The sequence below is a fragment of the Spinacia oleracea genome, chromosome 6 (genome assembly GCF_020520425.1).
Source record: "Spinacia oleracea cultivar Varoflay chromosome 6, BTI_SOV_V1, whole genome shotgun sequence".
In the NCBI taxonomy this organism is placed as follows: domain Eukaryota; kingdom Viridiplantae; phylum Streptophyta; class Magnoliopsida; order Caryophyllales; family Amaranthaceae; genus Spinacia; species Spinacia oleracea.
This window is the reverse complement of record NC_079492.1, coordinates 116,088,903-116,149,159: the sequence shown is the minus strand read 5'-3', so window position 1 is coordinate 116,149,159 and position 60,257 is coordinate 116,088,903. Positions and strand designations below refer to the sequence as shown.

Sequence of the window (60,257 nt, the reverse complement as noted above, 5' to 3'; positions counted from 1 at the left end):
CTAGGTCACCGACCTTTAGAGGTCTGGCATTGACTCTTCGGTTGTAGTGCTTGCTGACTCTTTGTTGATAGGCTGCGTTGAGAGTTCTGGCTTCGTCCCGAGCCTCATCTAGTAGATCCAAGGATCCGGACAGAAGTTGATTGTTGCTTTGCCCATGGATTCCATCATACTTATTGTATGCTTGGACCCTTAGGCTTTATGTTCCGATCTCTACAGGGATGACAGCTTCGGAACCGTAGACCAAGTGGAAGGGTGTTTGTCCTGTGCCTTCTTTCTCGGTGGTCCGAAGGGACCAAAGTGTTCCAGGGAGCTCCTCTAGCCCTTTGCTCTTTTCGTCTTTGACTCTCTTCTTGAGTGCATTGAGGATGAGCTTGTTTGCGGCTTGGGCTTGGCCGTTGCTCTGAGGATGGCACACTGCTGAGTAGGCGAGGCGGATGCCGAACTGTTCACACCATCTTTGCAGTGGTGTGTTGTCGAATTGCTTCCCATGGTCAAAGACCATTAGCCTCGGTATTCCGAACCTTGTGATGATATTTTGCCAAATGAACTTGCGGACCTGCTATTCCGTAATGGATGAGACTGCTTCGACCTCAATCCACTTACTGAAGTAGTCGACCCCTACAATCAGCCACTTTTTCTGATTCACAGCCGAAGGGAATGGACCGATGATGTCCAAACCCCATTGTGCAAATGGTAAGGGGTAGAGTGTTGCTTGCAGGGTTTGGGCTGGCTGGTGGATTGCAGGTGCGAACTTTTGGCATTCCTCACATTTCCTTGTCAGCGCCTTTGCTTCGGAGACCATGGTGGGCCACCATAATCCGACCCTTAATGCCTTGTGTGCCAGTGCCCTGCCTCCGATGTGATTTCCACATATGCCGAGTTGGATTTCCCTTAGGATATAATCGGCATCAGTTGGGCCTACACACTTCAGCAGTGGGGCTGAGAATGACTTCCTCATGAGCTCTCCGTTGGCGTCAATGATGAACCACTAGTTGAACCTTTTCAGCTTCCTTGCTTGCAGCTTGTCTTCGGGAAGTTCTCCCCTCTCTTTGTACGCAATGACTGCGTCCATCCAGCTCGGTTCTAGACGCACATTGCACACTGTGGGGGGTGGCATGTCAATGCTTCTTTATTGGTGTACTTACACATGGACTGGCCTGTTTAGGTTGGTGAGCGTTGAGCTTGCGAGTTTGGATAGCGCATCTGCTTGTGCGTTCTGACCTCGGGGGATGAGTATGACTTCGAAGGATCTTAACTTTGACGTTAAGGATTTGATTTTTGCTAGGTAAGCTGTCATGCTTGGCCATTTGGTCTCATACTCCCCTCGGATCTGGTTGGCTACGAGCTGAGAATCAGTCTTGAGACAAACATGTTCGGCTTCCAGAGATAAGCACAGCTCTATTCCTGCGATTGCGGCCTCATATTCGGCCTCATTGTTGGTTGCTTTGAAACCGAACTTTAGGGCGTACTCTATGCTCTTTCCCACTGGGGGTATCAGTACTACTCTGGCTCCCGAGCCGTTCACAGTGGAAGATCCGTCAGTGTAGACCTCCCATGTCTTTTTGGTGTCATCTAGCATTTCCTTATATGAGCATTCGGCCAAGAAGTCTGCGAGCGCTTGCGCTTTGATGGTCGTCCTTGGTTATACTTGATCCCGAACTCAGATAGCTCGAAAGCCCATGCAGCCAATCTTCCCGATCTCTCTATTTTGTCTAGCACTTTTTCCAGTGGTTGGTCAGTTAGCACCACTATTTGATGGGAATCGAAATAGGGTCTCAGTTTCCGAGCTGCTACCACCACCGCGTATGCTACTTTCTCAATGAGCGGGTACCGAGTTTCGGCGTCTGTCAAGGTTCGGCTGGTAAAATAGATTGGCTGTTGTTTCTTTTCCTCCTCTCGGAGGAGCACTGCGCTTACGGTTCCGGGGCTGACTGCGACGTACAAGTACAGAGTTTCCCCTTCTTTTGGCCTGGCTAACGTCGGCAGTTGAACTAAGTGAGCCCTGAGTTGCTGGAATGCGTCTTTTTGCTCTTGTTCCCATGTCAACTCGGGGTCCACTTTCCTCGGGACGCCTTTCTTTTTGATGGGTTCTGCTTCTCCTCCTGGGAGGGTCTTAGGTTTGAGAGCTTTGAAGAAGGGTGCCCCTTTATCCGAAGCTTTCGATATGAATCTCGACAGTGCGGCTAACCTGCCTGTTAGTCTTTGCACGTCTCTCTTTGTCTTCGGCTCGGGCAAATCTAGCGCGGCCTGGACCTTGTCCGGGTTCGCGTCTATTCCCCTTTCGCTCACTATGAATCCGAGGAACTTCCCTGACTTTACCCCGAAGACACATTTCTTCGGGTTCAATTTCATGTTGTATTTCCTCAGGTTGGCGAAGGTCTCAGCCAAGTCTTTGATGTGATCTTCTTCTTTCACGCTTTTTACTATGGAATCGTCCACATAAACCTCGACGTTCCTTCCCTTTTGATCGGCGAAGACGTGATCAACTAGTCTTTGGTAGGTGGCTCCGGCATTTTTCAGCCCGAAGGGCATCATTCTGTAGTTGAACACTCCCGCGCTTGTGATGAAGGCGGTCTTCGCTCTGTCGTCAGGGTTCATGAACACTTGGTGGTAACCTGAAAAGGCGTCCATGAAGCTCAACAATGCATGGCCACTGGTTGAGTCCACTAGCTGATCTATCCTCGGGAGGGGATAGCAATCTTTTGGGCAGGCTCGGTTCAGATCAGTGAAATCGACGCACATGCACCATGAGCCATTCGCTTTCTTGACCATGACCACATTAGCCAACCACTTGGGGTACATGCATGGCTCGATGAAGCCTGCCTCTTGCAGTTTCTTTACTTCTTCGGCGATAGCTTTGTTTTTCTCCGAGGAGTAGTTTCTTTCTTCTGTTTGATTGGCCGAGCTTCGGGACTGACATCCAGCTTGTGACAGATCATCTTCGGATCTATCCCTGGCATGTCAGCCGCCGACCACGCGAAGATGTCTTTGTGATCCCTCAGCAATTGGATCAACTCTATTCGAAGTCCCGAACCTAGGCCTCTGCCTATTCGGACACTTCTGTCTGAATCATCCTCTAGGGGGATGTCTTCCATTTCTTGGTCTGGTTCGGGGGAAAGGGTCTCTGGTCGAGCATCAACCTCTGCGGGCTTTACCAGACTGCTCGGCTCTGTCTTTCTCCTCTTAGCCTCTTTTTCTCCACTTGGGGGAGGGCCCTTCTCATCTTTGCCTTCAGGACTGTCTCCTAGCTTCGGCTTTCGGATGGCCGTGTGACAGGTTGATCTTGCCACCTCTTGGTCGCCTTTTATCCGCTCGGCGAAGCCTGCATCCGAGACGTACCTCATCATCTGATGGTATGTGGATGGGACTGCTTGTATTTTGTGGATCATGGTTTGTCCCATGATGACGTTATACACTGAGTCGCAGTCCATCACCAGGAATTCTTCTCGGACGTTTCTCGCCGCCAGGCCTTGGCCGATCATGACGGGTAGGGTGATCTTTCCTCGGGGAATGGTTGCGGATCCGTTGAATCCGATCAATGGGTAGTTGACCTTGGTCAGTGACTCCTCTCCCTCTTCGAGGATGAGCTGCTCGAAACAGTTCCTGAAGATGATATTGACGGCGCTTCCTCCATCGACCAGTACTCTGTGGACATTGTGGTTGTTGAGATCCATTTCGATCACCAGCGGGTCGTCATGTTTGTACTGGGTCCCGAGGCAGTCATCAGCAGTGAAGGTCATGTTCGGGGGGGTAGGTTGGTTCTCCCCAACACTGCTGAAGTTGACTCGGTGGGAGAGAGCTCTTAAGTGTTTCTTGCTGGCGTGGACGGACCTTTGTCCTCCGAACACCACGAGAATTGGTTTCTTCTTTTGCCCCTCGGTCTCATGGACTCTTCTCTGGGCTTGCTCTTGTAGCTTTCCAGACGTTGCTTTCTCTTTTTCTTCCCTCTCCGTTCTACGGTCGAGCAAGTATTGCTTTAGGTAGCCTCGGCGGATGAGGTCCTCGATGTTGTCCTTCAGCGAGTTGCATTCCTCAGTGGTATGGCCGAAGTCATCGTGGAACTCACACCACTTGTTCTTGTTCCTAAGGAGGGGGTTGGATCTGAGCTTGTCTGGTAGCTTCCACTTTTCATCATCTTTGTGGAGATTGAAAATTTCTCTTTGGGGTATGGCGAGTGGAGTGTAGTTGGTGTATTTGGGTTGAAATTCACCCTTTTTCCCATCCTTCTTTGGGCTTGCCTCTCTCGCACCCACCTTCTCTTTCCCCTTTCTCGAGTTGCCCTCGGGCTTACTCTGATTTGCTTTGTTATCTTTCGGATCCGAGGATCCTCTTAGCCTTGTTGCGGCCTTGTTGAACTCTTTTGTTCTGATGAATGCGTCTGCCATTTGGAGCACGTCCGCTATCTTGGAGGGGTTTTTCATTGTCAGTTTGTCTCGGAATTTTCCCTCCCGTAGCGCGTGCTTCAAGGCGAAGATTGCCACGTCTGGCTGCAGGTTCAGAATGTTGCTGGATTCTTTCATGAATCTGGCCATGAAGTCTCGCAGGCTCTCGTCCCTTTCTTGCTGTATAGAAGTTAGCTCGGCAGTGGTTCGTTCTGGGCGATTGTTGCTCACGAACTGCACACAGAATCTCTTCTTCAGCTTCTTCCAACTTTTGATCGATCCCTTCGGCAGAGATCTGAACCATTCTCCCGCAACTCCTGTCAGCGTGGTTGGGAAGTATTTGCACCAACAGGCTTCGGTGTAGGGACTTAGAAACATCTGTTTTTCATAGGAGATGACGTGATCCCTCGGATCTGTAACCCCGCTGTATGTCAAGTGTGCTGGTAGCCTCACTTTGGGGATTGTCTCCATGACAATGTCATCCGAGAATGGGGACGATGCTGGAGTCATGATCCTCTTTCCTAGCCTCGCCCTGATACCTTCGCTCTTCGAGTTCCCCCTAAGGGATTGCTCGGGGGTGTGTAGGGGGCTAGGAATTCGGTCACTTCTCCTTCCCCTTCTCGATTGGCCACTGCCTTCGGGTTGTCTACTGGACCCACAGGGGCTACCCAGCCTATCATGAACTGAAGGTCGCAGTCTGCTATGGACCGAGCTTCGGATCCGAGTGTGATCACTTGCCCCGCTTTGGAGAGCTTGCGGTGTTGGAGACGGTGTTGCGAACCACTCTGGCTGCTGTGCAGCTCTCTGCTGCGTGTCCCACGTGATCTCTCTCCACCTTGTCATCAGGTGCGTTCCTGACATTGTGGAGAGATCCTGCTCGGGCCTCACATTGTCCTCGTCAGTCGAGGGCATATTCAGCAAGATCTGTCGCCTAGCTCTCCTCGCTTCTCGCCGTGCTGCTGCCTGGGCTTGTTCTTTCTCGTTGAAGAGGAAGTTCTGCATGATGGTCATGGCCGCAGCGAGCTCTTCTCGAGAAGGGAGTGGTCTGCTGGTTGTGGCGGTGGCCCTTGTTGGCTGTGATCTCGCCACTGAGTGCAGTTGTTCCCCTCCATCGGATTCCGAATCCGTTTGGACGAGGACATCTCCCACCTGGTTGTCATTGTTGGGAATTTCCATTTTTTATGTGAAAAGTGAATTGTTTTTCAGAGCTTTCAAGTGTTCTTCCCCACAGACGGCGCCAAATTGTTCCGGTGTTGAAGTGGATGAAACAATGGGCTTCGAATGAAGGCCCTTTTTGTGTGTGTTGAAGATCTTGCTAGCTCGAATGTGTCGTGTCCAAGTCAACCTGCACAATAAACAAGTTACTAGCCTCGGGGGTGTTTCCGAGGAAAGCCCCTCCGATGCCTAAGTAAGAACAATGCTCGGATTCTAGAGAGAGAAGTTCTCTAGAAGAGTAGTCTTAAGGCGTGAAATGGACGTACCTTGGTATGTGAGCCCTGGCGGCTTATTTATATATAGTGTTTGTACAACAAATCCCCTTAAGTTATTTAGTGCAAGTGGGCATTGGGCCTTGATTGGCGGCTGAGTAGCCCCTTTTGGAATGTAGTGGATTTGATGTTGCTGTTGTGAGCCCTTGGACTTTGGACTTAAAGGCCCAATTGGTATTCAATTGGGAGCCCAAACAGCTTATAACATGTTTTCTACACTCTACTTATGTACAAGTGTGGTCAAAACCAATTTTCAGAAAGTTTACTTATTTATTGCCCTTATGGGTCTCTTCACTGGCTCTTCACTGGTCTCTTACTCATTGTTTAGGGACTAGTCATGTAACTATTGTGAACATGTCTTTGCATTTCATTAAAGAGTTGCTTCGTTCATCATAGAAACATCTACTTACAACACAAGGAACTAATTTCCGTCCGATTTTTTTATTATTCAATCTGTTCTGATATGATTTATTTTGGTCTAGTCTGAATGTTTTCTGTGAGTGTATTTTTTTGTTTTTCTAATCTGGTCTGAATTGTTTTTATCTGATTTGATTTTTTTTTAAGTAATAAGTCATAAGAATAAAGCGAATAGAACATGACAAAAAAAGTCACTACCTATCTTTATTTTGTGTGAAGTAAACAGATTACTCCATATAATGCTAATACCCTCCCCGTAACTAAAATATTGTCTCATTTGACTTTTCACAATCTACAAGACACGACTTAAAACGTAAATAGTTCTAATTAAACACGCGCAAAATTTATAAAAAATTGATATTTCAAAAATATATATTGAAACGAATCTAACAAAACTGCACATGACTATATTATTTCTTACTCTCTCCGTATTTTATTAAATGATACATTTTGATCGGTACGTAGTTTTAGAAGAGTGAGTTGAATTTATTAAAATAAGATGAAAGTGGGCAATGGTGAATTATTTATTGTAGTAAAAAGATGATGTAAGTAAGTGTAGAGACCAATGAAGGAGAGAAATATTAATATAACTAGGTTAGGTCCCATGCAACACATGGATGACACTAAATATTTTTTTTTCCGTTCTGAATAATTTATTTAAACGAAGTTTTTAATAAAATAAAATCAATTTTTATCAACGGTTGTTGGGAAAATCAGAGAAAAAATTATTTATTTGGATTGTAAAGTGTTTTGTGCGATTTTAGGAGTTTAGCGTTTCGACAAAAATACTTAAGTTGGGAAAATATAAGAAAAAAACTTATCAGACAATTATTAGATATCATTTTATTTTGGAATTGAATAATATCCGTAACCGTAATCATACCCGTACCCTCGATCGATCCAAATTTTGGGATATGGTATTGATTTGATAACTATATCAGTTATAATACCCTATTTTCTAGATTGGGTATATAATAGGCTTTCAGGTTTATAAGTAATTTTGTTGGATTCACTTTTTAACACTTGTTTTACATAAAATAAAAAATAAAAGATTGTTTTTTTGTTTGGGTATAGTCGTATAATAACACATTTCAGTGTAATTTGTTTGTTTATTTATTTATTAACTATTGTAGGTTAAGGGTATAATGAATTTTTTTGAAAATTTTATATGCATGCAAATCAAAAAAATATTTTGCTTGTGTGCTTTTACGGAGTTTCCGTAATAGCTTACTACGTATATTATAGAAACAGTAATATCAAAAAAACTGTGATTTTTTCCATTCCTAACATATATGTTCTTCAAATCAATAATATATATATATATATATATATATATATATATATATATATATATATATATATATATATATATATTTTATTCTTGTCGCAATACATGAAATCATAATTTATTTTTTCATATATATACTTCTATTATATTTAAGAGAAGGAAAGAATAAGAAAAGAATCAGGAAATCAGATATTTCAAAAGATACTTAAAATAAATTATTATTTTTTTAAAAAGAAAAAAAATACTAAGGACTCATCAGGATGTGACACGTGTCATTTCTGATGTGTCTTTTAGTATATAGTAATAATAATAATAATAAATAGAAAGATAGATTGAAAGTGAGGATCATGACATGCTAAAAAAGGAAAGCATATATACTCCGTATCTTTTTAAAATACAGCCATTTAAAGAATATCTATTTTTAAAATACGGAGGGAATACGCAGTATATACCCCAAATTAAACGCAACACTTGATCAAGAAACAAAGGAGGGCCTATAAGGAAAGAGGGAGGGAATTTGACAAAAGGATTGTCAGCTTTAATTAAATAAGAACTGATCAAAAACAGTTTAGTGTTATGCTTGGATTGACAGGTTTTGTAAGGTAGTGGAATGAAGAACAGAGGACTGAGAGGAGTCATACTTTTGTAAAATTGTGAATGTAAGTCCGTGTAACTGTGTAAAGTATCAACAATCCATGGTCCATTTTTAAGACTAAATGGGTGGGCCACTTTTGTAAATTTTATGGGTCAAAAGGTCTTGCACGCACAAGGTATACAATAAATTTATTGTGCACCAACATAACTTTTACCCAGTTTTCTATAACTTTATTCAGTTTTTTCTAACTTTTATATTATTTAAGAAAAAGTTAATATATAAACATTTTAAATTGTTAAATGATTAATTTTATACATTATTAGTGATTATGAAAAAATATTTTTTATTAAGATGAAAAAATTTATTACTAAAAAATAGGTAACTTTTACATATATAAATGTAACTTTTAAACATTTTAAGTTAACTTTAACTTTGGTGTACAATATTTATCGTACACCCCATGTAAATAAGAATTTGTGTTTACGGGTAGGCCTAACCATCAATTCTCATCTAAAATTTCTCCTAATAGGTGCATCAATTTAGGATCTACCTATAGCCCTAGACCACGACTAGACAACCCCGTCTTTTTTTCCATTCCACAAAATTGTTTAGGTTTTACCGCCGATAACGGATGTATTATGTGCTTTCTATATTTTTTTTGAGGGGAATTATGTGCTTACTATTTACATCTTAATTATGGAATTTTGATTAATTAAGCATTAAGGAATTTTGATTAATTAAGTAGAAAAATGATTGTCTTATATTCAGGTTCGATCTTAATATTTTATGGGCTCTAGGCGAAATAAGAAGAAAAGACCCCTTATATAAAAAAAAATTACTATTAAGAATTTGCAAGAATTCATTGTCACCAAAAGAATTTCGTTAAATTTTATTTTCCAATAAAAATATTTCATACTATATATGTTTAACTACGTTAATCAACCAAAACAGGAAGTACGATACCCCTCGAAAGACATTAGTAGGAAGTACGAGCTACTAATTACAAACAAAATAAGCTAAAAAATTATATTTATTTTTACATCAATAACTCTTATATTATTTAAGTCTCTTCTATTAACTGAACTAGCTTTTGAGCCCGTTCAATGAACGGGCAATTATATAGTGGTTGTTAAGCCGTCTTTTAAAGTGCTAATTTTATCGAAGGCTTGCAATTTTAGTGGGAATAGATGATTCATATAGAGGTGGAAGTTAAAAGTTGAAAAAATAATATAAATTAGATGGTGAATTAATTTGAGTGTTACAAAGAGAAATGGAGTAGCCGAGTGGAAGCGATTGAATGAATATATGAATGAAATTGTTAATTGATTTTGAATGAGGAAGATGAAGTGAAATAGGTGTTGAACTTGTAAAATATTTCGTATTACAAACAACAAAAGGAAAAATTGAAAAAAAAAATTAACAAATTTATGGATGAAATATATATGAGGGTGACACGTGCCAGCTAATCATATATGATAGGGTGACATGTGTAAACTAATCATATATGGTTATCCTTTTCAAATACTAGGTATTGATTCTATCAAGGTCAAACTGTCAAAGAGTATAAACAACTAACGTAGTCGTAATATTTTATTCAAGAAAAATATTTACTACTAATATATATTTTGATTTTTTTGTTATTTTTATAATATTGAAATCAACCCATCTCCTAGGTAAGAAACCCAAAGAAACAACCATTAAAAAAAAGTAACAAATAAAAAAAATTAAAAATCTTCAACTGGCCAGGCTCGAACTTGGGTCACAGCCTCGCAGGTGAATGTAAATACAAAACCAACAACCATGCCACATTACTCTAGCATTACCAACCGCACGGCTTATAATATATTCTTTAAAAATATTAGTAAATCAGTCAGCAATTTTGGGCCCCTCCCGGTCTTGGGCCTAGGCAGTTGCACTCCTCGCCTATGCCTAGGATCGGGCCTGCTTGCATATATTGTCCTACGAGTAAGTGAGTGACAAGTAATCAATAACATAATAAGATGGAAAACGTAAAGAACTTTTAGGAACAGAAGTAGTGCGTATTCCGAATTACGAAGTATGCAATAATCAATAACATACACCGTAACAACAAATGGACTTGATAAAGAGTGAAATGAAGTTGAATAATCATGTTATTTATAATACACCCATTGCGGAATATTTTTGTTTGTTGTACAACTAGAGTTGTGGTTGTTGAAATCGCGATTCAAATCGTAGAATCTTACGATTGATTCTACGATTCAAAAGTTCTCTTACCATTCGAATTACGATTCTAAACTTTTTTCTTAACTAGCAAAAACCTCATAAATGTGAATCATGCTGAGAAAGTATTGATAGATAAATATTATTAATTATTTCTTATTTAGCTAGTAAACAACTACAACTATATATTTAAATTATGAAGTTTTTCATCTATAATATAAGCACTTCCAATGAAATTTGAGAATAAATTCTTGATTATACTTGTTCGTAGAATAGAACAATTCAATTACAAATGATTCAATTTTACGATTCAATTCTATAAGTCTCTTCCCATTTCAACGTAGAATCCCAATGTTAACCACGGAGTTAGTTCCCCCCCCCCCCCCCAACCCCGAAAAGACCTTTTTTTGTTATTTAAGATGAACATTAATATACTGATACGAAAAAAATATTTACTACTTTGAAAATGAACATTTATCTACTCGTTCCAAAATGTTCTAATCCTTTGGCTTGGAATGACCATTTATCTACTGATTTAGAAATGAACATTTATCTATTGATTGAGAAATGAGCATTAAATTAATTTTAAAATGAAAATAGTTATCGTATTATTATGTTATTACTTTTTTTAACGGGGTATTATATATGTTATTATTTTGCACAAATATTTACATATAATGTGCAATTAAATCATGTCAAATAACATGTTTTAACAAAAACAATTGAATATTTTAGGCATTGCTTATGCAAAGTTGTACTTGAAATACAAGATTTTGATACAATTTTTTCATCCTCCTATTTATCTATATCTTCGATCTTGAATCTTGTTTTGATACAGTTAGTGATTAGGAATTAGTCGAATTAGACAAAATCCTATGTAAATGCACAAACTTAATGAATTTATTGTCTCTGTTAGACTATTTGAGAGGATGACCCCACTAACGTAACACAATATCTTAATTTAATAAAGTAGATTCCACATTATAGACATGTTTTTTTAATTAATTTAATACTAATCCTACCCAATTATCTATATTATGAAAAGGGTTTAAACTATAATCTTATTTGAATTCAAAAAAGAGTACATACCAATGTGTGGTGGATTTTTCTTGTTAAAGTATTGTGGCACGCTATCAAACCTTTTGAATCTGAAATTGTATCTCGGTATATCTTCAACATCATTAAATACCTTCAAGATCTCAACTTTCTCACCAAATTTCAATCTATAATTATCCGAAACATATTTATAACTCGTATCCAATGACGTATCAAATGGTAATAGAATACACTTTTCCTTCTTCATGATGTCCATATTTATCAATGACATTGTCAAACAAAGTCAATTGAACCTCATCACCCAGCAAAAGCTGAAAGTTAATATTTAGTTCCAAAACTAAAAAGGGCCTAAAAAAATATGAATATAGATTAGGATTTCAGTCATACATATTTATCCATGAACACCAAATGCCATCTACTTTGGACTTTTCCACCCTTATCTTTGGAATGCTCATTGACTAACCACAACAAATTAACAAACTCTCAAGTTGACATTTTGTATAGCGAATGTAACATAGTGACATGGTGTATACTTTATATTTATCTCCTACACATGAGCATAAACAAAACAATAATAAAACAAAAAATAATATTATCTTCTGATAATTATCATACATGTACTCTGATAAAAATTTGATCATAGATAATACATTAACCATAAAAGTCCGGCTAATGTGTAGGCTATGTCATTAACCGTAAAAGAGATGTGTAGGTTGCTTTGGATCAGTTATAAAAGAGTACTACGTACATGATAAAAGAGTTTACTTCATCAAATTAATAACAACAATGTTTCCATTTTTTACTTAATATTTCTAAGGAAATTTGAAAGTGTATTTTTAAATTGTTTCCTTAGTATATCCTGCCTAGTATCTTAATTATTCTTATTTCCAATTTAGTCTCCCAATTAATTGTGTGTGAAGAATTTTGCTGATTCTTTTTTGGTTTTTTACTTGCCTAAATTTCTTTAAATAACTTTGCATGAGAGGCGATGATTGGGGTTTTGGATCCCTTACATTGCTCAACACTCCGCTTTAATGATACTAGTATTATATGCACGCGACGCGTGAGAGATTGTATCAAAGCTAAAGATTGCATATTGACAAAGTCATCAAAATATACTAAAGTCACTATCTAGTTATATATTACATTGATCAAATTTCAGTCAAGCAACATTTATGTTATGTTACTCATCTGCTTCTCATTGTGCGATTTCATGAAATGCGACGGATCTCGAGAATGCCGCGGGATTTGCTTGTAGAACCATAGATGATGCATCAATCAAATTAGGCCATCGTTGTTGTATCAACTGCTGTGCAAATGCAAATATTTGTGTCCTAGAGGCAGGATCGTCATCAACTACAATATAAATCTTCCTGTACAAAACACACATTAAAAGAATATGAACATTTGAATTTCTGGGAACGAAAAAGGAACTGCAAAACTGAAACAAAGTACACACCGACTTACACTCCCTACAATATCTAGCAAGAATCTATCAGTTTTAAGTTGTATACAAATACAGAATCCACGCACAGCAGCTAAGATGCAACGATCTTCCAAATCTTAAACTAGATGAAAGAAGAGGCTTATGTCTTTGCACTAAAGGGCCACAGTAATCCAAAGGGTTATTGACTTCTACGGTCCCTGAAGAGGAAGTCTATGTTCAAGAACACTACAAAGAGCACATCAAATATTCCTTTGAAGCTAAGGCCTCAATCATGGTGCTCTTTTGTGAGAACCTTCCCTATACATTACAAATTTCATTTTGGTTTAATGAATCAGACACTAAGATTAATTCAGATATCAAACCTATCTACAATTGGAGGAAAACCCAGAACTCCAGAAACTCAATCAGATCCAGGAAAAAAAAAACGCTAAAATACAGTTCGCATCATACAAAATCAATCAATATAAACTAATAGGAACCAAAGAAGCTACAAAACTAAAATATGGCAGGCCTAAAATGAGCCATGTAGTCAGTCAATGACCAATTCATCAAGTTGTTGAAACATTGTTCACCAGTATAGCATTCAAATAAGTCAACTTCTTGTTCTCATTCATAGCTTCCATGGTATCTCATAATCTCATATCTCAACTAAATACATATTCTAATAGCATTGACTATCATGCTATTTCTTTCATTTTAACATTATGATATTTGAACAAAAAATAAAAGAAGTTAGGAACGATGCACAATATTACCATACCAACATAGTTGGCTAATGTCAGGCCGATTGTGCCAGTCCCACGTCATATATAAAAAAGTAAAGTATCTGGATTTAGATCAGCTCTATCTCCTGCAAAAGAATATAGCTTCTGCTCAAGTGTTAACCTGTAAATCAGTTCATGATTAGTGTCAAACGAATCACCCATATTGTAAGACTTAACAACGATAAGAGATCTAAACTTGAAAGAATGCATTAGGTGATATAGAGAACTGAAGATTGCCAATATAATCATGAATCCCGGGTTCTTTGATATTCAAGACCACTTAGATCTCAGAATGAGATGTAAGTATAGGTAAGAACACAATCAAATATCAGCAGGAGCTGCATTTGATATGCCTTTATGATCCTATAAATAATGGAGTGAATCAAATTCAAAGGATTCAGTAAAGAGAAAATACTACAAAGTGGCTTCCACCAAGGACAGGTTAGGAAAGTCATATTTTCCATAGACATACTCTCATCAGTACAAAAAATAGGCTAGTTTGATTAGACACTTCATCCAAACTACTCAAAAATCAAAATTTACTTAGACAAAATATTACAGTAATTTAAGAGCAAGAAAGTTACCCTATGTGTGTTGTGCATTATGATATTGCTTTCTCTCGAGAATGTCACTGATTTATGTTATTACCAGGCGTGAAAATAGAAGGCCAACAATTAGGGCTCCAATTACCAGCATCAATAAGACCTCATCGTGTCCATTTCATGAAAGGAATCTAGTGAGAAGAGGACTTAATGTTGCACCCGCTGATCATGTACCATAAATAATAGCAGTAACAATAAGCTACGAGTGCCCAAATCTGTATAAATATCAGTAATTATGAGTGCATATAGTCCATTGACAAACAACCCAACAATCATCATGAGGACAATTTTCATAGTCATAGATTAACCGCCAAACGATACAGGAGCACTGAAGGAATTGCAAGATACATAAAAGTTGATTAAAACCGCCATAGATAAAAAGTTGATTAAAACCGAACCATTAGGTGTATTGAAATAATTAAAACCTAAATATCTGTAGGGGAATACAGTTAAACATACATAACATGTGCGGAACATCCCCAAAGCCAGGAAACATGTATAAAGCGCAGTTTAAGCATACTTACATTTGAAGCGTGTTTTCCCGAGTATAGTATCAACGAACATGAACAAAGAACTCCACTTGTCGTTCCTCTACTTGGTTCACCGACATGTTCAGATCCGTCTTGATAAGCGTAGCTTAGACAATCACTCAAGAGTTTTTGCTTTTTGGGAAGAACACATTCATGGAGGCAAAGAGAGAATTAGGGTTTCTCTTTTCTCCTAGGGTTGTGTGTAACCTGAATTGTGTGCTAGAAAAACATAAGTTTAGGTTATTAAAATAACCTAGATAGTAAGCAAGCCAACCGACCAAGGCCTAAGGCCATTGTCCGGCCAGCAAGCGTACGAGGGGCTTTATGCGCGCACATCAACGTGGGCCGCGTGCCGCGAGCTGCTGCTTGCTTTGTGCCTTGTCCGCGCGCGCCACACAGCAGCGAGGCTTATGGGCCAGCGCTGCATTGCCATGCAAGCTGCGCCCATGGGCCTTGCGCTTGTGCGCTCCGGCTCGTGGGTTGCTTTCGTATTACGATTAACACTACAAGAATTTGTATCTTTAACGACAACCTTGTTAGGTTATGATACATATGACAATTCATAAATCATGCGGAAAAACCATAAAGCCAGGAAAACATATTATTTACACATAATCATTTAGCATAGTTTAGATGCATACACTTTGTTGCGTGCCTTCCCTAGCTGCGCCCGAACCGAACAAGAACAAGTCTTTAGGACTCCAAATTTCGTCCCTCCGTAGATAGTCCACAGCACGTCCGGATCCGCCTTAAGTTTGACCAACTAGAATCGCCCTTAAGGTACTTAGAATTTTCGGCTATTGTAGGCAATTATATGACTGAATTTTTGCTCTCAAAAATCACTTTGAATACTTGAATCGTGTATACAAATAATGACCCTAGGCCCTTATTTATAGAGGTATGGAAAAGGAATTGTAATCCTACTAGGTTGTGGATTTGTTTAATTAGAACTTTATTAGGACTCTAAATAACAAAGAAAATCTAATATGATTAGGATTTTAATCTTCGCACGAATCCTAATAGGATTAGGATTTCCCGCACACGCATCGTACAAGCCGTGCACCCGCGCAGGCCTTGCGGCCCACGACAAGCGCACAACCCATGTGCGGTGCTGCGCGCGCGCGCCCTTGGCTGGGCCTGGCCTTGCGCTGGGCCTGGTCGAGGCGTGCGTTGCTGCGTGCGGCTCGCTGGGCGATGGCCTGGCGTTGTGCTGGGCCTTCGTCTAGCGGGCCTCGTCCGATGCTAATTCGTACAATACGCTTCCGATTAAATTCCCGATTCCGGAATTCATTTCCGATACGAACAACATTTAATATTTACGATTCCGGAATTAATTTCCGTTTTGAACAAATATTTAATATTTCCGTTTCCGGAATTATTTTCCGATTCCGATAATATTTCCGATTCTGACAATATTTCCGTTTCCGGCAATATTTCCGATTCCGGCAATATTTCCATTTCCGATAATATTTTCCGATACGTACCATGTTTTCGTTTCCGGCAACATCTACGACTTGGATAATATTTTATATTTCCGATACGATCCATATTTCCGTTTCCGGTAATATCATCGTTTCCGGAGTATTCATTTCTTGCCTGTGACGATCTCAGCTCCCACTGAAACCAAGATCCGTCGATTCCGAATATCCATAGATGGAGTATTTAATGCCTTTAAATACTTGATCCGTTTACGTACTATTTGTGTGACCCTACGGGTTCAGTCAAGAGTAAGTTGTGGATTAATATCATTAATTCCACTTGAACTGAAGCGGCCTCTAGCTAGGCATTCAGCTCACTTGATCTCACTGAATTATTAACTTGTTAATTAATACTGAACCGCATTTATTAGACTTAACATAGAATGCATACTTGGACCAAGGGCATTATTTCCTTCAGTCTCCCACTTGTCCTTAGGGACAAGTGTGCATTTCCTAATTCCTTTGTCGATCGATGCTTGCTCTTGAACATAAGGTAAGAGTTGTCATTCTTATTATGTCCAGAGGTGTTCCTCGGTTTCAGAGTTCAACTGATCAAATAAACAGATAATCATAGCCTATGATTCATCCGAGCACGGCCATGCATTTCACAGTTTCTAGCTCTCCGAGTGGACTTGTACAACTTTTAAGCATCTCATCCCGATTTATGGGAGGACAATCCCAATCTTGCGATCTTGAGATTAGACTTCGTTTGATAGGTGATTACCTGAGCGTTGCCTTTATAGCCTCCTTTTACGGTGCGACGGTTGGTCATCGTCAAAGCAACCAGTTCTCAAACAAGTAATCTCAAATCACTCAGGTATTGAGGATTTAGTGTCTAATAATTTTAATGAAATTTACTTATGACAGATTTTCATCTCTTACAGTAAAGTTTCATAGGTCTTGTCCGATACTAGTCTTCCCAAAGTAAGTATCTATGCAAATGATTATGACATTGCCATGTCCACATAGTTCAAGAAACAGAACTACTAGTCATCTTGCATTCTAATCGTCTAACGTTTTCTATGCGTCCAATTTTATAGAAAACTCCGACTAGGGACCATTTTCAACCTTTGACATTCAAGTTCACTTGATAGACATTTCTTAGTCACAGGACTGGTCCTGACAGTTTATCTTGAATATATCGTCAAATTGAAGGGACTCATCATTTAATAAACCACAAATTAAATGGAAAAATGAATTCTTTTCATTTATTGTGAATGATTAACCAATAATGTTTTACAAAGATTTAAACTCTAAAACTTTAAAACATTAAACAGGGATATCAAAGCCATTCTCCAATATGCTTGATTCCCATAGCTGCAGTGTGCGAGTTGTGCTTCGCCTGCGGCAGAGGTTTAGTCAATTGATCTGATATGTTGTCATCAGTTCCAATCTTGTTTATCTCGACTTCTTTTCTTTCAACGAACTCTCGTAGAAGGTGAAATCTACGAAGTACATGCTTGACTCTCTGGTGGTGTCTAGGCTCCTTTGCCTGTGCAATAGCTCTGTTATTATCACAATACAGGGCTATTGGTCCTTTAATGGAGGGGACTACACCAAGTTCACCTATGAACTTCCTTAGCCATATAGCTTCCTTTGCTGCTTCATGTGCAGCAATGTACTCCGCTTCAGTTGTAGAATCCGCAATGGTGCTTTGCTTAGCACTTTTCCAGCTTACTACACCTCTGTTGAGGCAGAAGACAAACCCAGACTGTGATTTGAAATCATCTTTGTCGGTTTGGAAACTTGCGTCCGTATAGACTTTAACAATTAATTCATCATCTCCACCATAGACCAGGAAGTCATCTTTGTGCCTTTTCAGGTACTTCAGAATATTCTTGGCAGCAGTCCAATGCGCCTCTCCTTGGTCTGACTGGTATCTTCTGGTAGCACTGAGTGCGTACGCAACATCCGGGCGTGTACATATCATAGCATACATTATTGAACCAATCAATGATGCATATGGAATCCCATTCATTCGTCTACGCTCATCAAGTGTTTTTGGGCACTGAGTCTTGCTTAGAGTTATTCCATGAGACATGGGTAGGTAGCCTCGCTTGGAGTCTGCCATCTTGAACCTATCAAGCACCTTATTGATATAAGTGCTTTGACTAAGTCCAATCATCTTTTTAGATCTATCTCTGTAAATCTTGATGCCCAATATGTACTGTGCTTCTCCTAGATCTTTCATCGAAAAACATTTCCCAAGCCAAATCTTGACAGAGTTCAACATAGGAATGTCATTTCCGATAAGTAATATGTCGTCGACATATAATACTAGGAAATAAATTTTTCTCCCACTGACCTTCTTGTATACACAAGATTCGTCTGCGTTCTTGATGAAACCAAAGTCACTGACTGCTTCATCAAAACGTATATTCCAGCTCCTGGATGCCTGCTTCAATCCGTAGATTGACTTCTTTAGCTTGCATACCTTTTTAGCATTCTTTGGATCCTCAAAAACTTCAGGCTGTGTCATAAACACAGTTTCTGTTAAAACGCCGTTTAAGAAAGCAGTTTTGACATCCATTTGCCATATTTCGTAATCGTATTATGCAGCGATTGCTAACATTATCCGAATAGACTTTAGCATTGCAACTGGTGAAAAGGTTTCATCGTAATCCACGTCGTGGACTTGCCTGTAACCTTTTCCAACCAATCTAGCTTTGAAAACTTCAAGTTTCCCATCCTTGTCCTTTTTCAGTTTGAAAACCCATTTGCTTCCAAAGGCTTGGTAGCCATCTGGCAAATCGACCAAATCCCATACTTGGTTTTCAGACATGGGGTCTAATTCAGATTGCATGGCTTCTTGCCATTGCTTGGAGCTAGGGCTCGTCATAGCTTGTTTGTAAGTCGCAGGTTCATCACTTTCAAGTAATAGAACGTCATAGCTCTCGTTCGTCAAAATACCTAAGTACCTTTCCGGTTGAGATCTATATCTTTGCGATCTACGCGGGGTAACATTTCTAGATTGACCATGATTCTCACCAGATTCTTCTAAAGATCTCTGAGTTTCATCCTGAATGTCATCTTGAGCATTCTCTAGAGTTTGTTGTTCGACTCGAATTTCTTCGAGGTCTACTTTTCTCCCACTTGTCATTTTGGAAATGTGATCTTTCTCCAAAAAGACACCATCTCGAGCAACAAACACCTTGTTCTCAGATGTATTGTAGAAGTAATACCCCTTTGTTTCCTTTGGATAACCCAGAAGGATACATTTGTCAGATTTTGGATGAAGTTTGTCTGAAATTAATCGTTTGACGTATACTTCACATCCCCAAATCTTAAGAAAATACACATTTGGAGGCTTTCCAAACCATAATTCATATGGAGTCTTTTCGACAGCTTTAGACGGAGCTCTATTTATAGTGAGTGCAGCTGTATTTAGTGCATGTCCCCAAAATTCTAATGGAAGTTTGGCCTGACCCATCATTGACCTGACCATGTCTAGCAAGGTTCTGTTCCTCCGTTCCGACACACCGTTCCATTGTGGTGTTCCAGGAGGAGTCAATTCTGATAGAATTCCACATTCTTTCAGATGGTCATCAAATTCATAGCTCAGATGCTCACCGCCTCTGTCAGACCGCAATGCCTTAATCTTCTTGCCTAATTGATTCTCTACTTCACTCTGAAATTCCTTGAATTTGTCAAAGGATTCAGACTTATGCTTCATTAGGTAGACATAACCATATTTACTGAAGTCATCAGTGAAAGTGATAAAGTAGTTGAAACCACCTCTAGCATTTGTACTCATTGGTCCACATACATCTGTATGGATTAAACCCAATAGTTCATTTGCTCTTTCTCCAACTTTAGAGAAAGGTTGCTTTGTCATTTTGCCAAGTAAACATGATTCGCATTTACCATAATCCTCTAAGTCAAATGGTTCTAGAATTCCTTCCTTTTGAAATCTTTCTAAGCGTTTCAAGTTTATATGGCCTAATCGACAATGCCACAGATAGGTGAGATCTGAATCATCCTTTTTGGCCTTTTTGGTATTTATGTTGTATACTTGTTTGTCGTGATCTAATAAATAAAGTCCATTGACTAATCTAGCAGATCCATAAAACATCTCTTTAAAATAAAACGAACAACTATTGTCTTTTATTAAAAAGGAAAATCCCTTAGCATCTAAGCAAGAAACTGAAATGATGTTTTTAGTAAGACTTGGAACATGGAAACACTCTTCCAGTTCCAAAACTAGCCCGGAGGGCAACGACAAATAATAAGTTCCTACAGCTAATGCAGCAATCCGTGCTCCATTTCCCACTCGTAGGTCGACTTCACCCTTGCTTAACTTTCTACTTCTTCTTAGTCCCTGTGGATTGGAACATAAGTGTGAGCCACAACCTGTATCTAATACCCAAGAAGTTGAATTAGCAAGTATACAGTCTATAACGAAAATACCTGAAGATGGAACGACTGTTCCGTTCTTCTGATCTTCCTTTAGCTTTGGACATTCTCTTTTGTAATGGCCTATTCCATCACAATAAAGACAGCTTGATGTGGACTTGTCCTGCTTTGATTTAGCATCGCCCTTAGACTTTCCACTTTTCTTGAACGGTCTCCTTCTAGCCTTGAGTAAATCTTTGGCTTCACAGTCCAGTATTATTTCAGCCTTTCTGACAAGGTGAACAAATTCTGCAACTGTTTCTTCTCTTGGTTCACTTAGGTATAGTTGCTTGAAGCGACCAAACCCACTGTGTAGTGAATTGAGCAAGATAGAGACTGCCATCCTTTCGCTTATTGGTGTTCCTAGTAGACTTAGGCGATCAAAGTATGAACGCATAAGATCCACATGGAACCTTAGTGGGACGCCTACCCTCTGTTTAGTGCGAAGGAGCTGAACATGTGTTTCTTGGACTTCCATCCTATAACACCTGTTGGGAGAACTAACCTTTAGACCAGACATTGATTCAATCAACTAATGGACGTTCAGGTCCCTGTCCTCCGTGCTTCCACGACAGATATCCCTCAGATTCTTGATGAGCGTAAAAGGTTCATAGGCTACAAACCTTCTAGCCTAATCATCAGGGATATTGTTCAGCATGAGACTCATAACCTTTTTGAGATCCGCATCCCAGGCGTAAAATTTCTCAGGGGTCATGTCTCTGGCATAGTAGCTTGGCATGGGATTGGTCAGTACATACTCAAGTCCATTGAGTCTGACTATTTCAACTAGCTTAGCTTCCCATTCAAGAAAATTTGCTAGGTTCAGCTTGACCATAAGCTCAGAACCCATGATGATGTTTTGATTGTTGTTTGCCATTGTTAAAACTACAATTGAAAAGAATAAACAAATAAATAACCATTCACAGTTTCTCTTAATAAACTTAAATTCTAGCATATATGCATAATTCAATGTTCATTAAGCATTTTATTCAAGTTATGTGTTCCGGCAGGTGTGAATAAAATGATTCCAAGATCCTAAAATCATTGAAGAACTAAGCACAGTTTGTCGACTTAATCCTAAAACATCTTAGGTAAGCAAAAGCCTTTTGCTAATAGTCTAGAAACTATTCTTGGTTGATAGGTACGTCTAAGAACTTATTAGGTAAACCTATCGATTTTGCCACGACATAAAAGGACTCCTTACTTATATCGTTGAGTTTCACCAAAACTAACATGTACTCACAATTATTTGTGTACCTTGCCCCTTTAGGACCAATAAGTAACACCTCGCTGAGCGAAAACTATTACTAGATTGATGTAAAGGATATCCAAGCAAGTGTATATTTTGGCATGGCACCTTTTAACTCAATTTTTAAGTTTGGAACTTAAGGCTCTTACTATGTTGGTTAGATTTTAAGTGAACTAAAATCCTTAATCATGCAACATAATCAAGCTTTTGATCTCATGCATTTTAAGACATATTTAAAAGCAATAAATAACTTAAAACATGCATAAGATAAATGTGATCTAGTATGGCCCGACTTCATCTTGAAGCTTTAACATCAAAGTCCGTCTTGAAAATCTCCGTGGGAGGCACCATTTTCTTCAAATAGGATAAGCTATAATTAAAACTAATTACAACTATTTGATGGTACGCAGACCATATTTGAATTGAAAAACAACTTTGGTACTTTAGACCAATTTCATTCAAATTAATGGTACGCAGACCATATTTTCTATCCTATTTGGGCCATACTAGTCACTTCATGACCTGCAAAACAGTACATATACAATATATACCATTCACCCATTCATTATCATAAATGGCCCACATAGCTGGTTAGTAAAACACATTATGCATACATAAACATTTGCAGCAATTAATCAAGGGCACCAATAATCTACAAATTATTCAGTCCTTATTAATTCTAATCAAGTTGTTTTAACCTTAAGGATTTGTAGACCTAATCAAGAGTTTATGACTAAAAAGGGCTCCCACTTAAACCAATAAATTCATATGCTTTACTAATTTTAAACATAAAAATGTATTTCTAGTCTAACCGGAAACATACAAATTTAATTAAAATTTAAAGCTCATATAAATTTATAATTGAATCCAAAAAGTTTAATTTAATTTCAGTCGTATTTAAATTAATTCATGATTTTAATTTTAGTAAAATAATTAGAATAAATAAAATTTATTATAATTACAATATTCAAAATTAAAATCCAAAAAAAAAAATAATTTAAATTATTAATTTTAAAATTAATTAAAATTACGTAAACTGAAAATTTTAAATTAAAATTTCAAAACGATCTAATCGCAACGCAACAATCCCACGCAACGCACGCCCATGGGCCACACGCACACAACCATCGCTGGCCATGTGTGCGCAGCCCATGCCCTGCGTCGCATCGCTGCTGCTCACCATCGCAAGGCATCACGCGAGCTGGTGCTCGCTGCGCGCGCCAGGGCTCGATGCACGCGAGCCATCGCTCGCTGCGCTCGCTTGCCAGCGCTCGATCCATGCGAGCCATCGCTCGCTGCGCGCCTGCCTATCCCGCACGCGAGCTTGCGCTCACCGCACGAGGCAGCAGTATGCGAGCTGGCGCTCGCTACGTGCGAGGCATCGACGCTGTGCGTAGCGCTCGTGGCACGCGAGCTTGCGCTCGCTGCGCGCGAGGCTCTTCATGCTTGCGCGAGGCAGTGCGCGCTGTGGCGCAGCACGCTTGCTGCCCACACGCGACTGCTCGTGCCTTGCTCTCGCCCCTGCCCACACGCCCATTGCTCACAGCCCACGACACAAGGCAGGGCTGCTGCCTTGTGCTCGTGCACCGTGCCCTTGCTCGCTGCATTCGTACCGCATGGGCGACGAGCTCCCCTGCTTGTCGTTGCATGCCCGCACTATACAACACCCCTTAAGGGTAACACGTAGCGTCCATTGCTTTATGCGTGCAAGTTATATGAGCGAGTCGCATAAAAATTAAAAATTTATATTCAAAATTAATGACAAATTAATAAACAATATTAATTTCATAATTTTAGGGCGAAAAATCGAAAATTTATTATTTAATTGATTTCCGATTAACATGGATTCAAGTCTAGGTCATAAAAATTTAAAATTTAACATAAATTTACAATTTTTATGGTGGTTTTTAATCATAGGTATCTAATTAAATTATAACTAATTATGAAAATCAAATTAATTCTAAATTATTCCAATTTTCAACAAATTAATCATAATTACAAATTAGATTGCATAATTAACAAGGCTAGGCATTCAAACTTGTTAAACATATACAGTAGGTCAATCAAAAATTCAAGATTTATCAACAAGAATCGCAAGTATTTAATTTAACATCTTAAATTTACGAAATTTTGCATTCGAAAAACTAAAACCTCCGAAAAGTCATAGTTAGGCTTCGAATTTGAGAATTCTGGGTTCGGCCGAAAAACACTATTTTTGTCAAAATTTTAGAATGCCTTTTACATGCGGAATTGACACAAAAATCACTCGATTTGGATGAGTAACGAAGAAACTGCCGAAAAAATGCGTACGTATAATTAAATAAACGCAATTTGCAATTAATTAACAATTACGAAAATTAATCACCCCCTTTAATTCTTGCTAATTTGTAATATTTAACCATGTACATGCAATTTAGATTATGAAAATAATAAGAGGCTCGTGATACCACTGTTAGGTTATGATACATATGGCAATTCATAAATCATGCGGAAAAACCATAAAGCCAGGAAAACATATTATTTACACATAATCATTTAGCATAGTTTAGATGCATACACTTTGTTGCGTGCCTTCCCTAGCTGCGCCCGAACCGAACAAGAACAAGTCTTTAGGACTCCAAATGTCGTCCCTCCGTAGATAGTCCACAGCACGTCCGGATCCGCCTTAAGTTTGACCAACTAGAATCGCCCTTAAGGTACTTAGAATTTTCGGCTATTGTAGGCAATTATATGACTGAATATTTGCTCTCAAAAATCACTTTGAATACTTGAATTGTGTATACAAATAATGACCCTAGGCCCTTATTTATAGAGGTATGGAAAAGGAATTGTAATCCTACTAGGATGTGGATTTGTTTAATTAGAACTTTATTAGGACTCTAAATAACAAAGCAAATCTAATAGGATTAGGATTTTAATCTTCGCACGAATCCTAATAGGATTAGGATTTCCCGCACACGCATCGTACAAGCCGTGCACCCGCGTAGGCCTTGCGGCCCACGACAAGCGCACAGCCCATGTGCGGTGCTGCGCGCGCGCGCGCCCTTGGCTGGGCCTGGCCTTGCGCTGGGCCTGGTCGCGGCGTGCGTTGCTGCGTGCGGCTCGCTGGGCGATGGCCTGGCTTTGTGCTGGGCCTTCGTCTAGCGGACCTCGTCCGATGCTAATTCGTACGATACGCTTCCGATTAAATTCCCGATTCCGGAGTTCATTTCCGATACGAACAACATTTAATATTTCCGATTCCGGAATTAATTTCCGTTTCGAACAAATATTTAATATTTCCGTTTCCGGAATTATTTTCCGATTCCGATAATATTTCCGATTCTGACAATATTTCCGTTTCCGGCAATATTTCCGATTCCGGCAATATTTCCATTTCCGATAATATTTTCCGATACGTACCATGTTTCCGTTTCCGGCAACATCTACGACTTGGATAATATTTATATTTCCGATACGATCCATATTTCCGTTTCCGGAAATATCATCGTTTCCGGAGTATTCATTTCTTGCCTGTGACGATCTCAGCTCCCACTGCAACCAAGATCCGTCGATTCCGAATATCCATAGATGGAGTATTTAATGCCATTAAATACTTGATCCGTTTACGTACTATTTGTGTGACCCTACGGGTTCAGTCAAGAGTAAGCTGTGGATTAATATCATTAATTCCACTTGAACTGAAGCGGCCTCTAGCTAGGCATTCAGCTCACTTGATCTCACTGAATTATTAACTTGTTAATTAATACTGAACCGCATTTATTAGACATAACATAGAATGCATACTTGGACCAAGGGCATTATTTCCTTCAAACCTTATTATGACGGGTCAAAAATTCCGTCGTAAAAGGCTTTTGCGACGGGGCTAACAACCAAACAAAGACGGGAACTGTTAGGTTACGATACATATGACAATTTATAAATCATGAGGAAAAACCATAAAGCCAGGAAAACATATTATTTACACATAATCATTTAGCATAGTTTAGATGCATACACTTTGTTGCGTGCCTTCCCTAGCTGCGCCCGAACCGAACAAGAACAAGTCTTTAGGACTCCAAATGTCGTCCCTCCGTAGATAGTCCACAGCACGTCCGGATCCGCCTTAAGTTTGACCAACTAGAATCGCCCTTAAGGTACTTAGAATTTTCGGCTATTGTAGGCAATTATATGACTGAATTTTTGCTCTCTAAAATCACTTTGAATACTTGAATCGTATATACAAATAATGACCCTCGGCCCTTATTTATAGAGGTATGGAAAAGGAATTGTAATCCTACTAGGATGTGGATTTGTTTAATTAGAACTTTATTAGGACTCTAAATAACAAAGCAAATCTAATAGGATTAGGATTTTAAAATTCGAACGAATCCTAATAGGATTAGGATTTCCCGCACACGCATCGTACAAGCCGTGCACCCGCGCAGGCCTTGCGGCCCACGACAAGCGCACAGCCCATGTGCGGTGCTGCGCGCGCGCGCGCCCTTGGCTGGGCCTGGCCTTGCGCTGGGCCTGGTCGAGGCGTGCGTTGCTGCGTGCGGCTCGCTGGGTGATGGCCTGGCTTTGTGCTGGGCCTTCGTCTAGCGGGCCTCGTCCGATGCTAATTCGTACGATACGCTTTCGATTAAATTCCCGATTCCGGAATTCATTTCCGATACGAACAACATTTAATATTTCCGATTCCGTCCGTTTCGAACAAATATTTAAAATTTCCGTTTCCGGAATCATTTTCCGATTCCGATAATATTTCCGATTCTGACAATATTTCCGTTTCCGGCAATATTTCCGATTCCGGCAATATTTCCATTTCCGATAATATTTTCCGATACGTACCATGTTTCCGTTTCCGGCAACATCTACGACTTGGATAATATTTTATATTTCCGATACGATCCATATTTCCGTTTCCGGTAATATCATCGTTTCCGGAGTATTCATTTCTTGCCTGTGACGATCTCAGCTCCCACTGAAACCAAGATCCGTCGATTCCGAATATCCATAGGTGGAGTATTTAATGCCATTAAATACTTGATCCGTTTACGTACTATTTGTGTGACCCTACGGGTTCAGTCAAGAGTAAGCTGTGGATTAATATCATTAATTCCACTTGAACTGAAGCGGCCTCTAGCTAGGCATTCAGCTCACTTGATCTCACTGAATTATTAACTTGTTAATTAATACTGAACCGCATTTATTAGACTTAACATAGAATGCATACTTGGACCAAGGGCATTATTTCCTTCAGTCTCCCACTTGTCCTTAGGGACAAGTGTGCATTTCCTAATTCCTTTGTCGCTCGATGCTTGCTCTTGAACATAAGGTAAGAGTTGTCATCCTTATTATGTCCAGAGGTGTTCCTCGGTTTCAGAGTTCAACTGATCAAATAAACAGATAATCATAGCCTATGATTCATCCGAGCACGGCCATGCATTTCACAGTTTCTAGCTCTCCGAGTGGCCTTGTACAACTTTTAAGCATCTCATCCCGATTTATGGGAGGACAATCCCAATCTTGCGATCTTGAGATTAAACTTCGTTTGATAGGTGATTACCTGAGCGTTGCCTTTATAGCCTCCTTTTACGGTGCGACGGTTGGTCAACGTCAAAGCAACCATTTCTCAAACAAGTAATCTCAAATCACTCAGGTATTGAGGATTTAGTGTCTAATAATTTTAATAATATTTACTTATGACAGATTTTCATCTCTTACAGTAAAGTTTCATAGGTCTTGTCCGATACTAGTCTTCCCAAAGTAAGTATCTATGCAAATGATTATGACATTGCCATGTCCACATAGTTCAAGAAACAAAACTACTAGTCATCTTGCATTCTAATCGTCTAACGTTTTCTATGCGTCCAATTTTATAGAAAACTCCGACTAGGGACCATTTTCAACCTTTGACATTCAAGTTCACTTGATAGACATTTCTTAGTCACAGGACTGGTCCTGACAGTCTATCTTGAATATATCGTCAAATTGAAGGGACTCATCATTTAATAAACCACAAATTAAATGGAAAAATGAATTCTTTTCATTTATTGTGAATGATTAACCAATAATGTTTTACAAAGATTTAAACTCTAAAACTTTAAAACATTAAACAGGGATATCAAAGCCATTCTCCAATATGCTTGATTCCCATAGCTGCAGTGTGCGAGTTGTGCTTCGCCTGCGGCAGAGGTTTAGTCAATGGATCTGATATGTTGTCATCAGTTCCAATCTTGTTTATCTCGACTTCTTTTCTTTCAACGAACTCTCGTAGAAGGTGAAATCTACGAAGTACATGCTTGACTCTCTGGTGGTGTCTAGGCTCCTTTGCCTGTGCAATAGCTCCGTTATTATCACAATACAGGGCTATTGGTCCTTTAATGGAGGGGACTACACCAAGTTCACCTATGAACTTCCTTAGCCATATAGCTTCCTTTGCTGCTTCATGTGCAGCAATGTACTCCGCTTCAGTTGTAGAATCCGCAATGGTGCTTTGCTTAGCACTTTTCCAGCTTACTGCACCTCTGTTGAGGCACAAGACAAACCCAGACTGTGATCTGAAATCATCTTTGTCGGTTTGGAAACTTGCGTCCGTATAGCCTTTAACAATTAATTCATCATCTCCACCATAGACCAGGAAGTCGTCTTTGTGCCTTTTCAGGTACTTCAGAATATTCTTGGCAGCAGTCCAATGCGCCTCTCCTGGGTCTGACTGGTATCTGCTCGTAGCACTGAGTGCGTACGGAACTGTAATCCCCCGTAAATTTAGAAACATTATTTATATATTTTAACGTATAGTTAATTATATTTAAATAGAATTTACGAATTTTAGAAATAAATATGTAATTAGTGAATATTTATTTTATACGTTTTAAATATTTCAACGATTTATGAAATTAAAATAATTTAAGAATTCGATGTTGAAAAGAATTCGAATTACGAAAACACGATTGAATTTAGAAAACAATCCTAATCGGTTTTGGATTCAAATCCTAAAACTAAAATCCTAAAACTAAAATCCTAATTCTAGCCCAATTGGGTGAAGCCCAAAACAATAAACCCAAAACACTCTCCTCCTTTCTCTTTCAATTACACGTAAAACAAACAAAATAACAAAAAAAAAAAAAACTCTCTCCCCTCCTATTCCTTTACGTGAACCAACCAAAACCCTCAAACCTTGCTTCTCTCCTTGCAGTCGCCGCACAGCCACCGCCGGACCGACAACCACCGCGCCGCCGGTCTGCATCCCTGCTGTCACGCCGGCTAACGTAACTCTCCTCTCCCCTTCCGTCTTTCTCCTTCACTGTTGATTTCGGTTCTCTTCTTCCCTTTTTAATCGTTGTTTTTTTGGGTTCATCCATACACGACCACCGCGAGTTTTCCTCGCCGCCAGCACAACCGACGTGAAAGCTTCACCGTCGTCGCCGCTGCACGGTAGCCGTTCCTTCTCTCCTTGTTCTCTTTCGTTCTCTTTTCTTGTTTGTTCTCTTTCATTCCTTCATACTTTCGGCCTTTTGTTCGACAGGGAACCACCTTCGTCCGGCCGCCGTTCTGCCACTGCCGCACCCCTACGCCGCCTCCCAGCCACGCCCTCGTCGCCGGCAGTTCCCTCTTTCCTTTCTCTTTGGTTAATTCTTGATCTTTTTATTGAATTAATGTATTTTTATGTTTTAATAATTTAATTAATATTTTCATAATATAAATTATTAGTTTTGATAATTTACATTTGGAATTCATATCATATGTTAGTATAACAAATTTAGCTATTTTCAGATTTCACAAATTGATTGAAATGGAGACTTTGAATTAATTAAAGCGGGAATTTTAAGTTTTAATGGTTTTAAATTATAGTAATAATGATTAGGAATGATTAAAACTATTATTTTTATACTCTAAGCATGTTAATTTGGTCTTGGCAAAGTTTTTAAACGAGTTTATATTGCTGAAAATTAAAGTATGATGTTAGCAAAAGGTTTTCAACGAATTTCAATCACGAATTCAATAAATATGATGCTAGGAAATCAAATGTTTAAGTTTTGATATTGGGGAAAGTTCTAAATATGTTTAGGATGCATTTAGAATGCTTTGTTATGGTTGCCAATGATTAGAAATTGATTGGGATTACTTGTTGGTTGTTTTAGGCGGAGAATTCTCTTTAGGCGACTTTTGAAAGTGTTAAAGTGGCCTATCAGTTTGTTTACACAAGGTACGTACATACCTGCGTGCTTGGAATGTGTGCTAATTGTTGAAATCATGTTGATATTATTGTTGAACTTGGTGATGTTGATATTATAGACAAACTTGGTTATATGGAATGTGCATGTTTAATACTGTTGGACAAACTTATTGAACTTATTTTGCACTATAAGAACTGTAACATGTTAGTATGGATGTTTGATACAAACATGTTGGTTGGGAACACTAGATTATTCTATATGATTGGGTTGGATCAATTGGTTGTTGTTCCCTTTCTATCTTTTCACTACTTTATAAGGGCGGAGGACCTTGTTTAGTAAGTTGAAACTCTATGCCCATATACAGGGTTGCTCATGGTTAAAGGAAAGGTTGGTTAAGTTGGAATGAGGCTTGATTGATGCTTTTATGATCACTTACTTAATTCCAAGATAAAAACAGTTGTGAACAAATGTGAATTGTCTGTCTTATGTAATGGTTGAGTCATAAAGGAATCTCAATTTGTAAATCATGTAAAGTGAAACTGAATAGCAATAGCTTTAGACTGTGCACGTCTGAAGTGACGGACAAACAGGAGTTGGGGTTCATGGTGGTAGCCCATGGCCTTTTCTGGGACCGGATTGATCACCGTGTCCTATTTTTATTTAAACGTTCCTCGATATCGCAGGTCACTGAGGTTACGGAGTCGCGCCCGTACCTCGTCTTCCTTAGTGAAGACTTCTGGATGGTCAACTCGGTCCATTGTCTATTTCAACTAAAATAATATTATTGCTAAAAGTCTAGCCTAGTCTAGTCTGGTCAAGTATGGTCGTCAAACTATCATGTTTTGTCTGCCCTTGTTTGTGTTCATTAGTATCATGTTAGGGTTGTTCGTTTAATAGAATCATGTTAGGATTATTATTGATTTAGTATGTAGTACTCAGCTTTGCTGATTACGTGCTTTTGCTTGTGCATGTTGATCATGGCTATGCCTTATTGATCCTGTGATGACCCAATCTTTGGTGAGCAGTCTCTAAGGATCAATAAGCATTGTCCATCTGCAGGTTTGAAGATGTTGCATCATTGGGATCGGGAGTAGAGAGCTTGTATTTAGTTTTGATTTGCTAAGTTGACTTGGGTTTGCTTAATTGGACTTTAAACTTGTCATACTATTTATATTTCCTTATTTTCGTTGGTTGATTTTTGGGACTAAACCTGTAATCGATTATTTATAAACCTAAAGTTAGTTTTATGTTTTCCGCTGCAAAATTCTGAATAAGCCGTTACGTTTTCACACGGGCGATAATGCCTTGATAATTCTCCACGTTTATATTAAAAGGTTATTTTAGAAAAGAGAGAATTGTCGGGGTGTTACAAAGTGGTATCTAGAAGCTAAGGTTTTATTTTAATAAATTTTAGGCGCCTAACTATCTAGTTATTTAAAATAAATTTCTTAAAAATCGAGCTTCTACGGATTATAGTGTTCAAAAATTGGTACTTTTTTTTGGGGGGCCGACTTCCTTTTATCCTGTTTGAAAGTATATAATATTTCTTATTTAATTAAGTTCGAAATCAAATTATTATTAAAGTTAAAGTGATACTTTCGACATTTCTATTTTTCTTATTATTTATTATTCAAAAAAACAAAAAAAAAAAAAAAAATTGGTACATTTTTTTTTAGTTGTTCAAGAGTTAGAATTCGTTATTAGAAAATATAAATCTTTTCGAATTAATAACTTTATTTTCTAATCTATTCGCTACGCATTTCCTTAATTTATTTTACTTTATTTATTTTATATTTTTATTTAAGTTATTATATTAGCGTCATCTTACCTTGTTATTTAAATTATTTCAATACTTTAGCTTATGAGAGATGGGTAGTATAAGAAGGGCATATAAGATAGAATTATATGTGCATTAGTGGCTAGTCAACGCTAGCATTAGAAATTGATTGTTATGTACGTGCGTGTGCTAATTGTTTAAGTGTTACATTTACATGTGCATAAAGAATTGTTTGATTCCACCAAACTTATTGCGTTATTGAACTTTGTTTATGATTTGGTTGGAAAATCGTTAGTGAGACATGGAATTGTTTATTTCAGGAATAAAATGTTTCTTTCCAAGTATACCAACATAGGATCCTTCGAGAAACTTGATATAGAAACCCCTGATATTTACGTGAAGAAAATTGTGTTTGGATGTGAATATTATGCTAAAGTTCAAGGGCAACCTATCTTAATAAGAAAGGATATCATAGCAGCCACTATCATTAATTGCTTACCTAACCAAATGTCATACCTAGGACTCAAAGATATGTTTAAAGACATGCATTCTCATTATGGAACACCAAATTCGGCTAAGTATGGGACTAGGATGGTAGTTCGAGATGCGACTTAGAGATTATGACCACCATTATCGAGGCAGTAGAAAGTGGTTTCAAGGAGGGTAAAGACATAGGGAGTCATGTTTGGGACGCATTTATTGAGGAGCCTATGGGAGTTGGTGTAAACAACGATCTAGAAGGAAATGATGTAGCCGTTGAGAAAACGAATGTAGGGATTGAGGCAGAAAACCCTAACCCAAAGGTCCATGAGCCTACCATTGAGATCTCTAGTAAGGCGGGAAAGAAGATTCAGATCCGGAGGAAGAGTTCAACGAATACTGAAGATCTAGATTTCACTCCGCAAGTTTCCAAGGAAAGAGCAAATAGGCAAGATGCCTTAAACATTTGAAGTTGTAATAGTTACTTAGTTCTATGTTAAAGAATAAGTAGCAAAGCTACATCAGTTTAAAGTTAAAGCAATAGAAGTTTGATTATTCGTTATTCTTTTCAAAGATGTACTAAACCTTTATAGAGTTAGCAATAAAAGTTAAAAGATTAGTTTCTAATTTGAGAATTCCATAACTCGCCAACAATAGTTTGTGTTTATATCATAGAACCTTTATTTTATTTTGAGGACAAGTGCGTTATTATGGTTTAGAAATGGTTATTAACACTCTTTTGAGAAATAAAAGTTAGATTATTGATTATCCAAAGGATCAAAAGTTTATTTTGGGACGCAAAGGGGAATGTTTTCTTCTTTTATGCTACCTTGTTATTCGTGATGATTGGATTTTGTTCCTTGTTTCTCAGTTGAATGTCCTATATGTGAACATCGTTCATGAATGATCGAGGAGATTACCTTGAAATAATTGTTGCACATTTGTAAATGATTGTTGCACATTCGTAAATGATTGTTTGATTTACGTGAATTTTGTCTGTTGAGGTGATATTACGTGGTATAGGATACTATTAAGTGATGTTTTATACCTAAAGTAGAATATATATATTATTTCCAAGTTGCGCTCTAGGATGACCAACAATAATGACCTAGCTGCTGTTATTCGCCTCTTGGCGGAAAAGCTGACCCTACCTTTTTAGGAAACCGGGTTGGAGAGTTTGAGAAGTTGTTTGGGGTTTTGAACTATCCTGAGAATATGAGAGTGGGTTAAGTTGTCATGTAATCGAAAGACGAAGCCGATTTACGGTGGAGGGAGAATAGAGTTAGGCTTAGCGCTGCTGAGAGATTCAATTAGGATTCAATTGTTACTGCCTTAAGGGAAAGTTTTACCCTACCTTTTATGAGAAAGCAAAAAGTTTAGGAATTCATAAACCTTAGTATGGGGAGCATGACCATCGATGAATACTATAGCAGATTTATAGCATGACCACCTTAGGATTAGGTGGGGAAACCTCTACATCTTTGGATATTGTGTATGGGGAAGCTGCTCATATTTATGGTTTGCAGTCTAGAAGGGACAAGAAAAATATTGTTGTTGGGGAGAAAAGAAAAGAGTTTAATGCTGGTGTAACCATAGGGTATATCAAGTTGTTTAAGAACTTGTCTTGGAAGATAAAAGATTGCGTTTTCCTTCTGATTTGATAAAGTTTAATCTAAGGGACTTAGATGTAAGTCTGGGGATGGATTGACTAAGTTTGGACAAGGCTAAGGTAGACTGTGAAATTCAGAAAGTAAGTTTAAGGAACCCTATTAGAAGGTTGACCTCATATAAACGTTTTGAGAAGTCCAATAACCCTTAGTTATTTCGGTAATGCAAGTGAGGAAATTGATAAATAGGGAGTGTGATCGAGCTATTTTCTGTAGTGTGCTAGTTGGGAGTAAAGAAGTTGGAGTGAAGATCGAGGATGTTCCCAGTGTGAGTGTATTCATTGATGTGTTTCCTAGTGAAATTGCAAGTATGTTACCTGTTAGAGCCTTTGAGTTCACTATAGACTTAGTTCCTGGAACGACACCTATATCTAAAGCACCATATAGAATGACACCCTCTGAAATGAGCGAATTAAGACACAGTTGCAAGAGTTGTTTCGTTAAGGGGTATATTAGGCCTAGTGCATCACCGTGGGGAGCTCAAGTGTTGTTTGTTAAGGAGAAAGATAAGACTAGGGAATTGTGCATCAATTTTAGGGAGCTAAACTATGTCACCATCGAGAACAAGTTCCTGTACCTAAGATAGATGACCTATTTGACCAATTGAATGGTGAGAGAGTGTTCTCGAAGATTGATTTGTGTTCGAAGTATCACCAATTGAGGATACCTGATAAGGATATACCTAAGACTTCTTTGGATTCGTTATTGTCATTATGGGTTTAGAGTAATGTCTTTTGATTAACCAATGCACCTGCCATAATTATGGATTTGATGAATAAGATTTTCCCACGAATTCCGAATTAAGTTCATTATTATGTTATTGATGATATCCTGATTTATTCTATGAATGAGAAAGAGCATGACAAACACTTGAGGATTATTTGGAGATGCTTAGAAAGAATCTAGTTTTATTAGATGAAGTATACAGATCTTGAAGTCATGGGTGTATAAGTGACACCGACGAAAAAGTGAAGGACTAAATTAATTGAAAACTACGTTACGTAAGGGAGTAAAATTAAGGGAAGATTCGAGTGGTCCAGGATTGTTAGAAATCATTGGTTGTCTTGAAAAGATTGGAATGTAGTAATTGGTAAAAGTGCTAAGAGTTAATCCCAAGAGTTATACATCCATGAAAGGCGTAATGAGGTTCAGTAGAAAGGGAAAGTTGAGCAGAAGGAGTCTCTGTAGATCCTGCTAAGATTAGAGAGGTGAGTGAGTGACCTATTCCAAGAACGTGTCCGATATCTAAAGTTTTCTAGGCCTAGAAGACCATTATAGGAGGTTGTGAAAGACTTTTCGAAGAGAGCAAAACCATTGACCAACTTGTTGAAAGAGGAATCGAAATTCGAGTGGAGTGAGAAATGTGAGAAAGCCTTCTAGATTTTAAAAGAGCGTTTGACCTCCGCACCTGTTGTCGCGTCAATTGAAACTTTATGAAACTAATTATCCTACCCATGACCTAGAGCTAGCTTATAGTGTGTTCTCTTTAAATATTTGGAGACATTAACTTTATAGGGCAAAATGTTAGATTCTTACCGACCATAAAAGTCTGAAATTTTGGCAATAAGGTCCAGTTGAATCTTGGGGACAACAATTGAAAATGAGTGTTGATTTCCACCCTGCAACCGATGGTCAGCCTGAGAGGAATAACCAAATAATGGAATATATGTTGAGAGCCTATGCGGTTGACTTTAAAGGTAGTTGGGAAAACCATTTAGAACTGATAGAATTTTCGTACAACAATAGTTACCATGCGAGAATTAAGATTACACCCTTTGAGGCATTGTATGGACAGAAGTGTAAAAGTCCCATTTTGCTGGAATGATCTTAGTGAAAATATTGTATTGGGAACATAATTGGTTGAAGAGAAATATCTAAAGTTTTCCCTGAGATGAGTTACGAGGGCGTAACTCGTTTTCTTTAAGGGGGGTAGAATGCGATAGAAATTCGCGCTTTTTAACCTATTTTTATAGCAACTTTATGCATTTTATGCCATTTTTAGCAACTTATGAATGTTGATGCAAGTAAATATATTCTCCGCATAAGAAAAAGGCGTTCATGAGTAACACAAGCAACTTTAAGTTGACAAAAGAGTGCACATGAATTGCACAAGTATTTCCCCGTGAGAATAAGTTAAAGACTTTTGAAAGATGTGTGAGTTCTCGTGTCAAGTTTCGGGACGAAACTTCTTTTAAGAGGGGTAGATTGTAATCCCCCGTAAATTTAGAAACATTATTTATATATTTTAACGTATAGTTAATTATATTTAAATAGAATTTACGAATTTTAGAAATAAATATGTAATTAGTGAATATTTATTTTATACGTTTTAAATATTTCAACGATTTATGAAATTAAAATAATTTAAGAATTCGATGTTGAAAAGAATTCGAATTACGAAAACACGATTGAATTTAGAAAACAATCCTAATCGGTTTTGGATTCAAATCCTAAAACTAAAATCCTAAAACTAAAATCCTAATTCTAGCCCAATTGGGTGAAGCCCAAAACAATAAACCCAAAACACTCTCCTCCTTTCTCTTTCAATTACACGTAAAACAAACAAAATAACAAAAAAAAAAAAAACTCTCTCCCCTCCTATTCCTTTACGTGAACCAACCAAAACCCTCAAACCTTGCTTCTCTCCTTGCAGTCGCCGCACAGCCACCGCCGGACCGACAACCACCGCGCCGCCGGTCTGCATCCCTGCTGTCACGCCGGCTAACGTAACTCTCCTCTCCCCTTCCGTCTTTCTCCTTCACTGTTGATTTCGGTTCTCTTCTTCCCTTTTTAATCGTTGTTTTTTTGGGTTCATCCATACACGACCACCGCGAGTTTTCCTCGCCGCCAGCACAACCGACGTGAAAGCTTCACCGTCGTCGCCGCTGCACGGTAGCCGTTCCTTCTCTCCTTGTTCTCTTTCGTTCTCTTTTCTTGTTTGTTCTCTTTCATTCCTTCATACTTTCGGCCTTTTGTTCGACAGGGAACCACCTTCGTCCGGCCGCCGTTCTGCCACTGCCGCACCCCTACGCCGCCTCCCAGCCACGCCCTCGTCGCCGGCAGTTCCCTCTTTCCTTTCTCTTTGGTTAATTCTTGATCTTTTTATTGAATTAATGTATTTTTATGTTTTAATAATTTAATTAATATTTTCATAATATAAATTATTAGTTTTGATAATTTACATTTGGAATTCATATCATATGTTAGTATAACAAATTTAGCTATTTTCAGATTTCACAAATTGATTGAAATGGAGACTTTGAATTAATTAAAGCGGGAATTTTAAGTTTTAATGGTTTTAAATTATAGTAATAATGATTAGGAATGATTAAAACTATTATTTTTATACTCTAAGCATGTTAATTTGGTCTTGGCAAAGTTTTTAAACGAGTTTATATTGCTGAAAATTAAAGTATGATGTTAGCAAAAGGTTTTCAACGAATTTCAATCACGAATTCAATAAATATGATGCTAGGAAATCAAATGTTTAAGTTTTGATATTGGGGAAAGTTCTAAATATGTTTAGGATGCATTTAGAATGCTTTGTTATGGTTGCCAATGATTAGAAATTGATTGGGATTACTTGTTGGTTGTTTTAGGCGGAGAATTCTCTTTAGGCGACTTTTGAAAGTGTTAAAGTGGCCTATCAGTTTGTTTACACAAGGTACGTACATACCTGCGTGCTTGGAATGTGTGCTAATTGTTGAAATCATGTTGATATTATTGTTGAACTTGGTGATGTTGATATTATAGACAAACTTGGTTATATGGAATGTGCATGTTTAATACTGTTGGACAAACTTATTGAACTTATTTTGCACTATAAGAACTGTAACATGTTAGTATGGATGTTTGATACAAACATGTTGGTTGGGAACACTAGATTATTCTATATGATTGGGTTGGATCAATTGGTTGTTGTTCCCTTTCTATCTTTTCACTACTTTATAAGGGCGGAGGACCTTGTTTAGTAAGTTGAAACTCTATGCCCATATACAGGGTTGCTCATGGTTAAAGGAAAGGTTGGTTAAGTTGGAATGAGTCTTGATTGATGCTTTTATGATCACTTACTTAATTCCAAGATAAAAACAGTTGTGAACAAATGTGAATTGTCTGTCTTATGTAATGGTTGAGTCATAACGGAATCTCAATTTGTAAATCATGTAAAGTGAAACTGAATAGCAATAGCTTTAGACTGTGCACGTCTGAAGTGACGGACAAACAGGAGTTGGGGTTCATGGTGGTAGCCCATGGCCTTTTCTGGGACCGGATTGATCACCGTGTCCTATTTTTATTTAAACGTTCCTCGATATCGCAGGTCACTGAGGTTACGGAGTCGCGCCCGTACCTCGTCTTCCTTAGTGAAGACTTCTGGATGGTCAACTCGGTCCATTGTCTATTTCAACTAAAATAATATTATTGCTAAAAGTCTAGCCTAGTCTAGTCTGGTCAAGTATGGTCGTCAAACTATCATGTTTTGTCTGCCCTTGTTTGTGTTCATTAGTATCATGTTAGGGTTGTTCGTTTAATAGAATCATGTTAGGATTATTATTGATTTAGTATGTAGTACTCAGCTTTGCTGATTACGTGCTTTTGCTTGTGCATGTTGATCATGGCTATGCCTTATTGATCCTGTGATGACCCAATCTTTGGTGAGCAGTCTCTAAGGATCAATAAGCATTGTCCATCTGCAGGTTTGAAGATGTTGCATCATTGGGATCGGGAGTAGAGAGCTTGTATTTAGTTTTGATTTGCTAAGTTGACTTGGGTTTGCTTAATTGGACTTTAAACTTGTCATACTATTTATATTTCCTTATTTTCGTTGGTTGATTTTTGGGACTAAACCTGTAATCGATTATTTATAAACCTAAAGTTAGTTTTATGTTTTCCGCTGCAAAATTCTGAATAAGCCGTTACGTTTTCACACGGGCGATAATGCCTTGATAATTCTCCACGTTTATATTAAAAGGTTATTTTAGAAAAGAGAGAATTGTCGGGGTGTTACAGGGACATCCGGGCGTGTACATATCATAGCATACATTATTGAACCAATCAATGATGCATATGGAATCCCATTCATTCGTCTACGCTCATCAAGTGTTTTTGGGCACTGAGTCTTGCTTAGAGTTATTCCATGAGACATGGGTAGGTAGCCTCGCTTGGAGTCTGCCATCTTGAACCTATCAAGCACCTTATTGATATAAGTGCTTTGACTAAGTCCAATCACCTTTTAGATCTATCTCTGTAAATCTTGATGCCCAATATGTACTGTGCTTCTCCTAGATCTTTCATCGAAAAACATTTCCCAAGCCAAATCTTGACAGAGTTCAACATAGGAATGTCATTTCCGATAAGTAATATATCGTCGACATATAATACTAGGAAAGCAATTTTGCTCCCACTGACCTTCTTGTATACACAAGATTCGTCTGCGTTCTTGATGAAACCAAAGTCACTGACTGCTTCATCAAAACGTATATTCCAGCTCCTGGATGCCTGCTTCAATCCGTAGATTGACTTCTTTAGCTTGCATACCTTTTTAGCATTCTTTGGATCCTCAAAACCTTCAGGCTGTGTCATAAACACAGTTTCTGTTAAAACGTCGTTTAAGAAAGCAGTTTTGACATCCATCTGCCATATTTCGTAATCGTAATATGCAGCGATTGCTAACATTATCCGAATAGACTTTAGCATTGCAACTGGTGAAAAGGTTTCATCGTAATCCACGCCGTGGACTTGCCTGTAACCTTTTGCAACCAATCTAGCTTTGAAAACTTCAAGTTTCCCATCCTTGTCCTTTTTCAGTTTGAAAACCCATTTGCTTCCAATGGCTTGGTAGCCATCTGGCAAATCGACCAAATCCCATACTTGGTTTTCAGACATGGAGTCTAATTCAGATTGCATGGCTTCTTGCCATTGCTTGGAGCTAGGGCTCGTCATAGCTTGTTTGTAAGTCGCAGGTTCATCACTTTCAAGTAATAGAACGTCATAGCTCTCGTTCGTCAAAATACCTAAGTACCTTTCCGGTTGAGATCTATATCTTTGAGATCTACGCGGGGTAACATTTCTAGATTGGCCATGATTCTCACCAGATTCTTCTAAAGATCTCTGAGTTTCATCCTGAATGTCATCTTGAGCATTCTCTAGAGTTTGTTGTTCGACTCGAATTTCTTCGAGGTCTACTTTTCTCCCACTTGTCATTTTGGAAATGTGATCTTTCTCCAAAAAGACACCATCTCGAGCAACAAACACCTTGTTCTCAGATGTATTGTAGAAGTAATACCCCTTTGTTTCCTTTGGATAGCCCACAAGGATACATTTGTCAGATTTTGGATGAAGTTTGTCTGAAATTAATCGTTTGACGTATACTTCACATCCCCAAATCTTAAGAAAAGACACATTTGGAGGCTTTCCAAACAATAATTCATATGGAGTCTTTTCGACAGCTTTAAATGGAGCTCTATTTATAGTGAGTGCAGCTGTATTTAGTGCATGTCCCCAAAATTCTAATGGAAGTTTGGCCTGACCCAACATTGACGTGACCATGTCTAGCAAGGTTGTGTTCCTCCGTTCCGACACACCGTTCCATTGTGGTGTTCCAGGAGGAGTCAATTCTGATAGAATTCCACATTCTTTCAGATGGTCATCAAATTCATAGCTCAGATATTCACCGCCTCTGTCAGACCGCAGTGCCTTAATCTTTTTGCCTAATTGATTCTCTACTTCACTCTAAAATTCCTTGAATTTGTCAAAGGATTCAGACTTATGCTTCATTAGGTAGACATAACCATATCTATTGAAGTCATCAGTGAAAGTGATAAAGTAGCTGAAACCACCTCTAGCATTTGTACTCATTGGTCCACATACATCTGTATGGATTAAACCCAATAGTTCATTTGCTATTTCTCCAACTTTAGAGAAAGTTGCTTTGTCATTTTGCCAAGTAAACATGATTCGCATTTACCATAATCCTCTAAGTCAAATGGTTCTAGAATTCCTTCCTTTTGAAGTCTTTCTAAGCGTTTCAAGTTTATATGGCCTAATCGACAATGCCACAGATAGGTGAGATCTGAATCATCCTTTTTGGCCTTTTTGGTATTTATGTTATATACTTGTTTGTCGTGATCTAATAAATAAAGTCCATTGACTAATCTAGCAGATCCATAAAACATCTCTTTAAAATAAAACGAACAACTATTGTCTTTTATTAAAAAGGAAAATCCCTTAGCATCTAAGCAAGAAACTGAAATGATGTTTTTAGTAAGACTTGGAACATGGAAACACTCTTCCAGTTCCAAAACTAGCCCGGAGGGCAACGACAAATAATAAGTTCCTACAGCTAATGCAGCAATCCGTGCTCCATTTCCCACTCGTGGGTCGACTTCACCCTTGCTTAACTTTCTACTTCTTCTTAGTCCCTGTGGATTGGAACATTAGTGTGAGCCACAACCTGTATCTAATACCCAAGAAGTTGAATTAGCAAGTATACAGTCTATAACGAAAATACCTGAAGATGGAACGACTGTTCCGTTCTTCTGATCTTCCTTTAGCTTCAAGCAATCTCTCTTCCAATGCCCCTTCTTCTTGCAGTAGAAGCATTCGGATTCAAAAGTGGGTTGACTGACCTTCCTCTTTACAGATTTGGCGCCAGTTTGCTTAGTTGGGCTGGCCTTGTTGCTACCTTTCTTAGCATTCCTCTTCTTTCCAGATTTCTTGAACTTGCCCCCACGCACCATAAGCACATCCTGCTTATCACTTTTGAGCGTCTTTTCAGCGGTCTTCAGCATACCGTGAAGCTCAGTGAGCGTTTTGTCCAGACTATTCATATTGTAGTTCAGTTTGAACTGATCATACCCGCTATGAAGAGAATGGAGGATGGTGTCTATAGCCATTTCCTGAGAAAATTGTTGATCCAGCCGACTCATATTCTCAATGAGTCCAATCATTTTGAGAACATGTGGACTTACGGGCTCGCCTTTCTTAAGCTTGGTCTCAATAATTTGCCTATGAGTCTCGAATCTTTCGACTCGAGCCAGATCTTGGAACATGTTCTTCAACTCACTGATGATTGTGAAAGCATCTGAGTTGATGAACGTTTTCTGCAGATCTGCACTCATGGTGGCGAGCATTAGACATTTCACATCCTTGTTGGCATCAATCCAACGATTGAGGGCTGCCTGAGTGACCCCGTCGCCTGCGGCTTCGGGCATCGCCTCTTCTAGGACATACTCCTTTTCTTCCCGCATAAGAACTATTTGCAAGTTCCTTTGCCAGTCAAGGAAGTTTTTCCCGTTCAACTTCTCCTTTTCGAGAATTGATCGAATGTTGAATGAATTGTTGTTTGCCATATTTAAAACTACAATTGAAAAGAATAAACAAATAAATAACCATTCACAGTTTCTCTTAATAAACTTAAATTCTAGCATACATGCATAATTAAATGTTCATTAAGCATTTTATTCAAGTTATGTGTTCCGGCAGGTGTGAATAAAATGATTCCAAGATCCTAAAATCATTGAAGAACTAAGCACAGTTTGCCGACTTAGTCCTAAAACATCTTAGGTAAGCAAAAGCCTTTTGCTAATAGTCTAGAAACAATTCTTGGTTGATAGGTACGTCTAAGAACTTATTAGGTAAACCTATCGATTTTGCCACGACATAAAAGGACTCCTTACTTATATCGTTGAGTTTCACCAAAACTAACATGTACTCACAATTATTTGTGTACCTTGCCCCTTTAGGACCAATGAGTAACACCTCGCTGAGCGAAAACTATTACTAGATTGATGTAAAGGATATCCAAGCAAGTGTATAGTTTGGCATGGCACCTTTTAACTCAATTTTTAAGTTTGGAACTTAAGGCTCTTACTATGTTGGTTAGATTTTAAGTGAACTAAAATCCTTAATCATGCAACATAATCAAGCTTTTGATCTCATGCATTTTAAGACATATTTAAAAGCAATAAATAACTTAAAACATGCATAAGATAAATGTGATCTAGTATGGCCCGACTTCATCTTGAAGCTTTAACTTCAAAGTCCGTCTTGAAAATCTCCGTGGGAGGCACCATTTTCTTCAAATAGGATAAGCTATAATTAAAACTAATTACAACTATTTGATGGTACGCAGACCATATTTGAATTGAAAAACAACTTTGGTACTTTAGACCAATTACATTCAAATTAATGGTACGCAGACCATATTTTCTATCCTATTTGGGCCATACTAGTCACTTCATGACCTGCAAAACAGTACATATACAATATATACCATTCACCCATTCATTATCATGAATGGCCCACATAGCTGGTTAGTAAAACACATTATGCATACATAAACATTTGCAGCAATTAATCAAGGGCACCAATAATCTACAAATTATTCAGTCCTTATTAATTCTAATCAAGTTGTTTTAACCTTAAGGATTTGTAGACCTAATCAAGAGTTTATGACTAAAAAGGGCTCCCACTTAAACCAATAAATTCATATGCTTTACTAATTTTAAACATAAAAATGTATTTCTAGTCTAACCGGAAACATACAAATTTAATTAAAATTTAAAGCTCATATAAATTTATAATTGAATCCAAAAAGTTTAATTTAATTTCAGTCGTATTTAAATTAATTCATGATTTTAAGTTTAGTAAAATAATTAGAATAAATAAAATTTATTATAATTACAATATTCAAAATTAAAATCCAAAAAAAAAAAAAATTTAAATTATTAATTTTAAAATTAATTAAAATTACGTAAACTGAAAATTTTAAATTAAAATTTCAAAACGATCTAATCGCAACGCAACAATCCCACGCAACGCACGCCCATGGGCCACACGCACACAACCATCGCTGGCCATGTGTGCGCAGCCCATGCGCTGCGTCGCATCGCTGCTGCTCACCATCGCAAGGCATCACGCGAGCTGGTGCTCGCTGCGCGCGCCAGGGCTCGATGCACACGAGCCATCGCTCGCTGCGCTCGCTTGCCAGCGCTCGATCCATGCGAGCCATCGCTCGCTGCGCCTGCCTTTCCCGCACGCGAGCTTGCGCTCACCGCACGAGGCAGCAGTATGCGAGCTGGCGCTCGCTACGTGCGAGGCATCGACGCTGTGCGTAGCGCTCGTGTTACGCGAGCTTGCGCTCGCTGCGCGCGAGGCTCCGCATGCTTGCGCGAGGCAGTGCGCGCTGTGGCGCAGCACGCTTGCTGCCCACACGCGACTGCTCGTGCCTTGCTCTCGCCCCTGCCCACACGCCCATTGCTCACAGCCCACGACACAAGGCAGGGCTGCTGCCTTGTGCTCGTGCACCGTGCCCTTGCTCGCTGCATTCGTACCGCATGGGCGACGAGCTCCCCTGCTTGTCGTCGCATGCTCGCACTATACAACACCCCTTAAGGGTAACACGTAGCGTCCATTGCTTTATGCGTGCAAGTTATATGAGCAAGTCGCATAAAAATTAAAAATTTATATTCAAAATTAATGACAAATTAATAAACAATATTAATTTCATAATTTTAGGGCAAAAAATCGAAAATTTATTATTTAATTGATTTCCGATTAACATGGATTCAAGTCTAGGTCATAAAAATTTAAAATTTAACATAAATTTACAATTTTTATGGTGGTTTTTAATCATAGGTATCTAATTAAATTATAACTAATTATGAAAATCAAATTAATTCTAAATTATTCCAATTTTCAACAAATTAATCATAATTACAAATTAGATTGCATAATTAACAAGGCTAGGCATTCAAACTTGTTAAACATATACAGTAGGTCAATAAAAAATTCAAGATTTATCAACAAGAATCGCAAATATTTAATTTAACATCTTAAATTTACGAAATTTTGCATTCGAAAAACTAAAACCTCCGAAAAGTCATAGTTAGGCTTCGAATTTGAGAATTCTGGGTTCGGCCGAAAAACAGTATTTTTGTCAAAATTTTAGAATGCCTTTTACATGCGGATTTGACACAAAAATCACCCGATTTGGATGAGTAACGAAGAAACTTCCGAAAAACTGCGTACGTATAATTAAATAAACGCAATTTGCAATTAATTAACAATTACGAAAATTAATCACCCCTTTTAATTCTTGCAAATTTGTAATATTTAACCATGTTCATGCAATTTAGATTATGAAAATAATAAGAGGCTCGTGATACCACTGTTAGGTTATGATACATATGACAATTCATAAATCATGCGGAAAAACCATAAAGCCAGGAAAACATATTATTTACACATAATCATTTAGCATAGTTTAGATGCATACACTTTGTTGCGTGCCTTCCCTAGCTGCGCCCGAACCGAACAAGAACAAGTCTTTAGGACTCCAAATGTCGTCCCTCCGTAGATAGTCCACAGCACGTCCGGATCCGCCTTAAGTTTGACCAACTAGAATCGCCCTTAAGGTACTTAGAATTTTCGGCTATTATAGGCAATTATATGACTGAATTTTTGCTCTCAAAAATCACTTTGAATACTTGAATCGTATATACAAATAATGACCCTAGGCCCTTATTTATAGAGGTATGGAAAAGGAATTGTAATCCTACTAGGATGTGGATTTGTTTAATTAGAACTTTATTAGGACTCTAAATAACAAAGCAAATCTAATAGGATTAGGATTTTAATCTTCGCACGAATCCTAATAGGATTAGGATTTCCCGCACACGCATTGTACAAGCCGTGCACCCGCGCAGGCCTTGCGGCCCACGACAAGCGCACAACCCATGTGCGGTGCTGCGCGCGCGCGCGCCCTTGGCTGGGTCTGGCCTTGCGCTGGGCCTGGTCGAGGCGTGCGTTGCTGCGTGCGGCTCGCTGGGCGATGGCCTGGCTTTGTGCTGGGCCTTCGTCTAGCGGGCCTCGTCCGATGCTAATTCGTACGATACGCTTCCGATTAAATCCCCGATTCCGGAATTCATTTCCGATACGAACAACATTTAATATTTTCGATTCCGGAATTAATTTCCGTTTCGAACAAATATTTAATATTTCTGTTTCTGGAATTATTTTCCGATTCCGATAATATTTCCGATTCTGACAATATTTCCGTTTCCGGCAATATTTCCGATTCCGGCAATATTTCCATTTTCGATAATATTTTCCGATACGTACCATGTTTCCGTTTCCGGCAACATCTACGACTTGGATAATATTTTATATTTCCGATACGATCCATATTTCCGTTTCCGGTAATATCATCGTTTCCGGGGTATTCATTTCTTGCCTGTGACGATCTCAGCTCCCACTGAAACCAAGATCCGTCGATTCCGAATATCCATAGATGGAGTATTTAATGCCATTAAATACTTGATCCGTTTACGTACTATTTGTGTGACCCTACGGGTTCAGTCAAGAGTAAGCTGTGGATTAATATCATTAATTCCACTTGAACTGAAGCGGCCTCTAGCTAGGCATTCAGCTCACTTGATCTCACTGAATTATTAACTTGTTAATTAATACTGAACCGCATTTATTAGACTTAACATAGAATGCATACTTGGACCAAGGGCATTATTTCCTTCAGGAACATCCGTTGTAAATGTCTTTTACGACGGGATAACAACGAGTTAACGACGGGATTTTTCATTAACGACGACCCTCTTTTATGACGGGTTCGCGACAGGAAATCCCGTCATTAATCAACGATTATTGGCCTTTAGCGACGAGATTTTCCGTCGTTAATGGTACAATTTCTTGTAGTGTAAATTATCCTCCGACAATTTATTTATCGTTTCGTACTTGACGATCCAATGTCGTACGATACGATTATTCGTCTCGCCTAGCTTACGAATATACGCAATACGATATACGATTTCACGATCCAATGTTTAATCGTATAATTATGTTTTTCCGAACTAATTTCCCGAAAAGCTATTAAATGAATTTCCGATTCATTTAATCCGGTGATCTGTTACATGCCATTGGTGTGACCTTATAGGTTCAGTCAAGAGTAAGCTGTGAGCGTAATATAGATTAGAACTCACTGATCGGAAGCATTGCTCCAGCTAGCTGTTCCGATCACTTGATCTTACTGAATTAATTGTTCGTAATTAATGTGAACCTTGGTATTAGACTAATGCACCTTGGGTGAAGGACATATTTCCTTCAATATCTAAAATAACATGAACCCTAATAAAAACCAACTATAATTCACAATACATAGCATTCGAATCGAACATAAACGATGACCCACATGATAATTTCCGATGATATTCAAGGCATGATACTCCAAAGTAGCAACTATACACTGCCCTCATCTGAAACAACTTTGTGCTTAACCATGAAAACTTGAGAGTTGAGTATTAAACAAACCAAGCAACACACTTCCCTTCTTATCATTCTAAAATGCCGATTACTTCTAGAAATCCTCGAGGTTCCACCTTAATCTTTGGATTCCAGTAACCCTTCACTCACTCTGTAGATATTTTAGTCTATTCATTGTTCTTTTCACCTGAAAACTAATGATCAAATTTATCGGAATTTATATGAACTTATTCTAGTTGTGAATAGAGTAGTCTGATTGGAACTTAAAGATTTATTTTGTTTTAGTTATTGTTCCATTTTAATTTCCAAATTAGGTATAGATCATTATAACACTAGGTTAAAAAAGAAGCTAATATATGCTCAATTGACATCACCAGATAAACAATACAATTAAATTTCCCAATTGAACAAACAGTAACACAAAAATAAGAATAAGATAAAAAGGCATACTCCATTCTCTCTAGCCAAGTAGACATGGCCAAACGTTCCTCGACCCAGAGACTTTCCGATATCGAAATCGTTATGAACCCACCGTTGCTTCTCCACAACAAGAACCTCTGCAGGTACCTGAAAACACACACATTCAACCAAAGAACAAATGCTGAAAACTTCGTAATTCAAGACTACCTAAGCTATATTACAGTCAATTCATCGACTAATCAAAGCTAAAAATAACCGTAGATTTTCCTACATTCATTCAATAAACATGCCTTATCTTAAAATTATCACCAATTTTTTTTTCCAATTTCCCATTCAAAAAATGAACTAATCGAAACAAAGAAACAAAATAGATGCCAAAAATTAGAAAATCAGCACGGAATTTTTCAAAAAAAACTAGCCTCGTGCGATTCCAAAATAATTGATTGATGCCAAACAAAAACAAAACTTAATTTCTGAATTCAAGAACAAAATTAACCATAAATTTATTCAAAAAGTTCAAATTCTTAATCTTTTTGTTGCTCACCTTCTCCCCGGTCGGTTTTTCCGTAGAAATCGCCATCGTATGATCGTTGTCGGATGATCGTTTAGGTGGGACCAGTAAGAGGAACCTTGCCGGAGAGGGATCCAATCGGGTGCGAGCCGTCGTACGATGATACCGTTGATAGTATCCTCAAGCTTCCTTAACCCTGTCACCTCGATTTCTCCGCCATCGGAAGATTCAAGGCCGATTTCAATGAGGCGAACTTTAGTGGAGAGGCGTGGTTTCTAGGGTGTGACAAACATGGGGAGCATAGAGAACTTGGGAGGAGTTTTAGAAGGGTGGTTGACGGCGGAGGAGGAGAGGTGGTGGTTAGGGATTGGGAAAACGGACGTGCCATTGATGAGAGAGGAGAGAGAAAATAGATTTTGTTGAATTGGGGAAGAACATATGAGCTGATAGCGTAAAAGTACGAAGGGTATTTTAGTCTTTTGCATGGGGACACCAAAAGTGAGATTACCAAAAAACCACCATCTCTTCACTTATATAACAGAGATAGATGTCAGATTATATACACGTGTAAATGATTATGACATTTGTTTTCTTATACAGAGTATTATTAATATTCTGTACGTGGCAATTAATGTTTTGTTTCCCAAGCCAACCAACATAGGGCTAGTGGACTGGACCCCTTCTTTTCTCAGCCTTCAAATTTGGTTCCCTAGCCCCTAATCCCATTGTGTGCATTCTTTCTTTCGCATACAAGATGGGTCGTGTTCGATATGTAAACAATTTTAATTAGCAGAAATGTATGGTTGCTAACACTTGGATTCTTGGAATTTAATTTAATTTAATTCCGTCCATATCAAATCATATACTATTAATTTATATTTCTAGACAAAGATTTTTTTAAAATTTATTTATATAAGGACAAATTGTTTTTTACCACGTACAAAAATCGAAAATTTATTTTACCACCTAAAAAATTAAAACTTGTATTTTACCACCTAACAAAAATCAAACTTATTTTTTACCACCTGAAAGCGAAAAAATAGATGAGACCTTTATGTATGGCTACTTCCCTCTATTTTTTCACAATCTATGTTTGATTTTCTTTAACTCTTTCACTCTTATCTCTTTACTTCCATTAAATTTTGTCAATTTTATGAATTAATGGTGGTGAAAAATTATGTAAATTAATGGAATATAAGGCCCCGTTTAGTTCACCTTATTTCTCCTGATATGATCTGGTCTGATCTGATATGGTCTGGTCTGATCTGATATGAACTTATTTTTTCTGATCTGATCCGAACTTATTTTTTCTGATCTGATCTGGTCTGGACTAATTTTCAGAGTTAAGTTTAAAAAAAAAATCTTATTTATTAATATTAAATGACATGTGTAAAATAAATGTTACACATCTTTATAATATTGTTATTATTTATTTGACTTTGCTCATGATTCAACTATTCCTTATATTAGATAGACCTGGACATGATCTAGATAGATCGGTTATGATCTGGACAAAATCTAGACATGATCTGTACATACAAGTTCTGATTAGGACATGATCTGGACAGATCAGTTTTGATCAAAATAGATCGATTCAAATTTGGACATGATCTGGATATATGGGTTTTGATATGGACTTGATCTTGACAAATCATTACAAATTTAGGCATGATCTAGATAGATCGATCCGAATATATGAGTTCTGATCTACATGTATGGATTTTGATCTAGATAGATCGGTTCTGATTTGGACATATCGGTTCTGATTTGGACAGATCGATTTTGATCTGGACATGATCTTTCTATATCAATTCTGATCTGGACATGATCTATACAGATCAATTCTGATCTGGACATGATTTGTACAGATCAGTTTTGATCTAGACATGATCTGTACAGATCAGTTTTGATATGGTCATGATCTGGACAGACCAGTTCTAATCTGGACATGATCAGTACAAATGAATTATGATATGGACATAATCTTTGCAGATCAATTATGATATGAACATAATCTGTATAGAGTCGATATCTAGACCATTTCTAATATGGACATATCGATTCTGATCTGGACATGATCTTGTACAAATCAGTTCTGATCTGAACATATTTGTTCTGTAAGGATTGTACATGATAGTAAGGATCTTATCTGATATGATATGATATGGTCTGATCTGATCTGAACTTATTTTTTCTGATCTGATCTAATCTAATCTGATTGATCTGATTAAATCTGAAATAAGTAATAAGGTCATGAAATAAGGTGAACTAAACAAGGGCTAAGGAAGTTAGGGAAGAGAAGAGAGTTAAATACATGAAATTGTGGAAGTATAGAACATATACTCCCTCCGTATTTATTTAAGAGATACACTTGGTCGGGCACGGGTATTAAGAAGAAAAATTAAATGAAATAAAGTAATAAAACAAGTGGGGTTAGGTAGATATTTTAATAAGTAAACAAGTGGGGACCATGTCATTTTAGGGGGTGGGGGTGAGGTGTAGTTATAAAATTATTTGTTTAATAGGGTGGTGGAACATATGATATATTAGATAGATTATTTAATTAGATGGTGGGGTTGATAAGTTACTAAAAATGATAAGTGTATCTCTTAAATAAATACGGTCGGAAAAGGCAAGTGTATCTCTTAAATAAATATGGAGGGAATAAGAAGTATTACCGTTATTGTGGCCCCCTACATAACAGTTTCATATATTTTTCCATTTTTCAGGTGGTAAATAACAAGTTTTAAATTTTTTTAGTGTAAAATATAAGTTTTAGTTTTTTCCGGGTATAAAATAAATTTTCGATTTTTTTAGGTGGTAAAAAACAGTTTATTCTTTATATAATGAACGATATAACACAAAATTTGTTGCACCTGAAAAAAAAAATACTAACACATAAAATGTTAATACTATGTACTCCGTAACTAAGAGTACGAGTGAAGCTAATACATAATGATCAAAGATCTATTGGCACTACACCCACATAATATCTCCATCCACTCATAGGCGAAGAAAGTTACGTGACGGATCGGAGGGATCGAGTACCACTACTCTGATCCGTATTACTGTTAGTATTTGCATTGATGTTGAATTCAGTTGCGGACGGGGACGACAAGGATAATCAGTGTAGGGGATGGTTGGTATAAGAGGAAGGACGAAGTAGGGGATGATATGTCGAATTCGATGTCACCATCGGAAAGTCACACGCTTACAAGTTACAACCTCAAAGGTGATGCCAATAGCCACGATATGCCAAGAGAATGAATCCAAACTACATTAGCTACCTTCTTTATTACTCCATAATTCCACATTTCTTCGGACTTGCCAAACACTTGTGTCTTTAATTTGTTATTTTGGGACCCTTTTTTGCTTCCTTATTACGCACCATCCTACGCTCTACTTATTTTCTTCCTTCATTTTGTTTAACGCTTTGTTTAGTATACTATTAGTAATGGAATAAGATATGCCATGACATTGATACTAAAAGCCATCAATAGGTCATGAGTTTAAATGTTAGGATATATGAGAACATAATCCTTAAGTCCTGTAATCATTTGTAGGAATTTGACGAATATCAAATTGTTTAGCGTACATCTTTAAACGACTTCAGGTATAGAATCCAATTGTCATATGAATTAGAAGGTTAATTGACACTTGACACAACATAACCTTTGCAATTCGTTTGAAATCAATTGTGCTAGTAGTTTAATAATATATACGTAGTACGAAATAGTAAGTTTATTTATGTAACAAATGATGTTAATAGTATAACACACGTGAATGTATCACCAATTAAATTTTAAGACGGAACCATGTCGGGTTGTATACTCCTCAGCTCCGACATATACTCAACTCGACTCATTGAAGTTTATCAAAATGTTCAATCCTACATACTCTCTCCGTCCCTTTTTGTTCGTCCTATTTGCTATTTTAAGCCGTCCGTAAAAGATTACCCGATTACCATAAATACTCACAGGACCAAAACTTTCCTCTCACATACAATATATTTGGTCATCCGCCTTTGTATTCTCGATCAATTCCACGTACACTGATAAAGACACTATGACCCATGAAATATCAAATGTGACCCATATTAAAAAAAGGCCTGCACACGTGAGGGAAAGTGTTAAGATCTAACCCTTGAAACAACACGTGCGAGAGTCCCACATTGACAAAAGAGGAGAGAGTTAATCACTTAATAAGGCCAAGGGGGCTACTCCCTTTATTGTCATATGGTTAAAGGTGGAACCTTATACGGTCTGTCGGTCTTGTTAAATAGACTCTCTCTCTTAGTAACGGGTGCAGCCCAAATCCGTATTTAACAACAACCAAAATTTAATTTAATAAAGCATAATAGGTGTGGCTGTGTGGGGCAAATAATTAGGAACAAATAGAGTAATATCAATTCTGCATCATCCTAACCAGGACCATATCGCTTTTGGAGGGTACGGTGTGGGAAGAGATCGAAGAACCTTTGAAGCATGTCCGTGGGAGAAAATAATAATGTTTCGCACGGGGTTTAACCGTTTCAGGAAGCACCGCTTCGTAAAGCTGTCAAAAACTAACCCGACCTGAATCGATCGACCCCGTAACCGACCATGACCCGAAATTATGGTAAAACAGGTAACCCGAAACCTGAACTGTACCCGATCCGAATGAACCGATAACCGATTTTAACCCGATGTTGTAACACCCGAACCCGAACTCGACACCCGACCCGAAGATGACCGGTAACCGAACTGACCCGACCGAACAAGACCCGAACCCGATTCGGTACCCGACCAGATGTCAACCTGAAACCGATTGTAACTCGATGAAACCTGCTATTGACCCGACCTATGATAACCCGATTTACCCGACCTGTTGATAACCCGTCTTGTCATTAACACGACCAAATATTAACTTCAACGATAAATCTATTTTAATTATTTATTACTAAATACTGAAAAACTTAAATTTAATGCGAAAAAATTAAAACGTGTTGAACCACTTAACGTTTTTATATAAATACTCCCTCCGTCCCTTAATACTCGCACCGGTTTAACCGGTGCGGAGTTTAAGACACTTGAATTGACTTATTAATTTAATGGGTATTAGTTGATAGTAGGGCATTTTTTTAATATAGTTAGTGGGAATGTGTAAGGTATGGGGAATAGTGAGTGAGGAGTGTGAATTTTAAAAAGATTTTTTATAGGGAGTAGGGGTGTAGGTGGGGTAGTAGGTAAGTGTGAGAAATAATATAATATTGGTAAAATTTTCTATTTATAAAAGCGGTGCAAGTATTAAGGGACGGCCCGAAAAGGAAAGCGGTGCGAGTATTAAGGTACGGAGGGAGTAAACAAAAGTAAAGTAAAACTTATTTTGTTTTTATTTTCGAGTTATTTTTTGCAATTTGGATGAGAGGAAAGGTAGGAATTGAATCTAACATCCTTACTGACAGTCTTTCTCTTTGTCTGCGCGACCTATGTCAATGTGCTCAATAACGAGAAAAACGGTTACACGTACTATCACACCGGAGACTCGCATTGGCTCGAGACCAACTCACTTACCCCTCATTCCAAAAATGAAATTCGAGTGCGGGAGTAAATGTTTTTCGCTTTCACATTTTGAGATGACCAAATCGATCATTGGTTCGTAATCCATATTCACTTTATATATGTATTGACTTGATAAAAACACGCGATTATTTGGTCTATATAAAATTAACTCTAAAGTAAGTTAAACAATATTTTTTACAATATAAAATAATTAAAATGTATAGGTTAATTATCGGACCCGAGTTTGACCCGTCCCCGAGAGTGACCCGACCTGAATTCTATCTGATCCGATTATTATCCGATCCAAACCAAGACCCGAACCCGAAAATAACTGTGTTGCAAACCGACTTAAACCCGACTCGAAAAGACCCGAACCCGAAATTACCTGCTACAAACCGACTTAAACCCGACCCGATAAAACTCGAACCCGATATCCAACCTGACCGAAATGTGACCCGACCCGAACCCGACCTGAATCCGGGATAGGAAAAAACCCGACATGACCCGACCTGAAATCGACCCGACCGGACCCAAACTCAACCCGGATGGAATATTGACCCGACACGACCCGACCTGATCATGACCCGAGACCCGAGATGACCCGACCCAAACCCGACCCGATGACCTGTTTTGACAGCTCTACCACTTCGTGGGTGATCAGATATTCATATGACATCAATTATAAAATTAATTTTTAGGGTAACTTTTAGATTTCTTTTTAATTTTTATATTTTGACGAGGGATTTTACTTTCTCATTAATCTACTAGTACCGACCCTCCGTACTTTACACTACTCCGTCAAAAATACCAATGATATTGGATGAGACTTAAACCCTGCATGTTAATTAGACTGTCGTTTATGTTAACTCATTAAGGGTATCAATGGTATCATATAGGAAGTTACGGAAAATGTATTGTATTCAAATTTGTGAAAAGATATGTGTATCGCAGTTAAAGATATGTGAAAACACATATACGGAGTAATATATCCCAAATTATTGACAACCACATTATATAATACTCAGAATCTCAGATGTAATGCTTGAAAGTTAGCAAAGGGCTAAACATAGTTGCATGCAGCAAGGACAAATAGTGGACCTTGCTAATCAAATAAATGTTGAAACTTCAAAGTCCATGAATTGAACTTGACTCTATTTATTTAGGACATCAAACAAAAAATATTTGTTTTCATCAACCAACCACCCTTAAACTTTTGCTATATTCTTCATCTTCATAATTTTTTTTCCTTGGATCAACGATTTGAACTCCTACACAACTTCGTGACCAGCAAAAATGTTGTACAGGCCATAGAGTAAATAAGACGTTAACTTACATCTGTACTTTTTTTGACTACAACTTACCTCTATCTTACAAAAGTATAATGTTATCTTTAATATATTGAATAGTCAAAATTAAAGACGAGAATTGATGTATAACCCTATGAACAAAATACACGTACGTGAGGTGAGGTTCCATCTAAAATCCTGTGAACCATACGTAGCTAGCGAGTAAAGGCACTTGACTACACATTTGAATACGGAACAAAGACATATAAGCACATAGAAATGTTGTACCCGACACACAAGTAGAGTGGTTCCTATCAAAAATTCAAAATACATAGACGACGTTATACAAGAAAGTAGGCAGTTACTGTGTATTGAATATAGTGGCCTGATAATTGGAAGGGAGTGAGAAACATTATATGGGCTATGAGAATGTAGTAAGACAATAGGGGTTTAAAAAAGCTGCAAAGGATTCCCCCCATACACATGACATACACTCCCTAACTTGGCAATACAGAGGATCCGACTTCCTCCTCTGCAACATTTTATTTATACTCGTGTTTTTGTGATATGTCTATTTCCTTCTTCCCACTATCACTCTCACTCTGTGTGTTTATTCAGTGTGTACTGTAGTACTGGAGCGCGAATATCTAAACACCTGAAAACATACCGAGGCGAGTGATCAAAGATTTTAAGGGATCAAGCTAGCAGTAATTTTGAGGACTACCGCGAAAGTTGAAGAGAATGAGAAATCCTCGGCGTTACTACTGTGTTTATTCGGTTCTATTGATATTCCTCTTCGCATTCTTCATCTTCCCCTCCATTTGTAAGTTACTACTACTTGGGTAAATACTCTTTTGTTAGACTTAGCTTGATTCATTAACTAGTCTGTTCTCTGTATGTGAATCAGCTCGGGACATCAACTACTTGTTAAACTGCAGAAATCATCATGACTTGCAAATTCAGGTAAACATTTTCTTAATTAATTTAGTTTAGTAATCTTGATTAGTGGTGGTACAACAACTGAACTCCAAGCTATGATTCCGATTCCGTATTTAATTTTGTAATATCGGGTCAGATTTAATTATCGTGGTTGTTGTATGTTAAATTTATGATTTGGACTATGGGCATGATCAGCTTAATTACGAACTGATGGTGATTTCATTATAAATTTATGACTATCGTAGTCTTTAACTCCTTATCCTGACCAGATTCTCTCTGTCTCTCCATTCCCCATATTCTCTTTCAATTATCAAACCCATGGCCGGGATTCCCTTATCATTCCCCTTATTCCCAAATTATTGGCCTTTATTGTTGTGCGCCTTATCTTACTTTGGAAAGGTCATGGTTTAGTAGGCCTGTTTTTTCTCACCGAGACCATGGTGAATTATTGCAAGTAGACAGCACACAGTACTACAGTAGTAGTGTTTACTAGTCACTTAGTCAACTTATCAAATAGTAATCGGAGTATTTTCCCGTCGAAAAAAAGAAAGAAAAAAGTATAGAGTATTTTGAGAGGCGAAACACGTTTGAATAGAGAGTGCTGCAAGGGTTAAATGATATGAATGAGATGAGATGAGATGAGATCTAAAATTTTAGAAAGAAATTGTCAATTACACCTAAGTTTTTAGTGACTTTAGGAATTATTACATTGCTTGTTAAAAGTTGATAATTACCATCTAGGTGTTTCATTATTATTATTGTCAATTATATCATAATCAAATGTAATTTATTTTCAAAACTAATTAAATCAGAAAATTCGAAAAAACCCCAAAAAAAAAATATTTCGGATTTAATTATTTTGGAATTCTATTTTATTTTTAAATTTTAAATAAAATAAAAAAATTAATTAAAATAATTAAAGTATAACTAATGGTTGATTACGCTATGATTAGTGACTAATTGGACGAAATATGAAATAATATAGCAATTGATAACAATAAACAAACACTTAGATGGTAATTAGCAACTTTTAACAAGATATGTAGTAATTCGTAGAGTCACCAAACATCTAGATAGTAGTTGGCAAATTTAAATTTTACAAACACATTCTCTTGGGTTCTGATCAAGTTGCTTGTATTAGACTTTTACATTAACATTAACATTAACATAATACAGAGTGTATCTTATTCTTATTTATTTACTTAACTAAAATGTACCTAAAAATGATATTCAAATAAGAAGTTAATAAAATGATTATTGTTGCAAAGGGATGAATTCTGAGTGAATGTTAATAAAATGATTGGTGGTCCATTGAGAATTTTGAGATTAATTGAACAGCGCGTCTCCTGTGAGACCAGTCACACCATCAACTTGATGGTGTAACGAGCGCGAAACTAATAGCGTGCCTCCCCTAAAACTATATAAAAAAAAAGTAACAGATCTAAACTATAGAAGTAACATGCCTAAACTAAAAAAGTACCTCCTCTAAAATTATAAAAAAAAGAAGTAACATGTCTAAACTATAGAAGTAACATACCTAAACTAAGAAGGTATCTCCCCTAAAACTACTCCCTATAAAAAAAAGTAACGTGTATAAAATATAGAAGTAACATACCTAAACTAAAAAAAGTACCTCCTCTAAAATTATATAAAAAAAAGTAACATGTCTAAACTATAGAAGTAACATACCTAAACTAAAAAGATACCTCCCCTAAAACTACTCCGTATAAAAAAAAAAGTAACATGTCTAAACTATAGAAGTAACATACCTAAACTAAAAAAAATACCTCCTCTAAAATTATTAAAAAAAAAAAGTAACATGTCTAAACTATAGAAGTAACATACCTAAACTAAGAAGGTATCTCCCCTAAAACTACTCCCTATAAAAAAAAGTAACGTGTATAAACTATAGAAGTAACATACCTAAAATAAAAAAAGTACCTCCTCTAAAATTATATAAAAAAAAGTAACATGTCTAAACTATAGAAGTAACATACCTAAATTTGCAAGTGTGAACTGGTCTCACCATCAGTTGATGGTGAGGACAGTCTCATATAAGAATTTGGGTTAATTGACATTTATATCTTCAAATGATCCAAGTGGAAAAAATCAGTATTTTGTATGTGTTAGGATTATCTCAATTTTTTTTTAACCATTTCCTATCTTACTCCGCAACTCTATTACATTATACTAAAACAGACACATGTCAATTCCTGATGTAAAATTTTCCTGCCAAAAACATTTTTTCCTAAAAACATATCAACATTTTTTTTAAAAAAAAATTCTATCCTTTTTTTATAAACTGTTTATGTACGGTAAGCAAATATTAGAATAAAAAAATATGAAAATTGATAGATACGGAGTATCACATAATAATAATTTGCTTAAAATAATTTTGGCAATATTTTAGTCAAACAAATATATCAAATAGAAAAATTAGCATATTAAGTACGAAGTATTAAAATATGTAATACGTATAGGATAAAAATTGCATATTAAATGAGTATGTTCAATATTTATTATTATGAATTTGCTTTATGAGGAGAAATAGATCATTAAACAGTTCATATAAAAAATAATTAATGACATATGTGCGTGCACGGAATCTAATATAATACCTCCGTTATTGAAAGTTTTGTAAACTTTCCGTTTAAGTCCGTTCCTGAAAGTTCTTTACACTTATGTTTTATTCTATTTCTGAATATTAAACTTTACTCATTTCTCACCCCATAACATTTATCACTTTCCACTCATTTCTCTTACATCCACCCACATTTTTACACTCCTCACTTATTTTATCCAGTATTTTATTACACTCATCCACCTATTTACAGACTCTCTTTTTTTCGTCTTAATATCAGTGCAAATAGTAACCGTAATGAACATTATGAAATGGAGGTAGTAGTATAACATCTAAACTAGTACGAGTAACAAAAAAAAAGTTCCAAACATCATTCAATTTCCCTTGATGCAATTACAACCGACGATTTAGGAAACAGACCATCCATTTCTTTTAGGGAATGAGGAGGATTTGAGGTCGAATATTATTGATGATGAACATTTCTATTTTAAGCAGCAATGTTTTGTAAGCATTGTAAATTGTATGGGTTTGGCAGCGCATTTAACGGAGCTTTACATGAAGCCAAAGAAAAAACAGAGCCAAACTAATTAACATGCACCCCCGTGATTCCGTGAACTTGTCTTGGCCATATCAATACTGAAATTCAATTAAATGCACGTAGTAGTAAAAGACCTAGTGTAGTGATTTACCCTTTGTATGTTATGGCCTAAAATCTAAATATTTAATAATTGTAATAAATATTGTTTGTAATCTGTTAGCAATGTCTAAAACACAAAGGTTATTGAAAAGTGCAGAAGATATTGAATGGCGTAAAGAGTGGCAAAGATGAACGCGATATAACAAGGAGGATTCTAAGAGGGATAGGGTCATACCCACCACGCTGCGCATCCAAGTGTGGAAACTGCAAACCATGTAAGCCAGTTCATGTTACTGTGCCTCCAGGGGCACCCGTCCCAGCCGAATACTACCCTGAAGCATGGAAGTGTAAATGTGGTAACAGGTTTTACACCCCTTAAAAAAATAATAACCTATCATCTATGTCTGTGTTTTCATGTCACTTTGGCCGAGTTCCGGCTAATTAGCTAGAGTTACAGTTAATTAGTACGGGACTACGGGGTGATATACAAGCTAGTGTATTGATTTTGATGATCATTTGACACATTCAAATCCCGAATACTATTACATTAGCTTTAGCTACACCAACACGGGAATTGAGTAATTCAATTTGGTTTACTCCTCATTAGTATGTATTATTGTAAATAGAGGAGAAATTTGGATAATATAGTACTATATAGGTCTACTAATTGTAATCATATAGTAGTAATGTCTAGAACCATGCACCCTTTGCATGGTTCTGGATTATTTGAAACTCAAGATTTTGCAATTTAATGTACGTGCAATGTTTGTAGTTTTGATGTGATACGACTAATAGGAGCCTCGACGAATTTGCTACACTTTTTTATTGTGTCACTGGAGGGTTTTGTACAGACTTGTGAGTTGTGGTGATACAATATCAAATCCGAACTCCTACTTGATTCTTGAGGAGTAAAATTCCAACTTCCTCGTGTTTTTATTCCAAAATTGTTTTCAATTTGGTGAGAAAATTACATAATATCCTTATTTCCTTACCCATATACGTAGTATCAAATTTTCATAATCATCCTCAGAAAGTCACAAGTAAAGATGGTCGTGGTCCATCCCAAGCCGTGCCTTGTGACAAAGTCATGGGC

The 60,257-nt window shown here is 37.6% G+C and overlaps 1 protein-coding gene across 1 annotated transcript; it reads left to right on the top strand.

Moving 5' to 3' along the window:
- The first annotated feature begins 55,310 nt into the window (after positions 1–55,310).
- On the top strand, positions 55,311–59,949 carry LOC110797386 (EPIDERMAL PATTERNING FACTOR-like protein 5). Its single transcript, XM_022002497.2, has 3 exons — positions 55,311–55,830; positions 55,915–55,970; positions 59,322–59,949. The coding sequence occupies exons 1-3, from the start codon at positions 55,749–55,751 to the stop codon at positions 59,541–59,543; spliced, it is 360 nt and encodes a 119-aa protein (XP_021858189.1). The 5' UTR covers positions 55,311–55,748; the 3' UTR covers positions 59,544–59,949.
- The last annotated feature ends 308 nt before the right edge of the window (positions 59,950–60,257 follow it).

Bases quoted from the DNA above. Each gene is read 5' to 3' on its own strand.
- LOC110797386 (XM_022002497.2), top strand. From the start codon at position 55,749: ATGAGAAATCCTCGGCGTTACTACTGTGTTTATTCGGTTCTATTGATA. The intron at 55,831-55,914 runs GTAAGTTACTAC...TATGTGAATCAG, and splicing joins CTTCATCTTCCCCTCCATTT to CTCGGGACATCAACTACTTG. The intron at 55,971-59,321 runs GTAAACATTTTC...TGAAAAGTGCAG, and splicing joins ATCATGACTTGCAAATTCAG to AAGATATTGAATGGCGTAAA.